The 72,089-nt window shown below is 40.8% G+C and overlaps 2 protein-coding genes across 3 annotated transcripts in view; both read left to right on the top strand.

Annotated features, from left to right (window-relative positions):
* The window catches only part of LOC136773456 (uncharacterized), a 21,630-nt gene extending 5,149 nt beyond the window's left edge, over positions 1 to 16,481 (top strand). Inside the window, exons 2-3 of the mRNA XM_066727151.1 lie at positions 1 to 117; positions 12,349 to 16,481. The exon at positions 1 to 117 is cut by the window's left edge and continues 684 nt beyond it. Of these exons, the coding sequence (XP_066583248.1) occupies positions 1 to 117; positions 12,349 to 12,971 (740 nt within the window). The 3' untranslated portion in view covers positions 12,972 to 16,481. The remainder of the gene's footprint in view (positions 118 to 12,348) is intronic.
* Positions 16,482 to 20,916: 4,435 nt separating this feature from the next.
* On the top strand, positions 20,917 to 71,886 carry LOC136773236 (tRNA dimethylallyltransferase). Of its 2 annotated transcripts, none has more exons than XM_066726734.1 (9): positions 20,917 to 21,053; positions 33,774 to 33,911; positions 34,245 to 34,621; positions 52,526 to 52,661; positions 65,660 to 65,775; positions 70,644 to 70,740; positions 70,830 to 70,943; positions 71,047 to 71,232; positions 71,309 to 71,886. In XM_066726734.1, exons 1-9 carry the CDS (start codon positions 20,937 to 20,939, stop codon positions 71,498 to 71,500), a joined length of 1,473 nt encoding a protein of 490 aa, XP_066582831.1. In that variant the 5' UTR covers positions 20,917 to 20,936; the 3' UTR covers positions 71,501 to 71,886. The 2 variants fall into 2 exon arrangements, with proteins under 2 accessions (XP_066582831.1, XP_066582832.1); XM_066726735.1 differs by lacking the exon at positions 20,917 to 21,053 and adding an exon at positions 25,869 to 25,979.
* Positions 71,887 to 72,089: the final 203 nt, after the last annotated feature.

Raw genomic sequence — 72,089 nt, 5'->3', positions numbered from 1 at the left:
CTCCTACAGGCGCCAAGCAAAACAATCTCAGGACTACGCTTAGTGATCACTGTTATCACATCAACCAGCCCACGAAGAAGGGTAAACAGCTTGGAATACAGACGCCCTCGGATTCCGGTGAGTGTTTCTTATTCCCTGCACTCTTATTGCTCTAGCTAGATTTCTCGTAGCATCGATCAGCTTTTTATTTATTTTTCTAATCTCTTATCAACCTTGCAAGTCGAACGTAAAAATTTCCAATTCATAGTTCCGTTGTTGACTTTGTCAGAATTTATTCCTTCGGAGAATTATGCACACAAATACACACATGTATACTATATATATATATAAATAAAAGTGTAAGTGGATTTGGAGAAGAACGATCGTAGCAGTTTATCGACGAGGACGAGAGCAGAAATAGCGAATCCAATGGGCCGGAGAGCTATTGTTGGGAATGAAAATAGAGTGGAGGGACGATGATGCGACGCGATCGAGTGCTTCTTCGAATCCTCGAGAGTCCCGCGATGAATGAATCTTCGCTCGCCTATAATACACTTTGCCTCTCGAGTCGTTCAGGGTCAGACGCGTGTCCTGGCGGCAGCAGCTCCTCGCGTGCAATTGGCGAGAGCGAGCTGCCAGTTGGTCGAATTTTTCGTGTATATACCCGCATCAGTATGCTAATCGGACCCCGGATTATTCGTCATCGGTCGAGAAACGAGTTTCTGTCCGAGGTCGATATACCAGCGTGTCCTCCACTTTGATTTATTCAAAGGAAGCCACCGTGAGAATTTTTTCTCCCCCCTCGATACGCGCGACTCACTTCCTCGTCTAGTCGCAACGAGTCCCTGGACCGTTCCTTACCCCCCCCCCCCCTCCCCCTCCACAATCTTATCTCTCGAGTCGTTAAAGTTTTTCCAGCTGTTTTGTTTCTCTCCCAGTTGTAAATATCACATTTTAATCGAGTTTTTCAATGGCCACCCCGCCGAGCGAGCGATGATCGTTAAAGTCAATCTTTTTGCCCCTCCAGCCTCCCCTCTCGCTCCTCGTCGAATATATCGAAGAAATTCAATTATCGCACGTTTACCATATTAGCGATGGATTCGTCGAGCCTCGTAAATCCTTAGAAATTTCACGCTCGAGTTTCACGAGTTTCTTAAGGTTTCGCGAACGAGCTATACGATAATGTCTCAGTTTCACGAGAGTTTCATGGACGATGATAAGATTCTGATTTTGATAGCGAGTTCTCTGCTGGTTCGAGGGGGAGGGGGAGGGGAGGGGGGGATAAAAATCGAAGGTGTCCGATTCGGGCGTACTTTCACTTTCATCTTCCCTGTCTCACCGCGTGAATAATGGCGTTGCCACAATCGCAATTAAACTATAATTCAAGCGAACGTTTTTTCGAGGTAAAAAGATGAGGGAGACAGTGAGAGGGAGAGGGAGGAGGAGGGGGGGGGGTGGAAGAGAACGTGCTTCAGTGCTTGATTCGTAGCGTTGGTATGTAATCATGCTACAAACCACGACATACGCGTCTGGGTCACGTGCGCGCATTTACTCCGTTGCATCCTCCATGCCACGCTTACACCAGTACCTCCCCCCCTTCCCCCTCTAAACCCCCTCTCTGCCAGTTTTAATTTAAGCGTGTATACCAGCGCTTTGCGCTAGACAAACCGAGTTGGAGCCATCTTTGCATTCACATTTCACACATTTCTATATACACTAGATCCATGAAACTCCTCGAGTATCAAATATCGTTTCCTGAAACAACGATTTCGTTGATCAAACAGCCTGTTGTGGAAGAGACGTTATAATTTTAATAAAATTAAAAAGAACATTGATTTTGGATCAATCGGATGGTCGAATCCATTGGAGGATTTTCCTGGAAGAGACTTTAGTCGATTGCTCGTGTATCGGTATAAGAGAGAGGAGACTCGTGTGTGGATGGAGGGAAAACTCGTAAATATAGATAGACTCGCGTGCTCGAGTCGACGAATGCGAATCGCGAGAGTCGCGCCAGTGTCGCCATGTGGTGCAATGCATTTTCTGCCGACTATTTTAATCTTGGTGGAAATCTATGTAGAAAGGCTCGAGAGATATAGTATATTATGGGATTTGCAGGGAAGAAAAATGCACGTAATCTCCATCAATCGCCAATTGAATTTCTCTCTCTCCTCCCCACTTTTTTTCTTTTTTTTAAGGAATTCTCAATATTAATTTTACGCCGAAGAATATGACTCTTATTGGTTTTACGCTGGAGATTCCTGGTCGAGGCATTTTATTCCGATGAAAATTTATGCGTGTCTCGATGGCTTGGCAAATAACGTTTATTGCATTATTCCCTCGTCGGGAATAATCGATACTCCACTCTGCGTTTCTTACCATTCCGTGTCAATGTTAGCGAAGGTTACTCGCGAATAAATGCGATTTAATTGCAAACACAACCGGCCGGTCGCAGCGAGCGAAAAGAATCCGCGGAGCAACCGATTGTTACATCAGGATCGATTCGTGCCAAGGTTTGCAAATCTTTGCTTTGAAATTTTTAACGACAATTATACGGACTGAGGTGGATCGAGGAGTATCATTAAAATTCGTTTTATTATCTCACTTTCGTTAATCGAGTTACGTCGATGTATATAACTTTTATTATGCATCGGTTCTTCGAGTCTACATAGTGATAAATCTTAAAGCACTTTTTCACAATACGATAATACTTCCTCGTCGTCAAAGTATACATTTAATAAAAAAAAAAGAAAAAAAAGACGAGGCGCGTGCGACCGGATATGCAAGAATAATTGAATAACGTACAATAACACAGCCTTCGCGTTTTGAAATCACATTTCTTGCAATTGGGACAATTGACTGGTCTGTTTGGACCAAGGGTAAACAGCCAGGTCAATAAAACAGCTCGGTCCTCGAATGTAAACACGGGCTCTATGGATCGAGACAACAAAGATCGGGCAGAAAAAAAGTCTCGTTAAAAATCACAAGATTCACTCCAAGCAAAATATTGATTCCATCGGGACACTTGAAAAGTGGAGGTTGATCTGCCAAACGAAAGCAATTCGGCTATTAGGAATTTCAATGATGCGTCTCGAGTCCCGTTCGCCAGAGGAGTTTATCTGGATGAACGCGAGCGTGCCTCTAGCTTTTATAGATGTAACGTTGGCGACGTTTAGCAAAGTCGCGTCATGCTAGACGTGACGTGTGCGATACCTGACCGGTCAATTACCGCGTTGCAACAGCTACGAGTGGATCTTCCGCGTCGGAGCTAGGGAAGTTTCTTTATTCATTCAATTAGACTCGCGTTCAATATACATGCTATATATTACCATTACGTCAGAGAGCACACGGGGTACATATACTGGAAGACGAAAAATTTCAAAAGAAAGTAACCACGGCGTTTGCTCGGTAATTTCAAGGTCACTCTTGTTCGATGTTTCATGGATGACGTGATAAGTCGACGCTTCCGACGGCGTCGTCGACGTCTCTCTCTCTCTCTCTCTCTGTCGGTGAGCCGCGCGTTCGCCTCGTCGCAGGAGTGGAGAACAGCACAGCGGAGAACAGCAGCCACCGTTGACCAAGCAACCAACCGCCGCTTTATTAAATGGTCGCCGGAATGCGGTTAAGCCTTTTTGCCATTCGCGCTGCTAGCTGCTAGTCGCCTCCAGTGCTGCATTACGATTCTCGCGGGCCCTTCTGCCTCGTCCACAGCCACTTTTCCTCCAATTCCTTCGAAATTTCTTCGTCGATCGAAAAATCATTGGAGATAATTGAGCGGTGAGCGCGAATTTACGAGGAGGTTCGTTGAATTTTTTCTTTTTACTATTTGGCTCCTCTCTCTCTCTCTCTCTCTTTGTGGTCATTGACGCGATGGAAATAGACGAAACCTACGATGAGTTAAAGAGCGGCGATCGAAGGAAATACATGGGCAGAAAGAAGCGATAAGGCAGACTAGAGTAACCGCGAGTGGTTTGAGAAACCAAAGCAGAATGTAATCGGCGCGCGTGCTTCCTCGCTTTTACGTGGTTTTACGTAATTGACGGCGCTAAGCAAGCGAAGTTGGCGCTTTGCCTGGCTTTGGCGAAACTCGCTCAAAGTTCCCGCGTCGTGCATCGCCGTCGATCGTTGTCGTATGTACGGACGGCGCGAAGAGGAGGGGGGGGGGGGGGCGACTGTTTATCGTCAGCGCGCTGGTGCCAGAATGCGTAATGACTTACGACTCTTACGCGGAATGATAAAAGTATTTTGCTTAGTCAGTCGACGCGTGTCGTGTGGATTTTACCACGAGCAAAATCCACTCGTGTTCAACGGACTTTTATAATCGATCATTTTTCCCCCAATTTTTATCGAACTATATATCGTAGCTGCAAAACAAGTTACGCGCGATAATCTCGAAATGATATTATATTTATGTGAGATTTTTTTTTTATCTTAACTATGTAGGATATAGTTTATTGGAATTTTCTTCCTGTTCATTCACGTTTCACTCGTGCTCGGTACCGTAGTTGATTCGTATAGGAGAGTTACTCGAGATTTTCTCGTAAATTTTGATAATTAAGCTTAATAATTCACTCGGTGGATGGAGTTTATTCATTCGAGAGGCTGAACTTTCTCGATATGAAATGACCATCGTGTGCCGAATGATCAATCGTTGAGATTAAAGCTGGCCTCGAGCTACCAGTGGTCAGGCAAGAATTGCTGAAGTAGAAATTAGAATGTGCGGCTCCGCTTGAGTTTCTTCAGGGGTTTTCCTCGAAACCCCCGAAGGGACAGGTGATCAGTTAGAATTTTTTCATCCCAAACTTATTCCAGCTTCTCCTCATACATCCATCTCGATTCTTATCCATTTGTATGTATCCTTGAAACCTGGCATTTCAAATCCAATGGATTTGTCTGCAGTTTTCCTCATTTTTCCTTGCCAAGCAAATTCATTATAGTAAGCATAGAAGCTCGCACGCGAATAAATTAACTGTTTTACAATCTGTGCAACCGGGACTTTTTTTTTTATACCGTCAGAATCGTTTAGTCCCAAACTTATTCCAGCATCTCCTCGTGCGTCCATCCCGATCGTGTATCTCCTTGAAGTCTAGCATTTCAGATCCTATGGATTTTCCTAGATTTTCCTCATTTCCCCTTTCCAAGGAAATTGATAATAAACAATGAGTTCGCGCGTGAATAAATTAACCGTTTTACAACCTATACAATTGGGATTTATTTTCTAACATTATCGTTGCTCGCTTACGAAGAACAGCTCGTGGAAGATTTTCACTCGGTAACCGTAAATCGATTTCTTTCCCGATGCAAATGAACGATTCCTGGAAAACTCTCGCGATCGAGAAATAAAAATGTACGCTGCGTTCGATTCTGGAATTCAAGGGGCGAGCCGCGCGTGATTCTATGTCCCAAAGTTAGTTTCGATTTCAGACACACAAACGACTTCTGAAACATTCGGTGTGCATGTGTATATATATATATATATCTAAGAAAATTAACATTTGTGTGAAAGGACATTTTTTAAACTCAGCTGTCGATCCAGTGGGGTATCCGAGTGCACGCGCTTGATTGATTCAGTGTAAACGTGTTTTGTAGGAATAATGAAAAGGTCGAGGAAAGAAAATTTAATAAAACTCCATTATTCCATTATCCAGCCTTGATTTCACCATGCAAAGAGTTACGCATATCTCTCTCCTATCGTTGCAAAATCTCTTCTTGTACAATGAGTGGAGTTTGCTTCGGGTCCTATAGCTATTTAACATTCCACTTACATGGAATAATATAATTGAAAATATACATTAATTTATCTTGCGAAATTAAACACTTTTCCAGTCCTAAATATATGTATATACAATAATCCATTTGATTAAAATGCAATTTTTCACGAAAATATAAGAGTGGTCGAAAAATTTCTCGCGAGAGCAGCCTATTTCCGTCTTCGTGAATGAACCGATCGTAAAAATATTTTGGCTTTGAGGCTTCTATTTTTATGCAGGGAGTGTACGCAAAAGCGCATCCCCGCGATGACGCAATTCATTCATCCATTAACTTCCTCCGTGTGGGAGAGCGGTTAAATGACTTGGTAACCGATGCAAGGGTCGCTTGCACCGAGCTTTCTCCCGAACTTTGCCAAAATTTTCCACTCCCATTCTCGGCCTTTGCCGAGAGAAAAGAGAAATCCATGAACCACAACCTCCCAATTCGGAAACAACCTTGACCTTGACTTTTATCCACTTGAACTTTTATTGAGGAAAAATGGCGCGAAAAGTTTTGGCGAGTAGTATAGTGAAAAGAGAGAGAGAGAGAGAGAGAGAGAGAGGAAGAGAAGTGGGAAGAGGAAAATGGCTGCAATGGTGGAGGAGATCCAGTGCGCCTTGGCACTCGCGCCATAAATTAGCCGAGCGCCGAAATGTCAGACCGGCAAAACCTGATTTGAGAATGTCGACCGGCACCACTGACGAGCTCCTCCGGAATGTTTTTTCTTCCACTGCCTAGCCCCGCCTTTCTCTTTCCTTCCACGAAAGCTGAAAAAAATCCAAAAAACTCCTTCCTTCTCCTCCTCCTCCTCCTCCTCATCCTCGCTATCTTGTATATACATATATGTCCTCCTATATATATACATTCCATTCCTCCGTCGAATAACTATGAAAATTTCCCTCGGAGAAATTGTGCTAGAAAAATGTTTTCTAGTCATCGGCGGGAAATTGTAATTATAACGTTAGAGAGGATTTTCCGGAAAATGACGTAATTTTGCTGACGTAACTGTGGGAGAATGAAGTTGGATCGCGGCGCGCGTGGGTGAACTGGAGCCGAAGTGTAAAATTTGCAAGCGCGCACACGTTGGTTGGAGTAGTTATAGCAGCGCTCGCGCGACTAGGAGAGTCCGTTTGAGGACGGTTGGCTTGGCACGCCGGAGTGCATCATCGATTGACTCACGGGAAATGCCAGTTGGCTGAAGGGGAGAGGAGGAAATCGTCGCCAGTCCTCTCAGTCCTCTCTCCTTCGATCCGAGAGAGGCGAGAATGGTCTGGCACGCCGCCTCGAATCAGAAATGCAATAAGAAACTCTCGACGGGTCAACTATCCCTAGGAGTGCCCTCCGAACGCGCTATTGCATCCTTCCTTTTCCTTTTTCTCTCTCCCCCCCCCCCTCCTCCTCTTTCCACGGTGTTTTATAATTTTACTTCCAAGTTCACCACGACTACCAACGAGCGTCGCATATACATATATATATATATATATAAATATATATATAAAATCCTGAATTATATATATAATATATAACAAAGAGGCGAGAATCCTTATAGAGTTTCGGCGAGATTCCTAGAAAGCCCCGAGACTCGCGTGGAAAATTTTATTGTCCGAAAAAGCTGCCGCTGTCCATATCCGGAAGGCTGGCGAGGCACCAAAGAAGGAAAAGCGTGCAGTGCGCAGACTCGGCGCAGAACCCGAAGGTGTTTGACGCCCTCTCATCCTTTCTACTGGCGCTCGCGTGTTAGCGGAGGCGTCCATTTGATCCACTTTGTACGCTGCACTTCCGCGCTCCACAGTCGGCTATACAGGAAATCTCCCCCTTCCCCTCCCTACTCTCGCACGCTTTCTGAAAGAGTGACGCGAACCAAAGCGTGGGCAGAATCCAACGTCCAATACTTCGCAATTCCTACAACGATACCCCCTCCCCACCAGCGCAAATCTAAGCTTTCATTCATAAGAACCTAACCTCTAATATCAAGTTACACACCCTATCGCTGTCAGTAATCTACCGTTTCAACCAAAAAGCAAGATTTTGTCCCGGAAAGAAGTCGAAATTCAAGGTCCTAGTCTCTTTTACGCGTGTGTAGGACGCGTTGGATATCACGCTTCCGGTTTCACCCGGAGGACCATCTCGGTATTCAATTATTAATTCATTCACTCATCCGCAGGACCGTCCTTGTTTCTCGACAAGCGAGCGTTTGGTCGAAAGGTCAACAACGACACGATGGACTTTTTGCACATCGGAATTTGTCACAACGGGAACTTAATACGTTCCCGTTATCTCGATCTGGTTCATTGGTTCTCTTTGTTATCATCCTTACAACTGGAGGATCGATGGAGGACTGGGGGAGGAGCGGGAGGAGGCTCTCGTCGTCGACCTATCAAACTATACTCGTAGACATCGATCACAAGGAGCTATCCTATTATCTTGTTGCAGCGTTCAATAACGAATAATAAACAAACTTTATCTGCCGTGGAACAAGAGGAAATGGATCTCTTGAGATTAGCACGCGATAGTTCTCTTTTTGTTCGGATGATTTATTACCAATCAAATTTATTGCTTATCGAGTTTAAATGATTTCGATCCTTTGTGTTCCCGCTATTTTCTTTCCGATTACCCTTTTTCTTCACATTTTTCTTTCGGCTTGTCGGTTATGGAGAGGTGGTCCCACGACTCGATGATTGACAGAGTACCGGAGGGGCAGAGATGACGCTCCTGTTGTTGACCTCTATACGAAGTACTATTCGTATATATATATATATATATATATAGACACCGATCGCAACGAGCTATATCCCAGTACGCTTCTGTTTAACGTTAAATAACGAATAATAAGCACAGTGTTTATCTGTGGTGGAAGAATACGAGAAGGCTATCTGTGGAGATTAGAAGAAGAGAGCTTGGTGTAGAGTGTGCGAATGGCTTAATTTTGACGAAAGAAAACGAAGCGTAATCGAGCCGAGTTGGAAGGAACGAGCTTCGAGGTAGGAGTTCGTAGGTCATGGACGATGAGTCGTTTGATTTCTGATGGCGAAATTTACGAGGCCCTGCTGGAATATCGTTGGTATAATGGAGAACTGTGATTGCGTCGGTGCTGAAAATTGGAGAACCTGTTCCCTGCACTATCTTATTTACGACATTTCGCTGCTCGACAGGCATCCTCCGCTGCCCTTCCAAAAACCCTCTCGACTTTCATCAAACGATCTTAACTGCTAAAACGTACGTATTATAGTTTTGGCTCGGCGACCTCAACGACTCGTTACGACCACATTCCCGAGTACTCTGACCCCCAATTTATCAAGACTCTTATTACATATTCCTCGACGGTAGTATATGAACTGTTTTTATATTCACGAGACTTGCTCGAGTTCTCCCTTTAAGGTGGATTTTTTATGGCCCCACCTTGCAACGTGTAATGTCCCTGCGTGTAACGTTTACAACGAGAGTCAATGTTTTCTCGCGGCAATGACGATGATGAAAGGGGATTGCACAGTTAGACACAGCTTCCTGCATCGCCCGGTGCTTCTACAAACCAATCCCACGGCTAAATTACAGTTTATATATACCAAACGCTGTAATGTTACCAATTCGCATTAGCATCATCGGAAGGTGTTAATACAATTGTGTGGCCAAGCCCCTCTCTCGCCAGATTCCTGGAATTTTCGGCTCTAATAGTCCGAGGGAACCACGGGCAAATAAATTAGTCTAACAGTGGTACTATATATAGTATCCTCCTCGGAGCTTTCGAAACCGAAGAACCTTTAGGAACAACCTGTAAAGTCTTCGCGCGTGGTCCGGTTGGTCTCTAAATTCTAATATTAATACAACCACACGAGATACACACCTCTAAATTCGAGATTTTCGAATTCCGATAAGTTTTTCAATACAACTTTATTATATGTATATGTTGTTTAAAGGATTATCGGTGAGTCAGAGGTGAAAAAGTGAGATTCGGTTGGGTTTTCGGTGAAAATGCGATTCCAGAAGAGGGGGGATGACGCGGTCGTGGTGTTACGGGAACCACGGGATATCTCGTGGGTCGCTCGGGATGAAAAAGTCGCATGTGTGGGGATACGTTACAGGCTCGCGGAGGGATAGAGAGATAGAGAGAGAGAGAGAGATTTCCCGCCAGGCTATTTTGCGGCCCACGTGACAGTTAGCTGAGCGTTCGATATCGAGTGGCGGGCGAGCCGCCCCCGCAGCCCCCGTGGTCCCCTCGAGCTCTTTCACCAGTCGCCTATCCCAACCAGCAAAGTTGAGAGTCGATCGATTCGCGTCGACGTACTAGTACTATGGCCTGCTTACGCCGAGAGCACTGACCCCCAAGGTCGCTCTTACGCGGTTGCACGTGCTCACTCGAATTGACGCTCTCTCGTCTCCCTCCCTCTCTCCCCCCCCCTCCCCTACTCCCAACCTCCAACTCCTCTCTCACGGCCCCCTTCAAAGCCGCCGACCCCTCCCGCAACCTCCCACCGCGATAACGAAACACGCGCGTGCGATTCACGCAACTCGTTCCATTCTCTACGATATGACAAACTTTTCTTCCTCTCCTCTCCTCTCTCCTCGACCATTCTATTTCTGTAACATAAAGCCATTCGATGTTTAATTTTCTATATTCGCATCCTCTCCACTCGATATTTCTCTACGAACTTTTCCTCCAGTATGTTACGTTGGATAATTCAATTTCCGATGGTATCGAATTTTAAATGTTGCAATCGCTCGATTCCATTCGGCATATCACCGCGAAGGTATTCTTGAATTCTTCTCCTTCGGACGGTCGAGTGGCTCGACTCATGGAATATTAATTCGTCGCATAGATTATTCAGGATTTTGCAGTTGTGTCTGCAGGTTTGGCATAAAATTGCGGCGAATGCGAAGGGATAGGAATCGAGTGTAGTATGTGGGTTAGGAGAGCTGTTTAGCGCTCTAAGGAAATTTGAGAGGTGCGGGCGTCACGGTTGAGGCGGTCCCGCGCTTAATCGACGGAATTGAGGCGAACCGAGAATTTCGGTGGTCGCGCACACGTGTGTCACGATGACAAGAGGAGCGTGACGCACGCCAGTCACTAACTAGCACGGGGCAACTCGATTCCTCAGGCCCGGTTCCTAATTCAGTTAGGTGCTGCTCGATATTAATAGAAATTTCGCGCCTTTTCACCGGAGCAGACCTGGCCACCGGCCAGCCAACTCGTTTGTGTCTGGCGAGTAAGCACGTGGAGCCGCAGTGACGAGTCGCCAGACCGACCAATTCTCTTCCTCGTTCCACCAAAGCTTCCCATTTTCACCAAAGGCTGCTCTTCGGCAACGGTGCTGCTGCCTATTTTTCAAATCTATATATATAATCAATTTAAGAATCGCACTGACGCCACTTCCGGTCGAGTCCAAAGGTCGCTCGATTGCTATTCAGAACTCGTTGATAAATCTTCCCCCCCCCCCCCTCTTTCTTTGGATAACGAATTTTCTCAGTTCTTTGGTCGATTAGCGAAGAACCAATTAATACACGCATGCAATGGTACACGGACCACCCTCGCAAATTGATTTTCCCGGAAAATTCTATTTCAGCCGGGAGGCCCATTAATTGGGAAAACTTACGGTCGAGTTTATGACAGACCGAAATACTCGCTTTTTGCTGGACCAGATTTTTCCCGGTAGCGCGGTCCGCGTCTGCGAATTCACGCGGAATGCTTTTCCGTGCTATTTTCGAGGACTAGAGCACCGCGGAGACGCCAGCGCACTCGCGATGCTTTTCCTGGAACGGCGAATTTTCACCGGCGCAACACGCGGCGACGTCGCGAACGAGGAAAATTCCGCCGGAGGATTTTTCAGCGATTGTCCGACTTTCCCAATCGAGCTCGCTCTGCGCAGGATGGGAGAATTTCGCAATGTCCACCCAACGCACACACACGCAAAGGGAATTTTTTCAACGAATTTTCCGTGCGCGATGTGAAAATCGCAGAGCCGCTCGCGCGGACGCGTGTCCTTGGCTAGGAATTATTAGTGTAGCCGTGCGAGCGCGGAATCTGGACCGACCGGATTTCCAGCGATTGTAGCAGCCACGCTGGATGACACGCGCCGCCGTTGTTGCTGAAACGCCCACGAATATGAGTGTCGAGTGTCCGATGGAACGCGCCTCGTCCTCCTCGACTTTCTTGCCGCACCCGGAATCCCGCCGAGTTCTCCACGTGCTCGCGGAAAAGCAGCCGGCTCTATATAGTTATATGCATGTATTTTGCACATTCTCGATCGTAAGTCACGCGTCAACAATTATACACACATATAATAACCTAGGAAGTTATGAGATAAGTCACGACCTTCGCCTCCTATCCAAAGTTTCCCCGCTTCCTGCGTCCTTATCGACGCTGGATCGAGCTCCGCACAAAAATTCCAATTTTCTCGTCTGAGAACTTCACACGAGCTTCCTTCGTTTACACCGATCACTGTTTTCCTCGATTTATCTGGCATATATACGTCAGTATAGGAATAATTACTCGTAGTTGCATTCTTATCTCTCGTTCTATATATATGCATAGCGAACATACAATGTCACTGTGATTTAGCAAATTTAGAGGAGACCGCGTGTATGATATACATATTAAAGAGAGTATTCCGCATTTTGCTGTTTCAGAGGAAGAAATAGACGTTGTGACGTTCGACAAGCCAAACAGATTAGCACTGCCAACGCTGGCTAGCATAGTGGAGCAGCAGCAGCACCAGACGACCGTGAAAACGGTGTACAAGGAGAAGCCAGCACCGAGACCACGCGGAAGGCCCCCGTCGAACGTGACCGTGGCTGCCAGGAGACGAGCAGCGGCAGCAGCGGCGGCGGCGGCAGCGGCGGGCATGCCGGCCCCGTCGACGTCGAAGCAACGTCAGCCTGCCAAACGTGCCAGGCAGACTCCAGCGGCGCCGAGGAAGAACGCCGGCAGGGGTAGGACGAAAGCGAGGAACCCCAGCGATTCCGAGGCAGAGATCGAGAGGAGAAGCATGCACAACAACATGGAGAGACTCAGAAGGATAGAGTTGCGTCATTCCTTCGACGACCTCAGGCGCCTCATCCCCGACGTGGAGTGCAACGAGGGCGCAGCCAAGGTCACCATCCTGAGGAAAGCGTCCAAGTACTGCGACTGGCTCAGAAGAGTCGGCGAACACACCCTTGGTAAAGTGAACGACCTTCAGAGGCGGCAGGAGAAGCTTCGCAGCAGATTGAGCCATCTCAGGAGGGACCTCGCGAGATCCCAGAACCGTTGAGGACCTCGCACCCTCCTCCTCGCCTTTCAAGGCCGCCTCCGTCGCTCGAGACCCGCGCGACCTTGAAAGGGAGGAACCCTCGCCGGTGCTGCGTCACCGCGCTCAGCGCCGCACGCGCTTCGGACGAGATTCTTCGGGAAGAACGACGTGACCTTGACTACGAAATCGACAGCCACATCCCTTAAGAGTACCATCGTCCAATCACGGGCCGCCTCCAGCTTGCGTCGCGATTCTCGCAAACTGCAGTGACGTCATCCGCGAGGCGTTCACCACGAATCCTTCAGGCTCGTCGTCGCCCTCGACACGCACCGCCTCTCCGCACGCACGGTCCCTCACGCTAAACTTTCGCGATCGACGAAGAATGTACCTGCCAACCCCCTCGAGTTTCTCGAGCTCTCCCCCGGTAGAGGTACCAGGACGCGATGCTGCCTGCCCAGGGATTCGTCGGGTGCCTAACGCTTCGTTCCTCCTTGGGGTTCTCTCTATTCTGCGAAAGTGTCCATACACAGCCACGCACACACACGCGCTAACAGACACGTATAGGTGCGAGCTCGAAGGTCCTCCATCTCTCGAGCTGCATCATCACCGAGAGTCTGGTACACTCAGGTAGATCGCTTAGGCGTATATAGGACATGTTTTTTCTTCTTTTTCTTTCGAGAACCTGATTATTTCCTTTTCTTGCATATTAATATTATTATTATTATTATAATTACTATATATATATTATAAATTTAGAGAAATATATACGATAGAAAGATATTAAGCATTAACAAGGCTAGTTTTTGCGTTAGGTCGTGGTGCCTAATTTGGGACGACAGTGTATGCCATAACTTAAGCTATTCTTATGTGATACATAGCTTTCCCAAGGCTCACATAGTACCTCGTGAATATATAACGATGCTGGACTGGTTAGTCGCTGAGCGATTATTTCTCTCACCGGTCAAATTCTTCTTTCATAAACTTATTACGTAATATGAACATATATATATATATATATATGTATAATAAAAAGATTGCATAGATTGGCACGACGCTTGTAGACAGCCGAGACAGCCCTAAGGAGGGGATGAGAATCACGTGGATTGGGCGATGGATTTTCGCATTTTCATTTTGTTTTGTTTTTACCGATTCGTACATCTCCGCCCGAGAGAGAAAAACTCTTTTTAACATTTTAATACGATTCTTCTCGTCGGACCCTCCTTCCTTCTCGGGCTCCTTCTTTTCCGGTTAAAACAGCGAGGCGTGCAATAAAATGACTTATCTTGAATTGTTCGATAGGGGAATGGGAAGGAAGGAAGAGGAAATCCGATTGGTATCAAAGGGATGTGCTCTCGATTTACTACTGATGACCCCCCCCCCCCCCTCTCAATATTCTGTGACTTTTTTTGCCTCAATTCCTCCACGCTAGATTTTTATGAAAAAGTGTGGGAAAACTTCGCGGTGTGGTTTTTTCTTTCTTTCGTTTTTAAAATGTAAATAAAGTTCATTTTGATCCGCGCTTAAGTATGTAGGATTACGTAGAAACATTTATATGTACGTACATTATACCATGCACATACATATAAATATATAAATAAATATATATATATATATATAACGATATCTTTACGCGTAAATCTATATAATATTATTCCGTATACGTCTACGGATTACGCAGTGAAAGATATAGACGATTATATAGTTAAGACTAATAATGTTATCACTAATTATTGTTATCACTTTTAGCTTCGATCTATTATTATATATAAAGAACCACATTTGATCGTAACGGGACTCGGGAATGATTAGAATGGAGACAGAAGGGGAGTGAGATAGATTGAGAGGAAAAATCTGAACTACCATCAAACGCAATTTCAGACGGTTTCTCATATTATTAGCCAATGTTCTTTTTTTTCTTTTCGGTGGTCGTGCAAGCGAGAAGGGGGAAGAAAAAATAATGTGTTCATTACATTTGTAGGTAACAGTATTCACTTGTAGTTATAAATATATATTTACATTTTATAAGAAGCAAAATGCTACAAAAGGGGAAAGGCGTTTTACAGATTTTTCACGAATACGAAAATTGGGAGAAGCGAGATAGGAGGATAGAGAGGTCTCCGGAAGGAGCCAAATTAGATTAGATTAAGGAACAGAGAACCTGATTCGCAACTAAAGTGCTTCATATAGTACGTAGATACCTTTACATATATTCATATACATGTATACATATATATATATATACATATATATATACTATATATAAGTAACACGTATTGATAGCGAGACACAAAAACACGTGCAGCTCGGTCCTAGACGGGCCGGGATGCGAGAGGTGAACAAACGGACGTCACGAATTCATTTTTACGTTCGGAAAAACACGAGAAGGCCTTATTATGCTAAATTTATCCTATATAGTAAATCGATCGGTATCCCAAAGCTGAGAAAATCATCCCTGAAAAATTTCCTGAGGCACGACCAATCGCGAAACTCGCGACCAGAGATTTTTCCAACTCGCTTGGGTAGATTTTTTTACGATCCTAGAAGCTACACGTGTATGTATACATATATATAGGATTGCATAAACGATTACTCACTAAATCCACCGTTCTCAGGAATGATTTTCGACGTTGAGGGAAAAAGCGAAACTGCCAAGTAAACTATTTTTGATCGATTCCTGTATTTTAACGATCGAAACTCTTTTCGCTGCAACATCCCGATCGATAATATATCGGCGAACGGTCTAAGATAATAATGGTGAATAATTAGAGGAGCCTTTTATACTATTCTGAATCGAGGTGGACAGAGTTTCCGCTCTTTATATACGAATGTATACATATATACTATGATAGATAAGAACGTAGCAAGTAAACGAAGTAGACGGTTCCACCTGGCAATATAATATTTTATTGGTCCCGACCACTTGCCAAGTGAGAATCGAGATAAGCTTAATCCTCGATTGTCTTTTTCTTTTTCCTCATTTGCATGCGTACATTAAACTTTTTCACGCAACGCAGTTTGGGCGACGATGCCTAGTCCTCTCTCTCAAGGTCACTCGTGTACCCTACGTGCTGACCCCAAGGCACGCGAGAGGAGTTGCCAGCAATTTTGCATATAAAATACTATATATATATATATATATATATTTCACACATTGCAACTAGCATCCTCACCCGATCTACGCTATATTACCTCGCCTCATCTCGTTTTCAACCATTTCCTCATTTCTTTTAGTAGTTTTTCTATCGTCTTTACTCATCGTCGTTTATGGTTCTCCGAACGGTACGCTTTAAACTTGAGCTGGACCGCTAGTATAGTGTCTCTTGATATCGGTTTTCTCGTAGAAGGAGGGAGGGGGGGATCGCGGAGAGCTCTCTCTTTCTCTCTCTCTCTCTCCCGATCGATGCTCGCGCTCTGATTTTTTATACCTCGCAACCGTGAGACGACCTTGAAACGGTCGTATCAGCCGCGATCCCCCAAAAATCGACATTCGCTCGTCTTGAAAAAAACTGTGAGTTCTCTGTAATGTGCCAATTCCACCGTGGAACAGAAAATGTCCCGCTGCAGCATGAACGATCGGCGCATGCGCGCGCGCGCACGGACCCTCCACGTCTTCTTCAAATATTTCTCTAATTCCTATAACACACCGATATCTCTCTCTCTCTCTCTCTCTCTCTTTCTCTCTCTTCATTGTTCTCTCTCCTTTTTCCGTACTTTTTCCAGTCGTCTCCTTCGCGTTTCTCCGTCAACTCTATCGAGTCCTTATCGGGGGTCTTTTCTCCGTAAGTTTCTCAGAGAAAATAATCCCTGACGCTGAATCCTGGCTACTCTCTTTTTTTTTCTTCTACTCTCTCTCTCTCTCTATATATATATATATCTTCCGTTTCCTTCGGTTTTCGTCGGTCAGGATCCAGCGTCACACCTTGAAAGAGTGCAAAAGTACCTGGCTAGCTACATAGAAAATAAAACTATTCATTATTAATGCTGTAAAGATTCGAGAAGAGAACGGGTGTTCGAGCGTTTCTTTTATTTTTTTTGTTTTCTTTTTTTAAGGACATTTCTAGCGTTAGTTTAGAAAAGGACAAGGCAATTATTATTGATGTTGTTATATAATAAATTATAGGCTCGCAAGGTGCGCTCCTGCTACACATGATTCTCCCTCGTCCAGGTAGAGTTTTCTTTTCGTTGAGTTTTTTTTTTCTTTTCTCCTTTTTTTTATTATTAAAATCGTGGACACGAATCTGTATATACTATTGCAACAGTATATAAATATAAATATATATAAACTTATATAGACATATAGATATATATTATATATATTTCCTTACGTAACGTAGTCTGTAAAGTTCTCTTATCGTTTTTTTTGTACGGTAAAAAAGATAAAAATAAAAGCTATAGTGCCAAAGTGCTAAAGATGTCGACAGTCGTTTCTTTTTTTTTATCGAGGACTACCAAGCCTTCTGAGGATTTTGCGTTTTTTACGTGAAGTCGAAGCGGATCTAGCGGCCCACGGACACACCACATTATAACTATCGACGAAAAACCGCAAACTCACCGCACTCCTCCCACTGCTCGCATTTGCTTATTTTTTGTCGTCTATTAATTTATCGCTTAAAAGTCTAAAATCCCGTTGTTTCGCTCGAAGAGAACATTACCTACCCCTCTCCCCCTCCCATTAGGGTGGAAAAATAGAGTAGAGCCTGATTCGACTAAATTTGTGCGATTTGTGATAAGAGCGGGTTTAGTGGGGTAGTGGGAGAGGCCCGAGAAAAATGAGAGATTCTCTAAACACCGAGGTGATTCGCATGTATATCTTGTTAGGTGTTTTTTTTTAACGAGAGGAAACCAATATTTTTTATTTATCCCTTTATTTTTATACGCTGCGCGACCGGTTATGACGTTGCTAGTAAAATGCCCGTATATCTCTTCGGTACAGAAGTTTCTAAGTCGAGTAAGAAGTGCATGCAAAGAAACTTTCGCGATACGCTTGTCAAGAGCGTTTTTAATTTGAAATTATGCGAGGGAGGAGAATTTTAGTAGGGAATACCGAGATGCATATTTTTTCTTCAAATGCGACACACCCACGAATATAAATATGTTATATATATCTATATACACCACACACACATAAATATGTTATAAATATATCGTATTCATATAAATAAATATATTGTATACAGATAGGCAGATAGAATCTCTTATTTTTGCTAAAAAAGGTTTCTTGAGAGAAACACCCTAGAAAAATGTATCACATGACGTTCTCTAATTAAAATGTAGGAGAAAGAGAAGATTTCCTCCGGCTCAACGCAATTTATCTTTTTCGTTTCCTACTTTTATTTTTTCTTTCATTCTTTCTTTCATTTTTTTAGTTTTCGTTTTACCGCACAAAAATGTTTGTGTTTCTTCTAACTAAATTCTCCGTCAAAGTACCAGCGCGTGGCTTGTTGCATTCGCAGACCTTTTTCTGTCTCTCCTATAGTAGGGGATTCGCCATTGGACAGCTATCAGTTGTAGAAAAGAAAGCCTTTCACTCGTGTTCCATGACAGATCTTGGGATATTTTTTCTTTCGTTAAACTAAAAATTTAATCACGTTATTAACAGATAACCAACGTTTCCTATTATTAACTAATATTTTTAAGTCACGTTTTTTTCTCTTCAAATTATTGTTAAACACTGAAAGAAAGACGATTGTAAATCACAACGAGTTTTCGATTCGTTCTTTGGCAGCCCACACCCGAGCTTTTCTTCATAAATTATTATTATTTAATGAAATATCGTGAGGAGTGTGCAATTGTGCCCAAGAGCGTTATTCAAGAATCGTTGTGATTATATGCTGTACACCCCCCCCCCCCCCCCCTCCACGAACTCTGTACAATTTGTTATGTCAAATAGAGTCGAACAAGCATGTAAGCACATAGAATACACACACCGACAACAATAAGATAATACGAATATATCGATACTAAGGCATGATAAATGAGAAAATTAATATTTATGCGAGAAGTTATACTAATGCTTCTATGATAATAATATTTATATCTGTATTTATATATATATAATTGCATACGATCCTGTATTTTATTCGACAACAGGGTCACTTATTGGACAAAAAAAATTGTGTTTGTACATTGAAACAGAGAAAAGACAGTCGTACGAGGCAAAAGAGACAGAAAATCAGTTTTTTAATTGTACTTAAATAATCAAGGATAATTCACCGTCGCGCTGGCACAGCTGGAAAAATAAATGCGATACAGTTAGAAAGGGGTATGTAGAGGGAAAAAGAGATGGAAAAATTCTTAGTCTTTTCTCTTAGCTTTGAAAAATTGACATTTCGTAAGTTTCTTATAACTGTGCTGGGCGATAGGCGAATTATTCTAATTCGTGCTCGATAGTTAATTAAATAGCGTTAATTTATACAGTTTTTGTGACAGAGCGAATTACACGTACACGCAAAGAAACATACCTACCCAAATGGAGAAATCCACGCACAGATTTTTTTAATAGCAGAAGGGGAGAAAAATGCGATAGTCTTCGATGTTTCTTTTTTTTTCAGGAAAGGGTCAGAAAGTTCCTTGACATTTATATTCAAAATATCTTATTATACGAATAAAACTATATCATTTACTCAAGTTCTTTTTCTTTTATCGCACAACCAATGATCCCTCTCCCTCCTACCGAGCAGTTTGATAAGTCTATTTTGGACCAAGACTATGTATATACATATCTATCTATGGGACTAGAATTTAAGCAGCTCGCTGAATTATGAAGCGATTGAAATATTAATTACCCAGCTCGTCTGAATTGAAATTTTTGAATTATCGACATTACGAGTATGCAAAGTATCCGTGGACCCGCAGAAATGGATTTATCCAATTATATCACGGTAATCAGCGACATGTTTAATTTAGCTTTAATGTACGTCTCGTATGGATTTCCTGTGGAAACTTTTCGCGCAGTTGCGTCAATACTTTTCGGCTGGGCTGCCGCGATTAGGCTGTTAAATGTGAGAATTATGGAAAATAAAGTCGACGTGTACTCATCGTGCCACTTAACGAACTACGATAGAAAGCATTGGTAAATTAGGTAACCATTAGCAAATTCGTCAATTTCGATTCACGAAATTCTTCTAAGCAATTTTATGTGTCGAAAGGAAGAAAATTATTCTTTATAAGCGTGCTGTATTAAATAAGAGACAAATTTCGAGATGCGCCAACTGCAACATTTTCATTTTCTTCTTCTACCTCGATTAAGCGCAATGAAATTTTCAAACATCGCGCGAGAAATTTTTATTCAGAGTTTAATAACCTTCCGGGGGGAATGAGGGTTACGACACGATTGGCTAATATTTGAATAACGTAATCGATGCACGACTCTGGAACAGCTGGCGTGGCTCGATGCGCTTCCATCTTAGCCACGCAAATGCAACATATACATATATATATATATATATGTATATATGGATATCTGTGGGACATCGGTACACACTCAGATTACTGTCCGAGGTGGCTACTGCAACGTGAATCCAAATGGAATATCATCTACTGAAATATGCGGCCGCTATTATGCGATAACTCCTCAATGAAGGATCGATAAAATAAACTCAATTTTCCTTTATATCCTGTATGTAAATAATGTAAAATATCACTTTAGCGATACGTGTTCCAATTCTGAAATTCCTATTACTGTAAAAGTATCATTTATTTTTGCAAATGATATTAAATTTTGTATTATATAGATTTTTCGAGGTTTTTAATATTAAGGTTATAACGATTGAAATTTTTAACAAAATTTTGATAGATTGGATAGGATGAGAATTTGTTAATATAGTCAGTATATACGTTTTGCGTGGTCGATAAGTCTCAAGTGGATTTGAAAACGGCGCGCTGGCTACGAGCTTGAACTGAGGAACGGAGAGAACGTTTCGGTCCAGTTTGCTGCGCAGGCGCAATGCGCACCTCGTGGGAAGGATGGCTGATCAGAACGAGGTAATGTCGCGTGTGCCAATTTTAGTAATTTTGGGTGCTACGGGAACCGGAAAGTCCAAATTGGGTATTGATTTGGCTCGCCGATTTTCCGGAGAAATTATCTCCGCCGACAGCATGCAGGTATGTTGAGAAAAATGTAATTTTTCAGTCTGACAAGTCAACCACGTTCTCATTAGGTTAGAATACCAACCTGCTACCTTAGCCGGCTAATTTTTAACTAAAATACTACCAATTACCTCTTTTATCATACGACTTTTAAGCTCACCTATGTTAAATTACTGGTTTTTCTTATTTTGTATTTCTTTCAATTATTTGTAACAATTTCTATGTTTTGTCAGAACACGTATTTTGTAACTCTTAAATTATTGTTATCGCAAGGATGAAAAAGTAATAAATCTAATGTATTTATTGTTACATTCTGTTGTATTTGTCTTTAACTATGCTTGACGATAGCGAGAATTGTCTGTAAAAAAATATAAGTAGTAACATAATAGCCCTGCACTAATCTTCGCAGTGGCTACTGACACTGCCTTTGTTTTTATTCCCAAGTGAGAGTAGTGCGTAGCGGTGAACGTAGAATTGAATCAGGGAGTTTTCTCACACACGTAGCTCACCGTGTCCGTGTGAAATGTGTCACTCACGGACACGGTGTACTACATATATGAGACAGCTCACTGTGTGCTTCGAGCCTACGTTTACTTATGTGTAGTGTACATGCACAATAAAAGATAAAATTATACTCTCTTTTGATAAATTCTTTATTACACTTGACATTTTTGTGTACTACACCTGCTTCAGTCAGATGAAAACAATAAACATTTTATTGGCCTGCAATGTTAATAATTCTGATTTAACTAAGAATATTACGCAGATTTCTCCTTTTCACTCTTCGACCTTTTTAGGTACATTCTGCTTTGCTTCACATTAATTTTGGATAAGCTCAATCACCGTACATAAATTTTGACGATTCCCCAAAGTGTACATAGACACGTCACATACAAATTCCTTCATTAGCGCGTCCTCGGCAACTCTCTGAGAGTAGAAATAAAAATTCCTCGCTCGGAAAAGCTGACCCAAAATTGTTATATCATTAAAAGAGAAATTTTTCAATCGAACGATGGATGTTAAATGAAGTTATTTTGGTATAAAATTATCTCGAGGGTTTTTACAAGGTTATCGACCACAGGATAATAAGGCAAGCGTAATTTTTATCGAGCTGAACTCAGTCCAAAGTTCACGTATGATTTCGAGGTCAATCTTTGCGACTATGAACTAGGGCGTTTTGACTGTGCCTCTCGAATGAGAAAAAAATTGTCCTTTTCTTCGTCGAAGGATCATAAGGATCGAAATTGCCCTTCCGTACCTCGAATTAAATTTTATTGAAAGTGAGAGTCGACCACCGGATCGTGAGACTTCCGGCCAGGGGACTCTTCTTCCGTTCAACGAATTGATGACATTACGAGTACTTATATACATTAATTACCCCTTTGTGGTTTTATTAGCAAAGCCAATTTTTCGATAACCAAGATGACTGTGCCAGGACCTTGCAGATAGTCCACCGGTACTTCCATATCGAATCCAAAGAAATAAAATGGAATTGGCGCTTCATCCCCCCATCCTCCTTACTTTTTCCATCAGTCGATTCTTGAAAAAGATCCCAAAAGGTAAATAGATCCTCGAGGAAGGCGTTTAATTAGCTTTCGATGACGTCAAGCGCTTATAAACTTCTCTACACCAAATATTGAAAGTCGTTAAACAAAACGCCTACGGTTCCCAGCAGTTTTTAGACATTTCCGCGATTTTTCTGAAGCACCCGTAAATCAGATGAAAAAGTCTTGCGAGAGATAGCCACGTGCCTGCCCACACCGACCGAAAAAGATGTCATACGCATATATAACCTCATCCTATATTTCTGGTAGCTTACCAAAGTCGAAAAATAATCAATCCTGAAAAAGTGGAAATATATATATATATATATATTGAACGATAAATCGGGAAATTTAATTAAAATGTGTTGGAAGAAAAATGACGTAATTGGAGGGAATAAAGGATTAATTTAAGAAACGGAGAGACGCCCGCCCCTGGAATTCGTCCACGAGGAAATATCAGATGAGATTTATGTGGCTGCGGGCGGTAGGCTTCTTATTATTTCTCGAGAGGAATTCTTTGGGGACCCACGTACAGAGACTCAGTCTACTCTTTATCTGGGCAGCGGCTAATGGAGATCACTGGGTGTGTGTGACAAAACCAGCCGAACGCTCTGGCACTCGTTGTTGAAAGGCACTGAAAGTCGTTCGGCCAGGAGCCGTCGGCTCTGAATTTTATCGGGCACCTTCAATTTTTCTACGCTCTGTGCCAGCCACGAGTTTATGTAATTTTGTAACTTTTGTTTACATCACTGTAACCTTGTTCCTTTACACACACATACACACACACAATAAATATACATTCCTCGTGTCCATAAATTCTTTTCGTTGATTTTCCCCGTTAATTTTTCCCCCTGCTCTAACAACAACAATAGTCGCAATTAATTATCCAATTGAGTAAAGTGTTACATAGCTCCCGGTGGTATACTTAGGAATGTATAGTGGAACAGTTAATCGATACCACACGTTTTTTTGGTCAATCACGAATCATTGGTAATTACTATCGTTTCAGCCACACGAACACAGGCTGGAAATTGTAAAACTAATTATCCTTTCGGCTCCATTATAGAAAAGCTAAGAGAGTATATGGCGCTTGTTTAATAGAGGGTTTCGCGTAACGTTCACTTTCTCGGAGCTGGCTCGCCACCACCACCACCACCACCACCGCTACCACCACCAGACTAGTTCCTAATCTACATAACTCTAGCTAAACACGATCCGGAACAATAATTCCTGGAGCCCGGAGGAGTTGTAAACTTTCAGGAATTCTGTCACAACACTTTAATGAAAAGCAAACGAGTGTTATTGTAGATTTATACTGAAACACGAACAAAACAGTGGGTCTGAATAACCAAAGTCAGTACGTGTAAAGAAGGTAAGGGGGAGAAGGACAATAATTCCACGTTATAGCGTTTAGTGAATTTTTAACAAAAATAAATATTTTACATGGATTGAATGTAATTGAACAAGAATATTGAAAGATTAAATATTCTTTTGGGATTTAAACATTACAACAGACTCTGTTCTCCATCGTGCAGATTTACAGAGAGAGAGAGAGAGAGCGCATATACTTTGTATTTGACGTTTGGTCCCTTTAAATTTTCGCCTTGATTGCGGAATGCCGAAGGCTCTCGCCGGCCACGTGCTTCGCTCGTATATGTGTGCGCGTGTGTTCGTGTGTTGATAGTTTATCGCAGGAGTCTCGCGGAAGCCAATCTACTCGGTTGTCCTTGAATTGGAAATAGTGCCCTACGTCATACTACTGGATACTCGTGACGGGCATCTCAAGGGATTCTTGAGAGAAACGCGGGAAAATCAATAACGTGCTCCGCAAAATCCCACGAAATATGTGTCACTTTTTACAAACCTATACATTTGTTATATATAATAATAATGATAATACTCTAATCTTTTTTCCTCGATAAGATATAGCACGCTGGATATTCAATGTTTCTCCGACGTAACTAATTAGTATTCAATCTCTAATATTGCTTTAATATTCATTGAACCGTAGCGGGCAAATGACTCTTCGCGATTTGCATTGAACATTTGTTTTTCGACGGGAGGAAAATATTTTTCGGCGCTGGAGGGGAGTGGGGGGAGGAAGTAGCGTTAGTTGTATTCACCACTACACTCGCTTTTTCCCGGCTCCGGTCACGTACAGCGCGTTTTCATAACCGGTTTTAAATCCATGGTGGACGATGACGCGTTGGCAGACTCTCAGTCGGATTGCCATCCGGTGAGAAATGATCGGAACACTCCTTTCCGAATTAGCGAAACATTTTGAATCGCTCGATTGCGCTCCTTGCAAATGTTCACCCTACGAGCGTGCTGCAGCGAGGTGTATCGAAAACCGTTGACAAAATTAAAAGTGCTGCAGCTACCGCGATACATGAATCAATTAAACAACGGTGAAGAGGGGGGGGGGGGGGAGGGGGGTTGGCATAACCAGGCAGAAAAATGAAGAATTCATGGATGGATTGATTTATGGAGCTGCTGTATGACTGCTACGAGAATTAATAAAATTAAACGTTGCTGGAAGAATGGATTAACGATTATGGTACGAGTATCAGGTTTTTATTGGCGAGATTGCGTAACGTCAATTGGCAAGTGGAAGTTACGTAAGAGCACTTTCTCGTTATCGTGATAAGGATGCTGCCCGTACGACTTATAGGATTTCCTATTAAACCACTGCATTTTAGTCGATTAATTATAATCATCGACGCTACAGGCATTTACCGAACTTTAACAAGACATTCCCTTACGCATAATCGCGACGACGCGTTTCCTTCATTTTTCTTATACACTTTTCACACCTATGTATATATATATATATATGTGTGTGTGTGTGTGTGTGTGTGTGTGTGTGTGTGTACTTTTGAGAGAAAAACTATCCACAGCGATAATAAAAGATGAATTTCGAATCGATCGCTTGGCGCCAGATAAGAAGTTATTGATAGATCGGGGAATCTGCGATTACGTCAAGCTTTGGTAGTCTCCGGCGTGATAAATGCACTGGTGGAGATCTCTATTTTCGGTCGATACACTCGATTTATTTTGAGAAAAGCTCCTTCGTTCGTCTCATTCTCGACTCGACGCTCTTCTCGAAGTATTCATCTTTATTTATATCAATATGGTATTATTATTATTATATACACAGGAATAATTAACGAGCTACGCGAATTAATTAATAATAATTGCTTTGCAGATTTTAATCCGACAAGGTTACACACTATATCTTACGAGAACTTGACAAATTTCCACTTGAGTTTCATTGATTAAATCGGTGCTTCGCGAAGACCGGACGGTTGACAATAATCGACGAGATGTAAATTGTGCAATCCACGTGGAATGTAGTTAGATTAGCAGATGAAAGACTTCTCTGCTGCTACTAGAAAAGGTTAGCATTTTAAATCAATCGATTTAATTGGACGCGCATCGTTGCAGCGAGCCTCTCCGACTATCTCCTAGCGAGAAATTCCATGGAAATGGAAAACTGGAAAATTGTCGAAAGATGGCGAAAGAAGAGCTTTTTCTTTTCTCTTCTAATTAATTGCTAAATTATATTCTTCCTCCTGTAATTCAATTAGTATCGTTTATCCAAATAATTAATTCCGAGATACGAGGTTAATTTTGGAAAAGGATGAAACGTCGAGAAGGTAAGTCGAGTTTGAAGGATCGATCCTGGTTGCATTGACCTTGAAACCTGAAAACGTGACCTTGATGTGTGAATCGGGTAATTGGACTGAGAGTTTTTTGTTGCTATCATTCGAATAAATTTTGCTGTGAGTGCGTTCACTGAAATATGTACTATATATACATTAATAGTCATTTGCTTGATATTTACGAATAGAATTTAATAAATTAAGTTTGATGCGATTCGAATAATTTGTTTCTTGATTAAATCGGTTATTTATTAAGGCTGAGTGCGTATATCAGTGGACCCATTCACAACGATCATTACTGGAATAAAAAAGTGTTTATTTCTCAGTGCAGCGGTGAGAGAGGAGGTAATCGACCATGTGGATGGAAAGGAAAGGGTCATGAATGGCTCCAGAATCATTTTGTAGCTCACTTAGTCGAAGGCTCGACGGCGCAAAGTAAGAAATCGGATGCTGGATCGCGGTTATTAAATTGTTGCTCCCTCGGGACATTCTAATCGGTCAGATAGGGAAAAACGGGGTGTCTCCTCTTAGACTCGAGGTCTGTTTTCTGTCCTTAATTAAACTTGTCACAATCAACTTCTAAAAAGACTAATCTTCTCGCTCTTTTTTCGCTCCCTAGACGCTTCTCTTCGTGGCCTGCTTCCAGAAGTCCACGAACCGGAAACGCGACGTGAAAGCAACATAAATTATATTAACGATCCTAGGCCAATCTATTATTTTATTTTTAATTTACCGATTGGTCCACGATTGACTCGTTGGAGCTTCACTTGGTTTCGCTCGGATTTAAATATATTTCAATCCTGACTTATTATTCTATTCGCAGTTTCGAGCCGAGACCAATTGACACGTTAGGAAATTTTCCTTTCAATTCACGTTGTTGAGAATTTTTTTCTGTCGCCTCGTTAGATCAGCGATAATTCCGAGGTTGAAAAATAGTTGCTGGGTCGACGACCGTAAAAAGGGTCCGCGTGTTTCTGTTATTGCGCATTAGGACAGTACCACCGCCCACGATGCATATAAAAACGATCTCTCTCTCTCTCTCTCTCTCTTGTTAATACACTTTACCACCTCGCAGAACTCGATATGAGTGTGCTAGTACAAAAATTGCACCAGGCGTCATAAATCCTAATTATATTCTTGTTTTACCTCCCCAAATTCTATCCCCACTTCTTTTCCAGTTTCTTCAATTGACCTTTTTATCATTGACGACGTTTGAACGTTATAACACCTAAATTCTTACACAAAGCATCACGTAGAATATAGTCATTCAGTCCCTTTAATTCATTCATAATTATATTTAGAATTCCCGTAAATCCAATTGTAAAAAAATATGCTTTCATTTCCTAATTTATCATCGTATGGCATTCAATAAAGTAGTTCGTCTGTATATATATGCAATGGAGAGATTTTGGAACACCTCAATTTTTACAAACCATCCAGGAATGTAATTTAATCATTCGATCCATCTAATTCATTCACTAATTATATTTGGCAATGACCATCCGTCGAATTGAAATAAATCGTGCTTTAAATTCATAATTAATCATCGTATATCTATCAATAAAGCAGTTCGTTTATATATGCAGTAGAAAGATAATTGAAAGATGTCAATTTGCAAAATTTACTATACGATTTAAACGTTAAAATCCTCTAATTAATTCATTATTCATATTTGGTAAGTGGCATAAATCCAATTGTAAAGAATCATGCTTTAATTTCATAATTAATCATCCTATAGCAATGAATGAACCATTTCGTCTATATATATGTGATAAAAGGATACTGAAATACCTCAATTTTCTGAAACCACCGTACGATTTCATCGCTGAATCCCTTTAATTCATTCACTAATCATATTTGGCAATTGCCGTCCATCGAATTATAAAAAGTCGTGCTTTAATTTCATAATTAATCATCTTGTATCTATCAGTGAAATAGCTTATCGATATATGTATGTATATATATATATATATATATATATATATATATATGCAATAGAAAGAAATTCCATCCTGCAGATTCAAAGAAGGATAGAGTTATACCATAAATTATTCAGTCCATTTGGTAGTAGGGACCACTTTCACAATCCGTGAGAATTTGAAAGTCAAAATTATCACACGAGCCGACACACCGTGTTGCTTCGACATTTTGCACCAAAAGTTTTTTAATTGGACTAAAAATACCATAGTGCGACCTTTTCAGATTTATGAGCGCTTCCTTCTCAAGTCGAAAATCTAAAACTATAAATACAACAAAGATTCAAATACACGCGCTCCTTTTTGACAGCAACCAAGAAATGCCCTGCTAACATTTCGATTTTATCCAAGTGAAACCACGAGGTAGATTTATTGCTTACCTTCAAACACCCTCGAATTTTTATAAAATGAACGATGTGGTGCAAAAGACCGAATTAATTACATGTAATAGGTTTAAAGTACTGATCACAAAATATGATTTACGAAAAACCTACCATATTTATTTAATTCTATTTAAAAAAAAAAAAAAAAAGAACAAACTTCATACAGCATACACAGTCGATTGAATAAACTATAAAACGATTATTGACGGCATAATTCAGAATAGAAATGATAATTAAAAACAGTAGGAATGAATTATGAAGTAATTTGATAAATAGCAGAGGGATAATTTTGTGTGAAAGGTTTGTAAGGAATAGAAGAAAGTCAGGTGGGAATTGCAGTGGTCGGTTGGGTCAGGGAAGATGGACAGGACGTGAAACCACGCGAAATACGATAAGCTAAAGGGAATCTACTTAGGCTTATGTGCTCAGTCAGTGGCACGTACGGGACGCGTCAGCCATTAGCATCGTGAATTCCGACTAATTATCACCAACGTTGAATGAACCTTCGGTCAGTCAAGTACCTTCGCTAAATAACAAATTCCCTTGGCTAGACCTTCTCGGAAAATTCAATAACTCGTTCGTACTCCTTCGACTCATCTCGCTTATTGAATTTTTTTCTTCAGGCTTATACGCTGAAAATATATCTACTCTTGCTAATAGGAATTCTATCAATTTTCTTAATTTGCAGGAGTGTTCGTCCGCTAGTACATTGGAGAGAGAGAAAGAGAGTTGAGCCGTTTGGCAGACAAAGTGAGCAACTTTGGTACCAGCAAGAAAAGTTGGAACCAATCATCATAGCAAATTACCACTTACACTTTAGGGGTTTCACTACCTCGTTGCGGGTATCGTAAAAATTCCCAGAGTCCGCAGCTTCTTTGTCGGCTCACTTCACCTCGTGAAGTATTTACAGCTACGTGACTCTGCTTCGAGCAATCTTGGACCAAGCTCTGTCCAAAGCTGACAATAATGAATCGTAAGCTGGATAGTATACGAGCTTCGTGAGTGAGATTCACGAATAAAAAGCGTGGAAAGTCGATCAAAAAGATCGGTAAGGCTGACTAAGGACTCTCTAGGATGAAATCGAGCCAATTTGCTAGGCGCAAAGCGAGCCTCGGGACACGCGTAAATATATATCATCACGGACATCAATCAAATTCACCGTGCTGTAGAATTGATAACGCTGTGAATCGATAAGAGATATAGGGATAATAAAGAGGCTATGCTAAACCTAGAGAAGGTTCTGCTCGTAGGAAGAAGAAAAATTGGCCTTCCAAGAAATAAATTCCAGAGACACAAATGGGGCAAATTGATCAAAGAGCTAGTGTAAAAGGCTCTTTGATGTGCCGGATGTGTTAAGTGAATATTGAAGCATAGAAACGGTAATGCTAGTAGTGAGTCTGCTGTTTGGGGGACCACGAGGAAGTATCGTAATATCCTGAGAACATCCTCGGCGGTTTTAACATGCCTCGCGTGCTATGGTGGTCCCCGAAAGTAGCCATAACCAAATTCTAACGCTAATGGCGAGCGACGTGCCGCTATGTGTTCACGTTTTCTAACGATTAGGTATTCATGCTGGGCCTTTTTTTGCATAATTTATTGCCTAGACTAATCAGGGGTCAGCCGAAATATTCCTTCGGCTCCCTTCTGGCCCCTTCTGGCCCCTTCTGCCCCCTCCAAAGCGCCCGCATCAAAAACCAATCATTTTCCACCTTTGATACGAGCTCTGCTTACCTCATCAAATTTTACAGCCACTACCCCGTTAAATCGCCTGTATATCTCAACGATCTCTCCTCCACTCATCCTTATCTTCTCGCATTCTCCCTTTAATTCCACGGCTTGCTGGAAATTCAAACTGTTCCATAAGTGTTTTCCTCGCGTTACTCCACTTCCGGTTCGTTCTTTTCGGCCAAAACGGTTCTCCGGGTCGCACAAAGGTTCAAGGTCACCTGGGCTGAGGAAGCAGAGAGAGAGAGAGAGAGAGAGAGAGAGAGAGAGAGAGAGAGAGAGAGAGAGAGAGAGTGGGGAAAACAGAAGAAGGAATATAGGAAAAGTTGGCGAGAGAGAGAGACGAATCTCGGAGGAAAGTGGCTCTAACGGTGAAGGGGAAGTTCGTTGTCTGGAGATATCCTGTTCTTTCGATGATTTATTAGTAACGCTGAGGAAACTTTGCGAAGACCGCCCACAGCTTGCAGATATTAAAATTTCTAACCAATTACTGCTACGCTTGGTCGGTACCTCGTGAAATGAAGCAATATTTGATCACAGAGATAAATAATGGCTGGCCACATATTTTATTCTTGCTCCCATTAGTGCCTCGCTACATAAATCTTTCTCCTAATTGCGCTGATTAACACTTTCTTCATTGACACGTGCTTCCAATCTACAGCTCACTCATGGTTTGCCCCTTGCGAAATCCTTTCTTTCATTTCTTTCTTATCGCGTTCACGCATCGCGAGCTAAACTTAATTTTATTCTTTTTAACCCCCTCCCCCCTCCCTATTCAACTATACAGAGAACGAGTATGCGTTCACAAATGCTAATTGTTACGTCAGCTCTCGACGATGATAAAATTCTCGTGTCTGGCGAAACAAGAGACCTAGCGATGCCCGCTAATCTCTAAAACGCGATTGCCACCATTCGTTTGGAGAGAGAGAGATAAGGTCCTTTTCTTCTCAGGGTGGGATCAGCTGACAAGTGTTCGCTTGATCTGCTTTACACTCATGAGAAAATAGACTCGGATGTCCTCGCCGCTCCAGCTTCTACGCGTGGAGTATAATTCGTACGAGTTACATCCGGATGATACTTACTTCCGCTCTTGTATGGATATTATCTTCAAGGCTCGTGCACGTCATGGCTTAAAGACGCCACGAAGAATGGAAGCTCATGATTCATGTAATAAGCACCCTGTACAAACTGGGGTCCCCTGTAAAGCCGCAATTAGGGGACTGATGACAACCCACTGGTCATTCAGTTATCGGGAAACAGTCCTCTGAAAAATCACTCTTATTCCTCTTGATACCTCCTGAAATATTTATCGAGACTTTTGCTGGATATATATTTTCTACTAGTAAAAATATTAGCTTGAATAGTCTTTATTATTGCAGAGTATATTTTATTAATTACACATTGATTAATTAAAAAATAAAGCACATGTCTATTACTTGTGCCAAATTAATTTAAATTATTTTCTATAACGAAAATTGTTAGATCTAATAGTAATTTGTTGTAGGTCATTTTATTATTTATTAAATAAACTAATTAAAATAGGGCATGTGCATATTAACTTGGATAGACCGAACAATCTAGAATTGGCTGGACTGGAATTTTGGCTTTACGTTGGACGTTCCGTTACACATACGAAACCGTGCGTTGGAACAGGTTTTGGTTGCTTGGTGTGTATCGAGAAGCCTGCGTGGACCCGCCTCCAACCTTCGTTCCGCTTCATTCATCCGCTTCTTGCGCGCGGTCCAGTCGGCAGCCTTTAATTCCCAACGCTCTAAATTTGCAAGAATTACTTTTCCCAATACCGATCTTTCTCGTCTATGGCCTTACCGTAAACCTACGCTCAAGTCCAACCTACATTAACGCCCTTTGGGAAGAATTAACGGATCAAATATTTCTTGCCACGAATATAAAAAAAAAACGCTGCATTTGGAAAACTGCTTAAGAGGATAAAACGAAAAAGATGTCATTTAAATTGGTCCAAGATTTTCGAGTTAATTGCAGCGATAAATCGGGGAATGGTGCGAAGCCTAAAAATTTCGACGAGTCCCAGCAGCCGGGACGAATTAAGTCGGAGGAAAAGGTCGGAAAACATGAAAGCTTTCTTAAAGAAGTCACCGGAAACTCTGGCAAATTCACGCAACTGACGCGTTAGCATAGGGTAGAGGAATAATGGGCTGGGGGAAAACGAGTGTTGCTCGAGATAGAACCAGTGATACAGGGGAGAGTTTGAGAGGGAAAAGGGGGAGGAGGAGGAGGGGGAGGGAGGGGGCGGAAGGAAAGCAACGTGTCCCCTACAGCGACACGTGGAGAAAATATTGGTAAAGTTTCGTACGAGTCACGCAACGATGACCGGCTCTCTTTCATTACCCAACATCCAAGGGGCTAACACCAATATTCTACTCAATATCGCAGTGGTGACCTGTCCCAATCCAAACTTTTACGTCTCTTCGTGATTCTCTCCTTTGCATCTATTTCAACTTTCCAATACAAATCCTCGAGTAACGATTAAACGGCAACTTTAATCAGGATTTTCTTAATTAAAAAATTATTATCATCCGCTACTTTAACATGCAAAAAGTCTGCAAGATTTGCGATCGTCAAGTCACGAGCAAGAAAGCTTTATGGAGCAATCTGTTTATTCGTAGAAAATTAGAAGCTACTCGGATGGACCGATAACGTTTACCAGGCCGGATCCATCCGATCTAATGGAAGATTTGTTACACTTCGATGGAAGAGTCAAAGAATCTATTTGCACTTGGCAAATATTTTATATTTCAGTTAAATCTTATTCCAGATCGGTTGAGGCAAGACTCGTTACATGGCCGGTTTTCGATAATCGATACCGTACATCACCCAAAAACCCGTTCCTGCAATATGCTCGATGTTGCGCGAATATATTACCGATCTTTTTCTCGGCCGGTCTATATTGCCGATCTCGCCTCCAAGGCTTCTTCGGGACGATAGCGGGAACCTGAAATGAGCCACGCGATGACTAACCAAACCTTAACCTGCGACCACGCGACTCCACCCAACCTAACTTACCAATCTCTGTACAGGATTTCCTTCGTTTTTGCTTTAATTTTTTCTTTCACCGCAATTCAAGTTTTCTTCGCCACCTTAATTACCCCTCTTTCTTTCCATTCGTCATTTGCCCCCCCCCCCCCCTTCCCCTATCATATATATAAACATTCGTAGAATCAATAGCGATTTTCCCACGATATTACGATTCGACTGAGAGTATCGTTCGGAATTAGACATTTGATCGAGCGCCATATCTGATTCTTGGTAATATTACGTGTTTAACTTACGAGCCGACGGCCATTAAGCACCAAAATGGCTAAAAGGCACCCAACCGGTCCTTCTATAGATAAAGTGGAATAATGTTATGGCTGGAAAGCCGACCGCTTCATCATTACTTAAAAGTCCATAATCTTTACGTTCGCAGGTGTACAAGGGACTGGATATCATCACGGCCAAAGTTACCAGGGAGGAAAAGAAAATGGCACCTCATCATATGTTGGACGTAGTCCATCCGCTTACGGAGTTCTGCGTTACCGATTTCAACCGAATGGCCCTTCCTATTGTAACGATTTTTCTCTTTTTTTATCCTACTAATTTAGTTAATTAAATTTTCTACATTTTAAATTCGTGAATTTCGTAAAGCTTTGCTTGGTACGAAATTCATCCTCCTGTGGGATATCTCTTTCTCTCTCTCTCTCTCTCTCTCTCTCTCTCTCTCTCTCTCTCTAACAATTTCTTCTATGATAAGTTAAGAGCTTGCCTAGTAGTATATAATTATGCCATGAAAATGTTGTTCGGCATGGCTGTTTAAAAGCAAGACTATTAATCGATGTAGCACTTGTTGCTTATAACATTGGCAATTTTGTAGACTGATAAAATTATTGGACTGCTTTAGATTGGAAATCTATTGGAAAGGAGGATTATGCCTATTATAGTCGGTGGTACCAACTATTATATAGAGTCGTTGCTGTGGAAGATTCTGATCAAGAACCCACTGAGCGATGATTCCAGCCAGGAAAGCAAGAAAGAGGGAGAGGACGAGGAGGATGAGGAGTTGAACTTTGCAAATCTAGAACAACGATCGTCCAGAGATAGCAGCAAGGAAATGGCTACGCGAGAAAAAGACAACGGAGATGGCTGCCCACCCCTGAAGAAGACCAGGTGCTTCAGGGAATCTGATGAGAGCAGCGAGGAGCTACACCAGAGACTAACCGAAGTTGATCCGGATATGGCACGCGCGCTACATCCGAACAATAGGAGGAAGATCATAAGGTATGTCGGAGATTGATTCGATGGATCAAACAACTTCTTGACACCTTCGCCACAAAAATTTAATGGAATTTACAAAGAACCGGTTCTTCCTTACAATATAATGCTAACTATTACAGCTCCCTCTCTCTCTCTCTCTCTCTCTCACTCTCACTCTCCCACGTAATATAGATCAGGCTTGAATTATCTCGATTAATACTGGATGATGGGAATGTAACATAAATTACTGTGACGTGCCTCTCCGATAAGTTTGATGGATGAACGAGTTTTTCGTGATTGGGAATTATGGAGATGATATAGATACTGCTGGAACCACAGACTCGTGAATGGAAGAATAATGCTGCTAGATCTGATTCTGGAGAGCTTGGACGTAGCTAAATTATTGGAGTTAATTTTGAGATAGAGCCACGAGTGGCCTAATAGAAGCTATCAGAGATAGCCCCAAATGAGAACAACAAACTAGTTAATGGTACACGGAGTTTCTAATCGGCAATTTTGTGTACACCGAGGAAAAAATAGAATTTAAAATATTTCGCAGATAATTCACGCGACAAGAACATGTCGAGGCATGTTCAAACGAACGGATTTTTTGATTGTTCGAAGCTTGGATCAGAATAGCAATTATTTCCAAGGAATAGTCTCGATCTGTGGGAATAGATTCTTGAATAGTTTGAATAAGCATTGGGCAACAGTGGAACGAAACGACACTTATTTTAAAAGAATCGGTGATTAAGATTTGAACTGGCACAGGAATAAATTTCTCGTGCCTGTAGTGTCCATTCATAAATTCTGATGCTTCGTAAGGGTCTCGCGAGTGCATCTTGCGACATTTTCAAAGCGATTGATAAAATTCTGACCCAGTTTCTACGATAGTCCAGTGTGCTAAGCATCGGATCGTGCGAGAATAGACCGGATGTTGGCCTTGGTATAGATAAGGCAGAGTCTTTGAACTGGCTAATTCCGTAATCCATTGTTCTGACCAATTGAATAATTAATCAGAATGCTACGTCCAATCGCCTAGCCACACGCCATTGTTGAGTTTCGTTGGATTCTGGTATTGTTGCTGGCTCCACTTTTCTTTTTAATTTTACAGCGCACCATGTATCGATACTCTTATCGGTGAAGGCAAATTCTGCATTGGATTCGTCGAGTAGGTGGACTCTTGAAAGCTACTTTCTATACACTCCTGATAGTAAAGCAGGCCGCTGATAAACCAGTTTAATGCGCTCCTTACAATTTTCCATTCGCCTATTGATTTCAGAAGTCTATACCACTATAGGTAAGATTTTGTTTCGGATTCATTGCTTGTGATTGGTATAAATCGAATTACTACCACTGTCACGATTCGTCATCCGGCGATATTATGCGAGATTCTATTTACTCGTTCGTGTACGAAAATTTGGTTGGTCGGTGACTTTATCTGGCAAACATTTGGTGTCGCGCGTGGCTGCGATAAGAAAAATTCTTCCAAAAGGTTAACTTAAGAACAATGATACTCTCGATAAGCTATCATTTATGTATATGGCTACCGGTCTTGATTTCATATCTTGTCATTACGGATTGATACAGGCATAAGTAACAATTAGGAAATATATCGTGCGTCTAAACAAAAATCTCGAGATAATTAAAGAGCGCCGATGATATTGATCAAGTCACCTATATGTATATGTAACAGCTTGGTCATTTAATTCTATCATCATCAGCTGTTTTCTACTTACAGTTGAAAATCCAAATAAATAAAAAATTAGTCATCAAATAATTTTTTCACCTGATCGAGTTAACTTGGTATTATATTTTTTTGTCTCATTAAAAAATGGTCACTTGCAGCTGGATGCATTTATTTGTCGAGTATTTGTATGATTTGATGTTTCAGCAGATAATCGGTTTGTCCAATATGCAGTGATAATTCACTGATTTCTCCTGGGATATCCGCATTGAAATTCGGCAAAACATGAATGTTCACGGAGATGACGTAATTTGTGGTGAAGCCTGGAATAAAATCGAGGCCGAGTGTTCCTCGCAAACGTACCAATTTCTTGCTCCACCTGCAGCCATTAGACGTTGATGGGGCTGAACATCATTTTTTTTCAAGTCATTACCGAACGTAACATCTTTTTTCATAGCCTTCACCCAACCCACCGGGGCATAAAGATTACATCGTTGAATTATGATTAAATTTATTAAGTGATACCTATTCACCTGCAACACCTCTCCAAAGTTTACTCTTTCAATCTATAAATTTAACAAGATTAATTTAAAATTCTTACCGAAAAAAACTGTAATTGAATTTTCAACAACGCTTTACCGCCAAGGTGTTTCAGGTATAACTACCTGGAAACACACCGTGCAGGAAATTACACTGAATTCTATTAATCCTTTAGTTTATCAAACTCGTATTTTCCTGAAATAATTATTTTCACGATGGTAATTTTGCAATAATTAAAGGGGTTTTTCTGCATTGGAGAAAGAAACCACGATAACTGCAGAGAACATTTTGTTTTTCGTGATGGTCCGATAAGCGGGCATAGCATGGATTATTGGGTTAACGTACGGTGAGAGTTCTACATCGCTGCGAAAAGTTTTCTCCAATGTCCACCTGCATTCAGCTTCAGGTATTCCAACCGACTCTTCTCGACCAACAAAAGTAGCCAGGGTCCATTACTTTGTACGAAAAGTTATAGCTTATCCTCTCCCTCCTTTTATATTCTACAAACTGTTTTCTTTTCCGGAATATCTCATGGAATAACTTTGCCCGAGGTTTCAATAGCTTATTTGTTTATAAATAAACTTCAAATATTTGTGAAAAATGCTTTCGGACGGATTTCCTACAATGGGATTATCCTTCGGAATCTATATACATTCGTCTTCCATATTTCTTTCAAAGTTTTTTCTTTAATTTACTTACTTTCCTGAAAGAAAATTCTGGTGAGAAACTTATGTTAAGATATAAGGTAACTATAGATTTTTTAACGAATCTTTCAATTTGTTTAAAAGTTGTTTTAACTTTTGGGGAGAGTAATAAAAGAAATTTTTATGAACGGATAAAATCATTAATAGTTGAATTTTGGATTTTGTCATAGGCTCTTGGTATAGGATACTCCTTCCTCTAATATTATTACACGTATTTTTCTGGAAACGACATTTTTGATCCGAATGGTAAGATAATTTAAATCCTGATCGATTCATTTAAAATTTAAATATTATATATTAGACATTACTTTGTTCTTTTAACGAAAATATATAGAATTTTGTTCATTATTTCGAATAGTTCTTTTCTTATAAATAATTTTCTAGCAATTTTGCATGAGATTTTAAACATTTTCTTCGAGAAAGGCGTACTTTGTCAAAAAATTGATAACCTACGTACTCTTACAACTAGTATCATAATTAATCGGATAGCTCTGCTTTTTTCCCAACTTGAAAATGACTTAAGAATTCTTTCCGAGCTTTGTAGAGATGCTGCAAAAGCGACGTGAATGAAAAAACGCTGTGCAGCCTTTATTCTAAAAATGAACGCTTTAAAAAAATTATCTTCTGCAGTTTACAATTTTACAAGAATAACCTTACCTTGAAAATTCAACTTATTTCATTGTACCATTGAAAAAAAATTCAAAACTAATCTTATTCTACCGCATGTAGCATAATGCTTGAAACGAGGTTTTCAAGATCGTATTGTGCCTGAAAAAAGTTTAATTCGATTCCTATTGAAATGAGGGATAAAGAGGACTCGTCTAATTAAGAATGTCACGGATGATTGTTGGTGTGAAAGGCGAGATAATTGGGGAAACTGTTTGAAAAATATTCGACGTCATTGTTCCACGCTTGATTGGGCCTTTGTGAGCAAGTGCTTGGCCATCGATGATTTTATTCTTGCTTCTTACTTGGCTCGAGAAGAATTTCGATAGTATCTCAGAATGGACAATGGTCAATTAGGATAAGCTCGAGCGTTCTGGGTAAGACGCTTTCACAAAATGGCCAGTTAGAGAGCAGAGTGGCAGCTGGTGCGAAATTTCCTGCAACCTTTGCGCTTTCATTTCGCGCGTGAAAAGCTTTGCAGGATATTCCACAGGTTGGGTTAGGTCAGGTAAGGGCCCACCAGGTGTAGAGCTCCTCTTTCTTCCTTCTGCGACAATCGCTTCTGTCCGCTCCTTTCTCGCCATTTTTCTCATTTTCCCATTTTCACCGTTTCAACCATTTCTACCCCCTCCCCCACCATCGATTTAACTGATTTATTTGGCCAGGACGTTTCCTCGACTTTCGGCAGTAAACCATCCCTCCAACGTCCCCCCGTTATTGTCCTTTTATTATTCGATAATTGAATTGAAGTTTCACCGACCAAGAAACACGAGTACTCAACGTTCCCTCCTCCTTCCATTTTCAGTCTCCACTTTTACCGAACGAGGAAACTTCGATCCCGCGGTCGCACGACGCTTGCTCGCTTCCGAAAACCCTTGCGTCACACGTAGCTCGCTGCAGCACGCGTGAGCACGCTAATTGAAGCGTATCGAAATATTTCATTCACCTCCCAGCTCCACGGTTCGATTTAAGTCGTGACGGCTTAGAATCCCATATCCGTTTACGCCTGGGGTACAAGCACAGCGTCCAAGGTCATAAATCATAAAATTACCACTATCTGTATATAGCGTGCACCGTTCGTGGTCGGAAAATCACTCGGGGATGTTGCGCTTTATTCAGTGAATGGAGGAAGGAATCGGTGCTTCGTCAAACCAATTTAATCCAATTTGCGAGTTGGTGGAACGAAGATTCGATGTAAAATCACAATATTTAATTTTTATTCTATTTCCGTGCGAGCCTCGCATACTTAAATTTTAATACGACAGCTCGTGGATCATCCGTGAACGATCGGTCTCTGCTGAACTAGCACGAGCGCGGTGGAGAAAATGAAAAATGGCCACGGCGAATGCGTCGTTTCAACAGGCATTTATCGTGACTCCACCGGTGACCATGGCTAAGCACACACAACTATACCTATATATACACAGAGGCTAAATTCTCTTGGGCCGGTGTATTAAAGAGGATTTGCCCCTTTATATCGCCGTAATTTTTCATGCTACGGGAAAATACATACGTGGGAACTATACTGGAGTGACCTGGACACGTGGGTCATATTTGCGCGTCCCTTCTTCTTCTTCTTCTTCTTCTTGATCCTACTCGCTTCCAGAACTTCTTTACCTAACCAAGTCGCTCGCCCGGGCTCTCCGAGCGTGTATGCACAGCTGTCCGTGAGCCACGTGGAGCCGCAGTGCCGTGTCACGACTTCCTGGCGCCTTGGGGGTGTGTCCTTCTTACGACAAAGCACCTTCGTATTTCATTAACCTCACTTTGTCAACTCGGCCAGCTCCCTGACTTACTATAGCCATCGATGCTCTCAGAGAGTCTTGCCCCTCTCTCCCCTCGATTATATCCATTCATTTCTTTCTTATTCTATTCTGCTTCGCCCGAATTTCAATTCAATTCACGTGCTCCAATAATTTAAATTCTTATTCATTAGATTTGCATTGGAATCTGTCTAAATTTTCGTATAGGCTTTATATTAACGAATTTTAATTTATTTAATTATATTTTTGTTAAAATTGTTAATCGTTCTTTTGCAAATTTACTTGTTTTGCTTTTCAACCCTCAAAGAGTACTCCTGTCGATTAACAGAATTTTGTTCCGGTGTTAAATTCGAAGTTGCTGCTCGATTCAGAAATGGATGGAAAATTAATGCAGGGTGGAGGTTTGAGGGGGTGACGGTGAGTGACGTCACAGAAGATTAAAAGTATTCGTGTGACTTTGGAGATGCTTTCAGAGATCGGCGAAAGGTCGAAAGTGGACCACCTGCTAGTCGCAAGCTGATTTACAGCCATCTATGTTCGCGTGAAATAAATGGAAGGGATCCCTGAGTCCCCGAAGTCGATGCTCCGGGACACCACAGCTTCTCGAGGGTGGAAAAAGTGACGAAACGAGCCGTGCTAAGCTCGTAACCTGATTTATCAATAGAGGAAGTAGGAGACTTGCATTTACAAGACCCAGACGAATGGCAAATGAAGCGAGCGAGAATTAATGAAGAAGAACACTTGTCATTCACCCCATTTACATCTCATATCTTAATGCGCATTGAAAATTCCATTCATCGCGCGATTCCAGCCAATCGTGGAAACTCGGTAGTCCCTCCACTGGTCAATTATCGTACGAGCTACTTTCCGATTCTTTGTCTCCTCGTGGATATTTCACCCCCCCCCCCCCTCCCCTACTTGCACTCTCTATGCTTCATCTTCCTTTTTCCAATGCGTATATATACAAGATTGCACGAGGTATGCTCCGTTCCACTCGTTTAACGCGGAAATAACAGGTTTTCAGGGATTTCGTACTCGATTGCTCAGGGGGTAACTCGAAGGTGCAAAAGGATCTCATGCGTGCCAACCAATTGCGGTATTCAATGAGCCGGCGAAAGAGTCTTTGTGGGAAACACTGTGTGCACGGCCTACCCGATCCAATCTTTCGGGATTAACTCGTTAATATCACTCCTAACGAGATATTTAGCCTAACAAATCACGCGTCCCAGCGTGACAAATGACAAACGCGCGATGGTTATGCCATGTCCGGACCAAAAATACTGAAATCGACGAGATTTATCAGGGAAGTCGAGGGTCGGTTCGCGATGGTAATGGTTAACTAAAAATAAGAAGTTGGGGTAAAGTTGGAACTAAAAATATATAGGCAACCGTATAGAAGAACGTAGCGCGATTCTCTTTGGACACCTAATTAATTCCGGACAGATGAAAGAAGTAGAGGATGTCGGACTTCCGTCTAATGCCAAGTGAATACTTATCTTTTCAGGGGTCTTGTGCCTCGAGGGGGAGGAGGCTAAAGGTACAGTGAAATCGAGGGCAAGCAATGCTAATTTCATTGTATTGGTATTCAGGGTGTTATGTAAGTATCCACCTGGCGTGGATGCAGGGCTAATGATTAATAGCAGCTCCTAAACAAATTATGTAGATTATGATATTTGATCAACGAACAAACACTTTGCTACATCGTGCCACAATTTAAACGAATAAAACGTTACTCCAAACAGCTGTATCGACTCACTAAATTTATCGCGCCATATTTACCTCGAAATAATTGAGTTCGTAATTAATTCGGTTCAGGTTATCGAAGTCCTCAACTCTATATAGACTCCGGCCGTTACTATTGACCGAAAGTTTATCAGAGTCTTTGCATCTCTCTTATTTTTTTCACGAGCTGTACATTGTTGCAGGAAGAATCAGATTTTTCATCCTGTACTCGTCTTGTAATGTTTTTAGCTTAAATATATCCTTTTCCATTTATTTACTTCGTATTGTTTAATTTTCTCTTTTAATTCCGTTCTTGTACCTCGTTTTTTGTTTCGCTTATCTCCCTTTCAATTCTAAATTTATCTTCGTCTTTTCCTGCATACTTGTCTGGAAATGATGCAGTTCGTAATCAATTCGATTCAGGTTATCGACGTTCTCGACTATATAAACTTCATTCCTATTGACCGAAAGTTTATCAAAGTCTTCCCGTTTCTTTCATTTTCCTTACGAGCTACACATTGTTTTTCCGACAATCCGTTTGTTCATCCTGTACTTTTACTATACAACATTTTTAACTTAAATATTTTATTTTCTGTTTCTTCGCGTGGAATTCATTATTCTCGTTTTCCTCTGTCGCTTCCGTTTCGTACCTCGTTTTGTCTTTCGTTTTCAACCTTCCCACACCACATCTCTCTCCATTCTTCCCTTCTGCCAAGTTTCACGAGTCGACATTGCCCAGCATCCCCCTCTTCTTCCTGGACCAAACAAACTTTCTTAATTCACCGACGAAACTTCCTCGAGACTCGCTAATGATGTCGATTAAATCGTCTCATCGTCATTATTGCCAAATTGCTCCGGATTATTTTCGCGTTAGCCAACCCTACAACTTTCAACCTTATCACTGAAAATTGAAACTGAAGCTTGATTTTAAAGCTGCTTCATTTCCGCAATATAACGGGTGGCTGCTAAAATCGCCAGGAAATTTATGAAAAATTGATGTTTGTACGTATATAGTGATGCTCGAAGGTGTGGTGCGGTAGATCGATGCTCGGGTGTATCCTGTGGGTTATTCACTGAGAGTGTCCCCGCTACGTTTAGTGCTAGCATATCGTTGTATCTTTACATGCGCATTATTTCGCACTTTGCTGAAACGATAACATCCAGCGGCGCAATAAATTCTATTACGAGCAGTGGCTGCTAACTAATCGCGGCTGCTCCACGATTCTCCGGGGAGTCAGATTCCGCCAAGTGGCACTAATATAGGAATCGCAGCACATACACAGGTTATCTAAACACGCTTATCAACCGTACGCTGCTTCACTTTGTACGAGTCGCCTGTGGCCAAGATATCAATTGGCCTCATTTGCCAATAATTATCACCCTAAATTCCAATATGCAACTCTCAAAACCAGCTTTCCGTACCAACTCGGTTTTCCTATCTTGGGCAAACGACACACCTTTGACTCGTCCGATACCGAAGACAGGTAGCTTGGAACAAACGATAAAATCCATTGGTTATTTCTTTCGAAGAATCAGAGAACAGGTGGAAAGAACGAAATTTTTATATAAAAAACTGAAAAGCAGCTTTACGTATTTAAAACTTTTATATATGCGATAATAATCAATACAGGGTACTCTGAAAAGACAGTGAAATCGATTCGTTGCTGGTTTGTTTGGAGGAATTAGAAAGCAACTAGGAAGGATGGAACGAGTGGCCATGAAAAAGGATGAAATTCAGACAAAGGAAAAGTATTGAAAAGTACGTGGTAGAAAATATTCTAGGCTCGTCGTGCTGAGAAAGGGAGTTGCAATCACTGCTTGAATTCTTGCCAAGCGTCCCATTCAACGATTCCCAAGCCGTGGCTGATTCGCCAGTTAGCCACGGCAGTTTCCTTAAACACAAGTCGATTCCGCGGAGCGTAATCGCCTATTTCGCATGACGAATATTCCCTCAACTATCCGGTCTAGACGATATTGAGCATTCATTTGCCAAAGGGCTCCCCCCTCCCCCACTCTATACTCAAACACCTCATCGTTCAAACATCATTTTCTACCCTTTCAACAGTCATCGGTATTCTCCATTACAATCACCTTCAATTTCGGAACGATATTATATTTTGCACGTTATATTGTGTTACTCGAAAAAAAAAAGAAGGTGGTTTACCTCAACGATGCAGGAGGAAATGTAATTTATGGTTATTGAAGGATGTTTTTCTAAAAAGGATCTAATATGCTTGGCGAATGGTCTAATTGAGTAATTTGCTTTGGCGATGGTCAATAGAAGGAAACATTTGTGGTGGTGAAGGAACATTTTCGACGGGTTCATCCCCATTCTTTGGCCGCATCTGGTTCGGTGAAACGGCTGATGACCACGGAGAAAGCCACTGCGCGAGTGGGCCGACTGGCCTCACTGGCCTCCCCTTGGCTGCCAATTGGATTATTTCGCGCTGCCTGCCGATGCAATTTGTCCTAACTGGCGAAACGTTCTGTCAATGTCGGGCCTAGTCGTTCCACTGGCAATCCCAAGCGAAAACCTTGTCGCGAAATCGCTTCCTTTTCATCGTTTTTGTCCGAAATGGTCCTTTGAAAAAATTGACCCACGCTGGTCCCACCATCAAAACGATCGATCCTCGCACCGACAATCACCACTCATCTTTCTCACTCGACTCGCACGGAAATCTGGATAACAATTTTTTTCACAATTTCATCATCGTGATTTAAGTAACGCCAGCTCTGGTTATAAGAGCATCGAGGAAACGCGCTTTATGTAGCAGGGATTCCAGTGAGAGTATGTGTGGTTTATGAAAATTGTGGCGCGAAACAAGGAAGATACCCAGGATGGATGATAAAATAGTAATTACTCGATCAATAAGTTAGCAAAGTACCAGAAGGCTTCGAGTGCTCCTAATCTCTTGGAATTGAAATGTAGATAGAGCAACAATGTTGAATGTGGTAGATGCAAGGTTTTTATCATAGTCATTGCTGGTGTAACCATCTTGCAATCTATACGTGACTGGCAAACTAACGGCGTAACAGCGCTAGCTGGCACCTTTATCTTATCGCGATAAACATTTTAAAATTCACTGAAAATTATTCATTAGCTAAAAAAAGGAAGGTCTTCGTGGTAACAGGTCCAAATTATTTTATGGTGAAATTGACGGGATTTCTTTGTCGTGGAGAGAAACTGGACGCGTGGGTCGACTGGAAGGGCCCAGTGGTAATTTATATGTTAATTGAAAAGGGTTTCTGGCCTATTTATTGCCCAAGTCCGCGGCTTTATTAGAAAGGTCAACACGGAAACGTGGGAGCACGAGGCCTATCCTCCTATTCCTCAGGTTAACGACTCCACGATAATTAATTCTTAAAGTTAATCCGGTCTGACGTCAAACTGAGTCAAGTAGTTGAAAAATATCGTTTATATCTTCCTAATCATCTTCATTATCATTCTCCCTCTATCACTTTCATCCCTATGACCCATCTTTTTATCACTCATTAATTTTAATCCCCTTACACACTTTCATTCTTACGTACTCCCGCAAAGTATCTTAATAATAATCTCCCGATCACAGCGATTATCTTATCTTTTCATACTATATTTGTTTGTTATCTTCCCTGAAACATGTATATTTCCCACTAGACTCATCTTAATAGCTTTTTGTTTTTATTTCTATTATCACACGTACGAGTAGAGCTCTTTAATGCGCTGTAGGCACTTATCTCCATAATGCTGACTAGTTAAACAATCTCAATTTATTTATGTGGATTTGCAGAAGAACACGAACGAACGTCCTATATGTTTACCAACAAACGAACGATACGCAGTACTGAAAGCTTAGCTAGCCAAAAGGAGAGACTCGATATACTTACCGTCATTGCGCGTGTTTCTGCCAGCTCGCTCAAACAAAAATAATATCGAGACTTTCTGAAATTCTTTGAAATATAATCGATTTGCTCGAATTTGCCAACACTTTTCTTCTCGTATATTCAAGTTCTTCGAGAATTTTCTTTGGAATACCAACATTGCAATAGCAGATATTTCGGTAGATCTTGAAGAGAAGAAGTACAGTGGAATGTAATGGAAAAAAACGTTTGACAGTGGATGATGATAAAACCAAGGCGTTTGCTTCAATGAGCTTCTTGTTTTGGGTGAATCTAAATTTAGATCTTAAATTGTGAAGCATCCTTTGTCAACATTCCTTTTCTTTCATCTTCCATGTCTGTATAAAACCGGCTCAGCTTCTTCCCAACAGAAATCACACTGACGATAAAGCACCGTTTCCTCCCCCTGTTTAATTAAATAATAAACTTTCGTTTTTTAAGGAGAAATGAATTATTAAGGTTATTGATCAATTTCACTGTATATAGTGTTTTCAATAATTTTGTATATCTTCAATTCGATAATTAAATATAATTGACTATTAGAACTGGAAGTTCAATGTGAGTTTTCCACTCACGCTTTCTATTGTTAGATATTGCATTGGTATTGGAGAAGTAATCTTAATAGTCGTTTGGCCCTGAGCAAAGTGTGAGTGCGAAGTGGCCTTTTGCCACACATACTACCTGCTCATAAAACTTTAATCTCGCATTATCTCCCGTTTCCCTCACACATTTCCCACCATTGTAGCGTTTCTTACACTTGATAAACAAATTCAACGCAAAGAAAATGCAAAAAAAATCTTACACCAATTTCAAGCGCGTTCTCCACAATAGCTCGTTTAACTGATTATCACAGTGAAGACCAAAATATTATCCGTAGCTTAAATATTAACTGTGCAAAAAAGAATATATATATATATATATATATATATATATATATATATAACAGCTGTTTTTCAATTTTAATAATTACACAAGGAGCTCGGTGAATCAAAACTGATCAAACGAATTGATCGATACAGTTGTCGGTGGCGAATTTAATTATTAATCGAGCAATAAATTCTCGCCAGCGTTGACGACGAGCTAATTATCATAACCAAATATAATCTTTTAACTGCACGGAGAAAGCACTGGCAAGCCACGTCAAAATAATGACTAATTGCACTCCGAACGTCGTTATCTATCGTAAATCCCTAATGCAATTACCTGTTAAGTTAATTCGACAAATAATCTTTTCCGTCGATTTATGAGATTCGCCATGCAACTTTATGGCTCTTGTTTTGTCAGTTTTTTTCTTCCGCCACGGTAAAACCGACCTGAATCAGGAATATGAGCAATTTTCGTGTGCTCGCGAAAAGGATACGATAGATTAGCATATTATATATTCTTTCGGATAAAGTATTAACTTTCCTCTCGTTCAATTATCCTCCATTAAAGAGATACGAGCTGGAAGCACCTAATTGCTAGGTTTCTATACGGTATATAATATATCTACGTGCCGCTAGATCGACACGCGGCTTTTATTTTTATCTCTCGTGAATCAACACTGATAATAAGTTGATTGTTGCGTTAAGACCAAGTTTCGACTCAATAAGAGCGATAGGCCGCTGCCACAGCGAGTGCTTTTTCGCTCGAGTCGGTGTTGTGTCGTTTGAAAAACGTACGCAGAATATATAAACAATTGTCCAAATTCGATTTACATGATACATATATATATATATATGTCATGCGTTTGTCAAACGAAGCCGCGGCAACACTCCAAAGACGCGTATGTAGATCTCTGCTTGGTGGTATCATAATCAGAAACGCTTTTACTCCGATTATCAGCCGTCGATTCTCTCCGCACGAAAAATCTTCTCTGGTTGCACGAAGCCCTTTTGCCCTTGCGTAAATGATGTATTGTATTGCTGTACGATGACCCGGGTCAACTTGCGCAATTTCGACAAGCAAGGCGTGTTCCTTGATAAATTCCATATCGATCCCTAACCATAAATATAAACACCATCTTATTGCTCAAGTTTATTTGAGCCGAGTTCCTTCTCTCCTCTCTCGAAGTTTGTCTTTATTATTCGCCTGGAATGCGTTAATGGAGTAATAATGGTCAATGGAATGGGCCAGCAGTAAACTAATTTTAACGTTTATAAACTGCACTTTTATGGACATAGTTTTTCAATTAAGATTATGGAAAAATCTTACATTCAATTATTATTCGTTGCAGGGAATGCGTTGGGCGAGTGGATAATTGTAAAATCGAGAACGGGAGAATGGCAAAATAATGGAAGCTGATAAGTACCGCGATATTGTACGAATTCTAAAAGTTCGAGTGAAAGTAGACTTATGCGTGTGTACTCGCTGGAGCTCGCGATGTGGAAAAAGAATTGACAATGTCGAATCATGCGGTTATAATTATTTTTTTATTTTAAAATAATGCAGCTGATAAGATATAGCATGGTATAATATACGAATTTTAAAAGTTAGTCGAGTGAAAGTATAGCTCTGACCTTATGCGTATTTACTCAATGGAGCTATAATGCTCCGCTAACTGGAGCTCTTGGCTGATTAAATTCGTGGAAATTTTACCAACACACTCATCCGTCAAGATCATTTGAATTATTCAACTGGAGAAGCCTGGCTTGGAACAATAAAGATTTTAAACTCTTTCGCGCTTCTCTCTCGTTCTCGCACTGATGTAGGAATTTCAGCATAATTTTCTAATTTTATTACAAAGCTTATACGTATAATTTTTTCAATTATTAACTCTTCGCGAAATTCTGTAAAATTAGAATAGAATTTAGATGTGTATAGTAGAATTTATCGCAGGGATTTCTGTGAAAAAAGAAACTGTGGGTGTTGACTAGGCAATAAAAAAAAGTACAAGAACCGTGGTTGATTATTTATATGGAAATTAGTGAAAGAAATGTATCCGGGAATGAGACGAGTTGATTGGCCAAAAGCTTGTATTCGGGTAGCATCGGGCAACTATTATTGGAGTGCGGGAGGAATTACGTTAGCCTTGTCTTTTATTAGCCGGGAAATCGGGGGACAGCTCCCGTGGGATGACTAAAGTCTGTCCCGTCTCTCTGGCAACACTCCAGATCTTGTCTCCAACAAATTCATTCGATGATTGTACGCCGGATCATCTTATTTAATCAAACCATATGACCCAAAACCCACCGACCAAACAGCATCCGCTCCAAATCTACAAAAATCATCTCCAGTTTATCCAAATTCTATTTTTCTCATTTCCCCATATTATATTCGTTTGGTATAGTTTTCGGTATTGCAAATAATTTCAATCGGGCTCCACTTTGCATTAAAAATTTCTCATCTTTATTTATAACTCTAGGAAATTTATCGAAGATCGCCAGCTTTATTTATTGTTTTGATATATTATTTTTTTTTCTAGTGTCGAGAGAGAGAGAGAGAGAGATTCCTCTGATTTTTTTTCGCAGTTTTACAGATGCCTGGAGATTCTTTTTGTGAATTGTGTCGTCTGGTGGGGTTGAATTATCCGGCACTCAACGATACTTTGTCATCCTACCACTCCGAATATTGGGTCAAAGCCACCCACTTATCGATGCTATATGTTGCCACGAGTCGTGGCCTTTGAGACAAAGTCTCTGATCCGCCTGGCTAATTTATGAATCCGGTAGCAGCTGAAAGGTTGCGACTTCTCTCAGGAAATTTTTTCTTTTATATCGTGCATTGCCGAAATATGGTAAAAATAGTATTTTAACTCTACCCTGGGTCATCCAAAGATTAAATCTTTATCAGTTCTTTCGGTACAAAGTAGCGTCATCAAGCTGTTGGAAACGATTACTGCTCAACGTGCAAATTCTCGTAAAACTTTTCAGATATACGGACGAAGATAAGAATTAACTGGTTCCTGCTGACATATTTAATTAATAAAAAATCAAGGATGAACCAATCGTGGAATGATTCTAATAAGATTAGCAAATTATTTAATCGTTGACTCGGAGGAATAAAAACCCTTTTTTTTCAATTTTGAGGTAGGGGAAAATTATTTGAAGAAAAGTAAAGATTATTGATGTGGCATAAAAGGCTTTTAAGTTCAACGACCGGTTAATTAGAAGGATCTTAATCAAGTGACAGAGTTCAGCATTGAAATGGCCAGATGTCAAAATAGAGAGAGAGAGAGAGAGAGAGATTCGACAAGTATAATTCGTTAGCGATATTCATTAATTGGAGCGAGACACTTGTGAAATTTTAGGTAGATACCGATATCTTACGAGGAGCTTTTATCGAAAGGTTTGACCCATAGACTCCTTCGTTACTCACACGATCGTTCTTCTCCTAGCACATACAATTTTTTTTCTTCACTATATCCTCACACAATATCTATGTAGCATTGCACAATAACCCGTGGCTGAAACACGATGATTCATTGTCGATAACTTCACTTAAATCTCTGAAAAAATTTCACAAAATCCTTCAAGTTTATACAAACTTAGCATTTTTATGAAGTTCGTTAATATTTACCAATCTTCCCAAATTCGTAAAATTTTCCATTTTACGAAGATTCCACCAATCTCTGATTTATTTGAAGAACATTCTCAGCTACTTGCATTGGTACAGAAATGTTTTAAAATTGTTCTACCTATTGCTGCATTACATTTCATTGATGAAATTTCACAAGTCACATTGGTTAACTGCAGAAATAATTCTTAGCCATTGTAAGTACACATAAAGAACCCATGGAAATTGGAAAAGGTGGGAGTTACAGAGGAGAGTGAATGGAACAGCAAACTTTCTCTCAGATCGAACGATTCCTAAAGAAGAACCTGGGTTAACAATGATATAATTTTTCTCTAAATAACCCGACCTTTGTGATTTTCAAAGATTAAACAATATTCAATTGCATTTAATTGGAAGTATGTTTTTCCAAGAAGAAAAAAAGGCAGTATAGATTTTCAAAGCTTCCGTTTGTTTTGCAACGAGATAACAAAAATGCCTCGATTGTTTTCGTGGTTTAACGTTTTTCCTCTCGCCCAAGTCACCAAAGAAATTAAGCAATCGTTACTTAGGATTTCCTCCGCTTGATTGACTCTGGATACTTTCGAATTACGAGCAGTCCTCGGATTTTCTTCTCGATCATTCAGCCATTTTCCTTTCTCCTCGAGAGACGGTTAGCTAAATAATTTCAATCAACGAATTCCTCGCACATATGCCAAAGCTGAATGAATTTTCCCATGCGAGGAATTGCGCAAGTTCAGCCAATTCTCCTGGCTTTGCTGAATTCTCTAACGGAGCATCTCCTTTAACAGGGGACGAAGGTTTCGCTCGGAAATAAGATATCGGTAGTTTGACGCCTGCAGAGACGTCCGAAATACAACGCATGTGAGTGTGGCAAAAATTCAATCTACGACTAACTTCTCACTTGCAACATTCCTCGCACTCGAATATCGCTGACGTCCTTAATTTTTGCTCGCGATAGAAATATTATAAAACATTTTATCATCCAGCCACGTAGGCGAAGATAATGTTTTGAATTCGCGCGTAACTAGCCGAGAAATTCGGTCGTCATTTTGCACTACGTTTTATTGCAAAATATCCAATTGAATATTACGTCCGGATAAACGATTAATCTTATCTATGTTGCTGATTTAACCGTGAAAATTGCTTGTTTTATGGAACGATTAATTATCCAGCAGCTCGTAAAAATGTTTCGTTGACCGTTAAAAAGGATTTATGAATCTTCTAATTGTTTAAAAGCTGAGATAAGAGATTGAGCTGCATATGTAGAGAGATTTTTGTGTAACGAATAATTTCTCTTCTTTATGCGAGATGAATTCCGACGTAAATGGAGGAGGGGGGAGAGGTGTGTTCGCGAGGACGTTTCGTTGAGATGGAAATTAGTCTAAAATAAGTATAGTAGGGAAAATAAATCTAGGGGCAAGGGGGGGGGGGGCTCTGAGAATTGGCTAAAAATGTGAGAACGTGCCGACAACAGGTCTAAGTTCGCTGACTATTTTGGTGAGGCCAACAGACAGTGTCGTGTGGTCGTTGAGTAGACGAGGACGGAGTGAGGAAAAGCGACAGGATATGCGTGGGCGTATTGGCGGGGTGGGGCTGGCTTAGGGGAGGCCGCTAGAACAAGAAAAAGATCAAAATTAGACGACGACGGTGCATCGTTCTTATAGCGGGCCACCGTGAAACGAGGTAAACGACCGGACAAGTATCTGACAATCGAGGAAAATTTATTGGCCTAGGTTATAGAGCAGGAAGCTTAAACGAATTTTACAATCTCCTGTATTTCCAGCATCTGATTAAAACATTTCATCAATTTTCCGCTCGAAAGAAAATTCACGAATGAAATCAATAGCGTTTCCTCTCGAATTACCAATGCCAGTATAGGAATGGAAAGCTCTTCCGAGTCTCTCTTCGCGTGCATGTATTTAATTGTTATTATTTTTCTCCGGTGCAGTGTGAGAAATATTTTTTCCATCGAGTTTCGCAAATGTTCCAAACACGACACGTGGTAACACGTTTAATGCCATATATCTCTTGCATAATGACCACGTAGGACGATTCACATTTCAACATTGCGGAACGAATAACGAATGTGACTCTCAAGGGTGGAGGCCTCCCATATTTTTGCTACGCTTCCCCATCCTCAGCCTCCTTTTCATCCTCCCAGCTTTTAGCGGAACTTTATAAGATGTCTTGTGAAACGGAAATACTCGGCGAGCTCCGAATTTTTCACCTACCTCTTTTTAGTCATCCAGACCAACCTCTCGTCTCATTATATATACGTTTGACAATCTCCAACAGTTTACAATTCTCTTTTTAGAGAAGCTTAACGAATTGCTCGATTCTCGTTTCGTTGAGTAAACATACGTATCTGAACTTGTCTCTGTAATATAGGATTGTCGACTCTCAATAGTTTTATTTTAATTTCAAAAAATTTATCCATTTATTGTACTTCTCAATCATTTATTTCTTGTTTTAGATCCTTGGAAATTTATGAGAGGTTTGGTCAGAAGCATTCCGAACTTCTGAAGGCCCAACGAATGGAGGGTGGATGTGGTTTGGGTGGACCACTTCGGTATCGGAACACGATCTTACTGTGGCTCCGATGCGACAAGGTAATTGCGCATATTACTCTTATCATTAACTTGTAGAATTGATCGAAGAAGGAAATTATTGAAAACTCCAAATTTAACGATTCAAGTGCTACGATCATTTTCTCTGACGAAAGAGAGGGAAAGAGAAGAAAGTTGAGTTTTTGAGAGGTTTGAGCGACTGTAAAATGAAGAGGAATATTAGGAGAGGCATGCTGTTAAATGCTGGAAGGAAGTTTATCACCTGCTGTAGGCAGCCACTCGATACGAGACTCTGCTATATAATTTAATCCTGGGAAAATGTCCCGTATAACTCAAGTTGCGTTCCACTTGGAAATTAGGGGACGTTAGGAATTACACCAGAAGGCAATGCTCATTCACGATTTTGACGTAGAAACTTTTATAATAACGAATAAATAGACGATATTTTACTTGGAATAAATCAAGAAGAACCTTCAATTATTCGAGGTGAATCGATAATAACTATCTATCACGGAAACTATTAATTTCCACCTTAAATCAACCGAGCGTTGTGTCTGTGTTGAAAAATTTTCATGATTTTCGAAAGATGCTCTGTGTTTCCTACTAATAATTTTCTATACGATAATAACGTAATCAGCGATGTTACTGGAGATTTCAGTGTCGATTGGTTCAAGTGGCGTTGATTAATTCAACTTGTACTGGGTCACAGCTAATCCTGAATAAGTCATTACTACGATTTTCAATAGTTAAGTGTAACAGGAAAGTGTTTCGTACACTTTTCCTCTCTAAAACGTGAGTCGAGTGATATTGCGCCAAGTTAAAGGGTATTAAAGACTGTTCAACATTCTGACACAAATACCTGAGCACCATAGAGCCGAGCGTGTTCTGGATATTCGTAATAGAATCCATCGAAACCCATAAATCCCGTCGATCGATGTAAATTTCTCCGTGGAATCTCGAGAAATTAGCTGGAATCATTTCAATTGCGCAAAAACGATGGGTTGGAAAAAAATCTTTGTCATTTTTCAAGGCTATCGTTATAATTACTGATTTCGCGAGATCTCGATATCTAAAAGATTACTACAAGGAGTTGCTGGAATTTTTATGGAGGATATTAATTTTATCTGAGATTGTATCGAGGTGTCAATCGTGAGGCTTTAATCGACAATGTAGTACGATTTGTAGTTTATCGTTAGCCAACGTTTGTGTATTCGCCTTATCAAAATTAGTCGAGTGATAACCGTTACCGTGCTATCGGGGACATTCAAAGTGTATAGGTACGACACGCGGGGCGAAATATTCCGCTCTCTCATTTCCAACTAAACACCTGTTGTTGGCAAAAAGATACAATCGTAACAAAACTGGTGGTTACATCATGTAGAATTAACGCTGAGATAGAAATGACTGTCAGCCCAGATACCACCAGCAGGTGTTAATGAATCCCTCTCTGAAAATGGCGAAAGTAGATCTGCCTTATCTCCCCCCCCCCTCCCCCTTTAAACCTCATCCTCGCTAAATTTCCACCTGTTGCTGTATTCATGCTCCAAATTGATCCTTGCTTCTCCGTACTCCAAATTACTTTTTATTATCACTCGTACACGACGAAAGAAAAATTACAATTTTTTTTTGCAGCTTTGTTGAATCATTCAATCGTTGCTCCCGAGACTTGCTAGTTTAATTCTTCTTTATTTCAGATAAAAGTGAGGTGAGTGGATCTTGACATTTGAGGGGGAGAATTTAATTTTTGGACAGTTGCTCCTTGCATCTATTGTGTGAATCCCATCTCTCCCTTGGCCAGCTGCTAGGAAATTTCTCAAATTCAAAGAGCGCGGGGAACTTTCCCTGAAAGCAACGGCGTTAAGCAACGGCGCCGTTTGGCCGCGTTTGTTAGCGAGCACGGATCGCTGGCTGCGTTTCGCGAACAGTCGTATTGGAATGTTGAATTTTTCTATCAGCTACTGGTAGATCCCCCCCTCCCCCTCCCCCTCCCTCTCTCTCTCTCTCTCTCTCTTTCACCCAGTCCAGCCAGCTTTTCCTCCTCGAGACCACGTGGCCTATTCTCTAACGCTCCTGTTCCTGCAGCTGTCTTTCTTCACTCCCCCCTCGACACCCCTTCTCCTATCAATTTCCCCACCTTGCTCTCTCATTCTATCTCTTATTGTTAGCTTCTATCCTGCTCACCCCCCCCCCCCCTCCTCCTCCCTCTCCCTCTCCTACCTTTTACTATCTCAATCTATTTTACTAGCTCCCTCGCGTTTTCCTCTCTCTCTCTCTCTCTGTAACACATACGCACACACACACAAAGTCACTCTCGTAACACAGATTTGCTCCAGTTTCTCTCCTCCTTAGATTCCTCACTCCCTATCCGGCGAACGACCGTTCGATTTGCTTTTCCCGCCACTTGAGCTTCACCATTGAGATTCTCCACCGAACATCTTTCTCTCTTTGACCGTTGCCGGGGAAATATTACTCTCAACCGTTTATTCCATTGTATCAAATTTTCCTTGTTTTCTCCACCCCTCGATTTTTTCCTTCGCTGCCCAAATCCGTCTTGCTCTAATAATTTTGCGAGTCATTTTAATCTCATAAATTTTTAAGGATATTATCTGTAGTTTGGATAGAGAGTAGCTCCAAGAACTTTAGAGATTTCTTATTATAATTATACATATTTAAATAAATCGTATCACATTATTAGTTAATTTATTCAGCACAGGTGAAGTCACTTGGAATACTCGAAGTTTGATGGGAAGTGTAATGAAAAGAGAGACTCCTGTGCGAGATTTATCTAATAAATTAGTCATTGGACTTTTCTTTTCTTCCCTTAAATTCGTTAAAGTGATTTATCGAAAAGAGTTTGGTTAATGAATTTATTTGATCGAGAGTCAAGCCCCGCTTTGTGTGGGAAAGTTTTCTTTCTGCCATTTTTTTCACCTCCCTCTTTTATGCCAGAAGTCGTTACTCATTGAGCAAAATCAAACGGAACGACTTTAGGATTTGGAACACGGTGTACAATCAAACGCAGCCGTTTTCCCTTAAATTTGTGTTATTGGGGGGATATTGGGGTGCAGTCTTAGAGCATCCCCTGCAATCTTAAAGCACCCCAATGACGTTGTTTGTGCTTCAAGGGGTCGTTCAATAGGCTACACGAGGATTTTTATGTTGCTACATGGCCCTAGCTTTCCAACTCTCCGCACATTATTTTTCGCCTAAAGTAGAGCCACCATCTCTCCTCTCCTATTATTCTGTATATATATATCTCATCCTCTCACCCTCCCCCCTTCCTTTTTACCCCAAAGCAAAAAGGTGAACTCGTCCCAGCTCACCTTATTCGCATCAAACTACGTCGTAATCCATAAAGTTATCTGGTATATTAATATATGTGTATACATTTTTCACATTTTAAATGGTTCGCGTCCCCTAAAGAAGTTCTGCTGCCTTTAATGATTGCACGCTTTATTTTAATACCGAGCATGACGAAACGAACGGGATGATTCAGTTCCGTTTGGCCTCTTGTGATTTAAGGATGTAACTTAATTGTGGAAGCGAGCCGATACAAGACCAGACTGGTTCAAGCGCTAAATTTACACATTTGCCCGGAAGCGATACATTAGATAAGTATAATAACGACCAGTCGCGTTGGATCAAAAGGGGAAGAGGGGCCAGAGTTGAAACATTGTTCCAATTATCAATCAGCATTTTTCACGGCGAACAATGAAGCGTACAGTTGACTCTTTTCTCACACCTAGCTCTGCTTTCCAAAGATTCTGAATTACTCAGGATATCTTTCTTCTACACTTCACTCATCGCATAAACTAATCAGATCTTTCTTATATTTATCGACAGATATAAATTTATCTGATTCAAATAAATCTTATATCTCGAATAATTACAATGAAATAAATTACTTAATTTTAATAAATAACTAATGAAATTAAATAAAAATGATTTGTATCAAATTTAATTGATTTCAAGGAATATTTATTAATGTCAAGCAAATAATTTCAATAGGACTGTTCAATGTATGAGATTTATTGCTAAAATAATTGTCTTCCTCAGTGGGCCAATAGTCAATGCAGCCTCGTCAAATTTGCATTACCAAAGTGAATTGTAAAAATTGATGCTTTTATTTAAACGAATTACATGTATACATCTGTAAATCAACCGCCTATGACGTTTTTTGTAACTGCATACGTCCAGAGATTTTTCATTAGACACTAATTTGGAAGAGACTACAGATGCTACGTCATAAGTATTTTACGAGAGCGTTATCTAGAAAGCACAGATTTTAATTCCCCATACAATTTACATAATACAGCCACTTCCGTCTGGGTGGCAGGTCTCTAAATAACGCGCGTAAAACGTAATGGGAGGGCGTGTAATACTTCTCTGAATGTTTCAGTTCGCATATCATAGCTCGTAGAAATGTAATAATAAAATAGTGTCGGTAAACATTAAAAGAGAAGAAGACGAATGGTGAGGAAAGTTTAGTAACTGTTAGCAGCCATATCGAACAGTTTTATTTATAAATTATTTTGTAAATATCTACAATATAAAATCGTTAAAAGGTTCGCTCTGTTTAAAATAAGCCAGTGTACTGACGCAACAAGGTATTTATCTTCGTAACTATAGAGAGATTAAGAGATATCAATATTTTGCATAGGACCTTTTCGAAACTGCTTTCTATTTGCATTCAGAGAATTCTTATGCAAAACGTTGATATTTCTCATAGCAGCGAATATTAAGGTTTTCTTACACGTTCATTTCCCGAGGCCTTAAAGCAGCCGACTCTGTACAATATACACGCGTATAAAATGTCGCAGACGTTTTTGAATGGTAAGCGTCAACTAAGACCGAGGACGCATACAGCGGTTCGCGTCGACTCGATGGTCGAGCACACATGTAAACAATTGGCGAAAATTGGTATGTATGCGTCCGTGAAGCGGTAGTCGAGTCGACAGAGAAACCGTTGTGCGTGTCTTCGGTCTAAAATGGAAATTTTCTGTTGCTTCACAGGAAAATTATTACTGTATGAGAATTAATATTTTTTCTTTACTGTGTCGAAGCACGTGGCAAGCATAAACAAACGCAGTAAGAGCATAAACTGATAAGACAGTGCGCATCTTTAGCAGTTTTCCCAGTAATTTATTACTCACGTGGTATCTCATACTTTGTTATTAAATAATCATGCGCACTCATTTACAATCTACGACACATTTCGTAACAAGCATTCTTATCTACGATGCAAAATTATTCTCCATCTGAAATTTATTCCTATCTATCGGAAATATCGACGCACGTGTCTACTGAATAATGTACAGTTTTCCACGAGTCCTCCCGCTCGTGGAAAATCAGCTTTCCCTCCATTTTCCGCCAATTGGAAAATTCATCGTGCCTCGCATGCTCGATAATAATTACAATTATCCAACAATTTTCTTCTCCAGCTCTCGCACGGGAAAAGCGAATTTTCCGATTTTCTTTTAGCGCGCAGCAATTTTCCTCGAGTTTTCCCAATGTTCCCTTACATGCACGATTGGAAGAAATCGATTAGTCGGAGTGGTTTGCCTCGAAGCTTCTCGCTGTTGCGGCGCGGAGAATGATCAGCGGTGCTGCTCGTTGGCGAAAATTACTCGCGAGATTTTCCTGGAATTCTCGCGCGTTAATTATCGAATGCCGGGGAGTTCACGGTGGTTTCCGCGGGGGATTGGTCGATCGGTGCGCGTGGTCGTAGTGGCCGCGGGGATTACGTTGGACGCTCGGAGGCGAGTCATTCATAAAAATAACGCGCGCGCCGGTGCACGCTAACTCAAACATACTCCCACTACCACCGCAACTGCCCTTTCTCCACTCTGGCTCTCACAATCAGTCGCGTCGTCGTCGTGCCTCTCTGCGCCTCTGCATCTACATAACCGACTCCCTCACCCACACTCCTCGACCAGCACAGCACGTGGAGCTCGTGAACGGAAAGGCGTGAAAGTGGAGACAAACTGATACTAACCAGACGACGCAGCTGATTGTGCATTCTGCTCATTGTTCCAACTCCGATCAAAAACTCTTCGCTCTTCTAATCGATATTCCACGCTTATCCATAATTATTCCCTCCCATCGCTCTTCCTCATCAATTATACGCACGAAATCACTCTCGAATAATTAATATCTTCCCTATAATAAATCTTTACCAATTAATACCACTCGACGAATTTTTAACTCGAACACGTTTGTACAATTTTTCATTCAATATATCCAAGAATTTTTAATATGCAATTTCCAAGGATGGAAAGTATTTCGTCATTGTGCCCGTTTGGCTACTACTATGCGATCGGCAGCTTCTGGATTGCCGCGAGCATCGCTGATTACAGTTATCTGTGAGGAGAAAGGTGGAAAATTATATCGTGCGCTACGAAACGCCAATTTTCTCGATCGACATTTCCCTGTTGCGAATGTGGAAGAGTGTTGAGAAATTTACTTTCGATGTTTTAGAGTTAAAAAGGGTTAGAAAGGGGGGAGAGGGGGGATTTTGATTATGAAAAATATTGCTCGCGGCTGGACAAAGGAGAGGGAAGAATTAATGTGAAACTGGTTGGAGTTTCAAGGGCAGATTTGGTAGGCAAATCGAAGTGACCAGGAATCGTTATACGAAAGGGTCATCCGCTGTCTGAGGATGCTCGCTTGTTAATTAAAATGTGTCGCGCATCTGGCGCGACTCGTTTCGTCCTTTCTTCCTTCCTACCCTCCCCTTCCCACCGACGCGGGCCCTTCTCCCCTTGATCCCCCCTCCCCCTCTCCTGCACAATTGGTTTTCTTAGCCAAAAGAAACCGAGTTTCTTGCCGGGACAGGAATCGCGAGTTTAAAAGCCGCGGGAATACCACTTGCTCGACAGCTGCAATTTCATCCCACACCAATCTCACGCACACTCTCTCTTAATACTTCCTAAATGTCTTCGGCGTACAGCTTCATTCATACGTATACCATCCCCCACCCAGTTCTACTTATTTCATTCATTTCCTTCCCTCCCTCCCTTCTCCCCGACCATTCCACCAAATTTTTATTGCTATCTTCTCAAATTAGGTCCATTACATTCGTAACTCTTCCGTTTCCACCATCGGCCTCTATCGCGGTTTCCTCAAAATCCTCCGGAAGTCCCGGAATCAACCATTTTTATTTCCGGATCCGGGAAGTAAGCGATACGCAACGGGGAGAGCAAGGAGGGACAGGAACAAAGTTGACCCCCCTTTTATAATTTCAGTATTGATAGGAACTTGATAACGATAGAGTTTTTAGTTGAATAATTCTGAATTATAGTTGTGTACTGGAATGGGGGTGGTGATAAAGCGCTCGAGAGACACGCGTGGCTCGAAATTGAAAACGAGCACCTATATACATTTGTCGCTCTGAAACGCGTTGAGATATCAAAAGCTGTCACAACTCTATCAAACTATGGAGATTAGGATTTGGGCATGTGAGAAAATGGAGGTAATGCTGGTTCAAACACCTGTCTCAACAGGGTCCTGCGAAATTAGTATAGTTGGACAAAGTTTAACGGAGCTCTCTGAAGACAGAGCCAAGTTGGTTTTTTCTGGCCAGGATAATCCTAGCTTATGGAAATTCCAGGTTAAAGCTGTATTCGTTTCTGAGTAAGCTACGTAGCATTTTATGATAATTAGCAGCAGGTAATCCACTTCTTTCTCCACTCGTTCTTCGTTATATCACCGAGTCCCGATACGTTACATTCGCAGACGAATACCGTTTCAGGTTCTATCAACATTTTCATTGGACGCTCGACCATCGTTGGAGAAGGATCACGATCGCAGCTCGACGAACTGATTCACGCAGGCCTCGCCAATTACCATATTAACGTGAAGATAATACGAAAGTCGTTTCTTGGGAAAGCAAGGAAGGATACGTGACACCGCACCAGCTCAATTTCCATGGAAAAGCGGGTGGAATTCTTGGAAAATTGGAGGAATCTCTTCTGAAAGAGAGGAAAGTTGAAGGGAAGCGATTCGAGTATCAAACGAGATAAACACTCGGGCCAATAGTGTTGAAGCAATAAAATCGATCGGTTTTCCGAATGACGATTTACCGACGTAAGGAATGAGAGTGGAATGCTGAGATTGGAGTCGCTGACTCGTAGAAAGTAAATGGAGAACGGAGTTTAATAATGTCACACTTGTAAAATCATCATTCCAGGCGTATCACGCGCAAGCTCGTGTTTAGCGGATTTAGTGGAATAAAAAGACTCGACTGCCCCCCTCCCCTCTCCTTTCCCAACCAGGGTCCCCTGGTCTTTGCCGGAAATGCCGTGCGTGCCTCAACGCCTATCGCCAATTTGCTTAGAGAGATCCCATCTCTGCGAAATGCAACGCATAAATAAAGTGCAAAAAGTTTGATGAAAGAAGCTGCGGATATTTTTCTTCAGCAACGGGAGTTATTCTATGCTTCCCTCGCAATATTCGCGCATCCAAATTTCTTCTCGTTAGCTTCTCCCTTCTTGTTTTTCCCTTTCTCTCTCTCTCTCTCTCTTTCTACCTCGTCCTATGATTCTTGGCTCTTCTCGTAAATTCTTCAAACTGCAAAAACTCCACTTTTTGTTGTACACTCGTCGCCTGTCTTCTCCTTGCGTACTCCGGATGAACTTGAAAAAATGGGGATAATATAAATATTCGATTAATTTTGGAACTGTGAGATTTGATCGATTGACGGATTAGGGAAGAGCAAGAAATTCCTCATGGATATTGAGTTACCCCGTGGATGATGCGTTGGTTTTTAAAATTAGATCTGTCTCCCACGGTCCCGCAGCTCGAGAGCTCAACCCCCCTCCCTTATTCTGTCCCTCTCTCTCTCTCTCTCTCTCTCTACAACAAGAATCGCCTAGCTGCTGCTATTAATAAGGCAATTATAAGGGCTATGACCGCGATGCTGCGAAAATAAATGCCAAAGACACGGAGGAAATGGCTCCCTATAAACTAAACACTACATTCGTAAAGCACCATTCAATCCTCTCTTTATAAAAAGATCTCTCCCCATTTTATCACCAATATCGCACTCAGCCCTCCTGTATCTCTATTAGTCTTTCTTAAATGCTATTAATTTGTCCTTCCCCTTGATTCAACGTTAAAAATTCTAATTCCCCAATCCCTTCTTCCCTTACTCTACTTTACGCGAATTAGGTGGGGAGGAATGGGTGCTGAAAGAATCGAGATCCATCGATGAGTTCTCACAGCACGGATAAACGTCGTTCTCTCTATTTTGAGCGAGCCGATTGGCCCGAGGCGCAATTCCTTCATTTCTGGACCCTCTGATGAATCGAAAGTGGCAAAAGTTCTCGGAAGGACAAGGCAATTTAAAAAAGTCCCATTCGTACACTTATCAAAGAAGCCAAGCCCCGACTAGCTGTCTTATGACAAAAACCCCATGAAAATGGTTATATCGATGGGCATGAGATGCTTGGACGACCCTGAAGCAAAGAGAACCAGAGCCGAAAGACATTTTTTAAATATTAAATAGCCTCTTGTGGATCTCTCTACCTGTAAGGTGAAAGGAGAGTGGAACAGCTGATTCGGAATTTACCGAAGGATCCTTTCTTCTTATTAATTGGACTGCTTCGGATGGCAGAAATAGGTGAATGAAACTCGATATTTGGAAAAATTGGATAAAAGCCCCAAAGAGAGAGAGAGAAAGAGAGAAAGCAACGGTTGAATTTGGCACGCAATCCTTTAATCGGTCCTTTGATCAAACTCCTCAAAACTGTGTTGAGACTAGGGGAAAACAAAGAATGAAATTTAAGACTTTTCTATGAAAGACAGAAGGAGCGAGACCGTTCTCCAGAAGCTTATATTGGCTAGTATGGGATTAATATAAGAAAGCTTTGCCGATCGAATAATTTGACTAAACGAAACGGCGAGGTCACAAAGGATGAAACCCAAGACTTTTGTAGAAGATTTAACGAGGCTCATTGCAAGGACGGCTGGATCTCTCAATGATCGTTCTAAATCGACCAGACTGATCGAAACCTTGAACTTGAGAGGAGCACTGAAAAGAACGCGATGGTGGGGATGAACAAAGAAGAAACTTTGGGATTCTACAGCTGATTGATGGCGTGGGTGCATGAATTCATCAATTTTTTCATTGCAAATGCCACGAGTGGCCTTCGGATCTGCCGTCTGGAGGTGAAAAAAGTCACGAGGCGTGACTAGGCTAAGTGATTTGCGCCGAAAAAAACTAAACGAAGAAAAGACTCGCGTTGTTTCGGCCCTTGGTCTTCAGGAATTCCAGATTAGATCGTGTATCATCGCTGCAAAGCTCTCTATTGCTCCTGCGGAAATCACGCCAATTACGTCGATCCCTTCCTCCCTGATAAAAATAATTGTAATTAACAAGGTAAACATTGTCGAGATAATCATCTCTCTCTCTCTCTTTCCAAAGTAATTACCTATATGTATTCGCGTCGATCTTTTGGTCCCTTCCAAAGGATTTCCTGTAAGGAATGTTTTCTTGGTACCACGAGGAAACCTCGTAAATCACGGTGAGAAAAAGTTGAAATTATGGAGAGTATACCGCGAGGGAAAATTCGGTATTTGGAAGCAGAGGCTGCGGTGGTCGGCATTCGTCGGAGAGCGAGATCGGTATGAGCGGGCGGTAGCAAAGGAGTCGAGGACCTTCCCGTTAAATCTTATAAGCGGAGAAAAAAAAATTTACGCAACTAACGATTCCCCTCGTGGTTTCTCTAGTCGGCTAGAAGGCAAAGAGCTAGCGTCGAAACTAGAAAGCCTCGCTTGAGTTCGGGAAATCGGGCCAAGGACTTCGCGGAAGAAGAGGCTACTAATGCAGATTAGGACCGCACGTGTGATTTTTCACCAGTGGACTTGCGGAATGCCTCCGAATTCCCATTAATTTTGCATAAACTCGATAAAATATCGTCGGCCCATCGAAATATCAATATCAAATGCCTCTTATCGCGTTGTATCGATTTTACGGCAGTATCCTCGCCATTTTCTACGTTCCCGTATCGTTCGTCGAGTCTCGACGCACGAGACTCGTGATTTTTTGTGTAGCACGAGATTTTGGATTCACAAAAGCGAGAGGAGGGGGCAGGAAGGTCTACCGTAGAATTTTCGACGAAATTCGTTTAGCTCTGTAGCACGATGACGAGTTGCGTGCGAGTAAGCGACTTAGAAACACACAGTGTAAAACTTACTAGCAATTTCTATCGTAATAGCCACAGTAGTCCGGACGATTTTCTCGAAACCCCGGAATTGTATCGATTTTTAGCGAATTTCACGTCTGATTGGTCAATTTTACCCTTTACCACAATCTTTGCCACGTCGATTTAGTTAAATTTACTGCTGGACGTCTATGGTATAAAACCTCGAATTTTACCACAGTAGATATATACTCTGTGGCTAAAAATCCTCAATGAAGATTTTAGACACTCGTATTAACACTGAATGTACCACGTGTTTGTTAAACGCATCACACTACGATATAAAAAAGATTAATTTTTATATGACGAATAATTAACTCCAAATATAAGTACTTTTTTTAGTTTAATTGATAATTTTACATAAAAGTGCAAGACAATTCTTGTAGATGTAATTTGAAATAGTCACAATACTTAAATCCGAACGTGACTCGATAGAGTCGCGTTGAAAGTATATAGATATAGTATTAATAATGCAAGTGTAAATAAACATAATACTGATCCGTGTGAGGACTGACAAAATTCGGAGCTGCGTATAATAATGATACTAGTGATAATATATGATAGTTGTAATGTACAGTGGTCATCGGAAAGTAACTTTGGTGTACTTGCGTCATCCAACGTGAGCCTTATGAATGAACGAAACACGCCTGTATATATATATATATATATATATATATATATATATATATATTTAGGATAAGAGGCCGGCATTTAAATGTGGTTTAAAGTGAATAAGGCCGAAACGGGTTGCGGAGGTCGCGTTTTAACTGTCTAACGAGCGTGAGAACAATTCGGCGTTTGCCCGAGGTCACATCCGCGAAGATTTCTTACCTATGTGTGTGTGTGTGTGCGTGTGTGTCTTTTCCTCCTCTTTTCAAAATTAAACTTACCTCCACGTAATTTGGCCAAAATTGCAGCTCTTCGTCTTCGTGTATCGACAAGAGAAGACTCCGGAGAAAAAGCTTTTATTATATTTTGAGAGCAGAGCAAATGAATAAGTTTCTTTAAAAGAAGCATCATAAATTGGATGATTCTCACGAGTTGGAAATTAATAACCCGGAAGTTTATGGTAAACCAGTGATAAATCACAGTCCATTCTGGAGTTTATTTCCAAACGATATAGGAGGAATGTGTTGAGCTGGTGGTCCCCCTAGAAAATAAATATTAAACGCTCGTTCGTGTTTGCCATAAACACACACGAATTCTTAGTGAGGCTAAACCTTCCACTCTTACACTGTAATATCATTGTTTATATCTCCATCCATGAACAATTCAGTGAGGTAATTCCGAAAATCTCAGCGATACCATTCCGCTAAATTTGAACCGACGAAAATGTTGCAACTATTATTAGCGAGTTCTCCAAGCTACGTTGCAACAATCCTAAGTACATAATCTGAAATATTAGAATTTTCAAGGTCGATCTACTAATTTATCTTTTTCATTAGCGAGGTCGTGCGCGTGGTAAAAGTTGCAAAACTCGTTTGAATATCGTTTATCAAGGCTGGTAGCCGTAAAAACTTTCGCTCCCAAAATTCATAGACATTGTAATTTTGATGTAAAAGCCAATTGGGCTAGCAACAAAGGTTTGTTAATAGAAATTGATTTTATCAATAGGAAATCATTGAATTTGGAAGTTTTCAATAACGTGCTTCGCTAGTTATGTATATATATGTGTGTTTGTGTGTGTGTTTGAGATGGGGGCGTCCTTGATTGATCATTTAGCGAACGTGATGTATAGTGGAAATGGGAGGTGGAGGGAATAACGGGGGCTAATCGAGAATATCTGTCGATGTCGAGTTTTGATTAATACTGTACCACCTTTCTCCGAAATTCTTGCAGGAAGTCCTCGAGGAGCGGCTTTATCGGAGGGTCGACGCCATGTTGGAGGCTGGACTGGTCAAGGAACTACTCGACTTTCATCACTGTTACAACGAGAGCAGGATCAAGCTGGGCGAGTGAGTTAATTACCTCTCGAAATTCGCTCATCAGCATCCTCCTTCGTCAATACAATCGCCTATATCCCTTTAAACTTTATTCTGATTCGCCTCTTTCGAATATTTTCAGAAGCCAGAGAGAGAGAGAGAGAGAGAGAGAGAGTTAAAGACACAATTACTAACGTCACAGCAGCAAGACAATTCTCTTGATTCTCGCTGTTCATTCATTCTGTCAAACGCTCTTCTAGTCCCTCGTAATTACAGCCATTTGATGGGTTGACCTTGGTAAATGGGCCAATTGCACCGAGTGACCGAATTAATAATAAACTTTCTCAAGAGAGTCTGTGGTGTGGTGAATGGAAGGCTGGACAAAAAAGAATGATTCCTCGAAGGCTCGGTTGGATCATGAGCGGTTCTTTTGTTTATAAGTGACGTCATGGGACGATAAAATCCGATAGTGGGCCCGGGAAGCATCGTCTTGCCGAGTTTCGCTCACGCACACGCGTGCTGCTAGTCGTTTCTGCGAATTGGCGAGTCGTGACGGTTGCCAGCACGTGACTTGCGATTTGCGGACTCCGCCAGGCAGAGCTTCGTGAATGGGAATGGGCCCCTGCGAGGCTCACTCGCTTCCGGAAATCGCCTGCTTACCGGATGCGGGACAGAAAATACCGGAAGCCTCGGCGCTGTACTGCTCGAGGAAAAACTACCGCTGAATCGCGAATATTCCCTGGCCAATTAAGAAATTTCTTTCACTCTTCGTTGAATCCTCCCATTTCTCTCCCCCCCCCCCCTCCAACAAGTTTTTTTTTGCCCTCTTCAACAAAATCATTTATTCCTCGCGTCTCGATCCTGATTGGTTTTGCACATTCAATGTCGGCGAAACGCTTCTCGAGCCACTCGCTCTCGCATTTCTCTCGCTCTATGTTTCTTTCATTTTTTGCTCTACGCACCTACCTTCCTCGACAATAGCGCTCAACTTTAATCGATTGCGGCTGCTCCTTTTTTTTTGCTTGCAAAAATAATCTGATATTCGATCTTAGTTGCTCGCCTTATTGACGTTTTATTAATGTTTCTTTGTTTAGCTGCTGCCTTATTTTGCAGAGTCACGCGCCAAGCTCATTTCGGTTTATATAAATAAGCAACCTTGGGGAATGGACTCGTTATTTGCAAAACAATTTTTCAATGGTCTCTCATCTATGGACGAAAGAAAAAATTCATTTGTTCTCCACCTGCCAACTGGCGCCACAGTTCTACGCTTCTACGTCCGGCTAGCCGCTAGAGTATAATTATGCAAGTGGCAACAAAGTAGAAGTCGCTTTGCAACGCACTTGACTTCGCTTGCCAAGAATTTCAAGTGCATTTTCCGTATACACAAAGTCCGAGAAACAACTTTGTTGCCCTGTCACACGTTACGCGCGTATTCCTAATGTTTACGATTTGTGACGCAACACGATGGCGGAATATCTCTCGTTGAATTATCAAAGCGCCTCGACCGCTCTTGCGACTCCACTTTTTTCTTGCTTCGCAAAACAGAATTTTCAAAAATTATCGCCAAGGCTATATGTAATAATTAACCTCGCGATTAAAGAGAAAAATTGTTTATTGTAATCGCGCGTTCCCTGCATGTGTGTATATATACGTGTAGTATATGTAGAAGAGTCTGCAAAGACTTCCGTTTCCTGCCCGAAGCTTACACGCTAGTTTCGCAGTTTTCCCCGTTTTAAAGTCGGTCACTTTCCCACCCCGAAGCTGTCTTGATAAGGATTATCTATGGATGCTTGACTTTCCTGCACGCATAATTAATGAGCGCGCGATTATTGCAGTCTGCGCAGTCAGTTTTCAACAATCCGCCATAAAAATTGACCGCAGGCCAAATTTTTCGTCCCATTAAATCCCGCCGGCTCGTATCGGTGCATAGCTGATTAATCGATCAATCGTCATTCATTATTGATTCATCATTCAGCCGGAGATTCGAACGTTTAACGGCTCAATAATTGTATTTATTTGTAATTCCACGCTTTGATAATCTGTATATATCACGATAAATCGATTTTATCGACACAATTAGAGCGACCTCGCGTAAATCAAATCTTGATGATCGCTCGATTTTTTCCAAAATCCAGATCTCAGCCGAACGGCCGTTATCGTTTTAGAAAGGAGGAAATTATTCGCCGATCATAATCAATCGTGCATTACTACTGGTTTTCGCGCCAAAAATAAATCACAAAGTGTTAAACTTAACTGTCAGGGATTGGCCGGGTACAATTAAGATTTTCACGAATTCATTGAAATTCTCCGTGCAAAAACTGGTTGTCTTTTACATTTTAAACGATAAAAACTAGTTTAACCGAAAAAACTGATGAATAACTAGTTTCTCCGGTGCTAATGAAGATCAAGATTGCGAATATTTCAGTAAGTAATTCAGTAAAAAATTCAGATGTCCTAAAGGATTGGTAGAAAAAAGTTATGAGGTCGATTCGATAATATCGGAGAGAGGAGTGGTAAGTGAGAAATCTCATATGTAGCGAGATCTTATTTGGGGGAAGGAGAATTTTTTGATTCCGCGAGAAAGAGAGAGAGAGAGAGAGAGAGAGAGTTGAAAAATTGCGAAGGTTGCATTTTATCGTGAAATAATAGCGATTGGACTTTAAATGCTCGTATACCATACATATTTCTGGTTCGTAGGGCGTTTTTATCCAAAATCGTGCCTGCTCTTATCTTATCGTTTCTCTTTAAATTGCTCTGGTCATGCTTGAGGTGAGTCCCCTTTAAATGCATCTAAGGTTTCGCGAATTTTTTTCACTCCGATTCGTTCAGCTCACAAAATTCCAAACGAAATACTTGTCTTATGTAAATTCCTCCAGCAATTTCCCTCCCACAGGAACGAAGAGTAGAGTCTGCAATATTATTACAGAGACCAGACACAATTATTGTATAGATAAATGACTAATCGAACGAATGCAAAATCCACGCGAAAGCTTTCATGCTTTTATCCTTTCCTTAATTTCTGAATAAATTAATCTGATCAAACTTTGATCGATGATTTCTGTGTGTGCGATCTTTTTAAAGTGGGCATTAAATATTCTATTGAGAAAAATCAGCTGTTAATTAGACGAGTGGTCCGACTACTTGATAAGATTTTGATAAGAAATTTTGGCACGTGCAGGAGCCGAAATTCTTTCGCATGTCATTGCACGATTAAGAAATTACTGCAAAGACAATCGTATAATACTCGCGTCTAGTTTGCTAAAAATTGTTTTTTGTTGTTATTGTGGTTATATATCTAGCAAATGTTTTTTCTTTTCATTTTATTAAATAAGTTAAATTTGAAGAGGTTTTAGGATACCAAATGATTCATTATCGTTAAATTTTTATATTTATATGTACATTTTTATTTATCAGGAGATTTAAAGTTGTTTCTAGTCTAGGTGGAACGTTCATCATTTGATTTCGTGTGTAATATAAAATAGGAGATAAAAATTGTTATGCGAATATCATAAATTTCATGAAAGAGCTATTATCTGGACGATAACTATATACTTTAGGGAAGAATAAAATTAATATCTGTTATATATGAGTACGTGACGCGTACGGTGCCTAGCAACAAGTAGTAAAATATTTTAAAACGGTTACGCACATGCTTCTTCACTGATTGTCTAGTTATCTTAATTACTGTTATTATTATCATACGACTCTTTTTCAGTATGAATATTTCAAAATTATAAGCGCTGTCAATGGCTTCCATTTTTTTTCAGTTCACTCTCTTGCCTGATCTTTGCGTCTCGATTTGTCAACCTCCTTCCATGCCTTTCCGGATCCAATTCTCTCTCTCTCTCTCTCTCTCCTGTCTCTCACACAATTTAACCAATTCATTTCACAGTTTCTGATTTATTCATAAGAAGAGCCTCGTTTAATTCGACAATTTAACGAGTAATTGTTGGTTCATAAAAACATTAAAAATAGCACATGCTTCCATAGGCAATTGTTTGCATTTGCAATTCGTTTCGATGAGTAAATTACTCTGATTTGTAAATTTCCTCGATTCGAATTATTGGTTGATTCGCAGATCAACTGACTTGACGTTGGCTCGTCTTGGACAACTCCAGAGCACTTTTATTTGTAATACATCTAGTTCTTACTGGCCTCAGTCCTTTATCGAATTAACTCCACCTGATATTTAAACTGCGAGGTGAATACAAACAGACACTCAGCAGAAAAGCAGTGTGGATCTAATTTCTACAGGCTACAGGCTCGTATCTGGCATTGACACGTGTGTGCACAAGTGAGACTTTTCCCGCCACGTAAGCTCCGAATTTGACCTCGATGCCTCGCTATTAATTAAAGCAAAATGTAATTCATTATGGCGAATCGTGATACCCGAGAGAAATCCACTTTAATTTATTACCAATTTGCAAGAAATTTCTTCGAATCTTACATATAATTTAATCCTACAAATGGCTTAGTTATCTTAATAAATCCATAAATTTTTTACAATGAATACTATTAAGCTATATTCGTTCGAATTTGAAAGAAGGGTTAAACGAGAGACTGGAGAAGCGTTTGGTTAACGCACGCTTCCGTGCGAGAAGATTTTTAATGATTGATTAGCCAGTTGAGATGAATGTCTTTGGCTATTTTGACGAATTCTTGTCTTTCATTCTTAAACGTGTTCGGTAACTCTGCAACACGTGCGGTTTGAATTACAAGTGAGCTTTCCCGCCACGTAAGCTCACAATAAATTTGACCTCAATGTCTTGCTATCAGTTTTCGATAAGGCAGCCACGTAAAATGCAATCCCCTTTGCATCCAATTCACAGCTCGATCAGCACTCTGGACATTTATCACGTATTGTGCGATAAAATGATAAACGTAAAAAAATTTATTTCCAGGGAGCCCGACTATACCAAAGGAATCTTCCAAAGTATCGGATTTAAAGAGTTTCACGACTACCTCATCTTATCTGAAGAGGAAAAACATACTGAGATGGTAAATAAATACTTCTCCATCTTGAGTTTATTCATATATTTCTGTTTTTCTATGTACAACATTTCAATTTCTCAAATTGTTTATTTAAGGGCCGAAAATTACTCGAGAAAGGTATCGAAGACTTGAAGAGAGTTACCAGGAGGTACGCGAAAAGGCAAGAAAGATGGATTACCAATAGATTTATTCGGCGAGCCGATCGTGAGGTATTATACTTTTTTAGAATAATTATTACCACTGCCACTGAGAGGAATCTTTATATTCATTTAAATGTACCGAACGTATTGATTTATCCATATTGATTTACAGGTGCCTCCTATTTATTCTTTGGATTGTACAAATGTGGACCAGTGGACTCAAAGTGTGTACGAGCCAGCGGTGAAAATCGTTTCTTCCATATTGAAAGGTGAGACACCCAGCCAGCTGCCATTAAACATCTCCGTTACCAATGCAAAAACAGACGACGCTAGTAATGAAATTACCAGGCACTGTGAGGTATGCAACAAAATTTCTATATATTTCTCAAGTTCCAAAAAGCAACAAGAATTTTTCTCACTAACTTCTCTTTCAGATTTGTCAAAGATATTTCATAGGCGATCTTCAATGGTTCGCTCATATAAATGGTCAAAAGCATGCAAGAGTCGCAAAAAGGCATGAAAAACGGAAGAAAACGAAGGAAGATGAGCAAGATATCGAGAAAGATGAAAAATCTGAAAAGGAGGAAGTTGAAAATGAACCAAATTTATACCAAACTATTAAATAAGTTTATTTTATAGTATTAGTTTATTTGTACATAAATTTGGTATGTACATAATTTATATAGTTTTATATTTGTTTGTAAGGATAAGTTGTTTTTCTCGTTATTGACTGTGAATATCTAGTGAAGCTAAAATAGGCATCTATTTTACCCTCAAAATCTTATCTTCGGACGATAAAGTTGAAATTTGTAAAATGATCTTGTGTGAGACACTCTTCATTAGCCGTTGATAGCTTATCACACGTTGCTAACAAGTGATCGTAGATAATATACAATATGAACTCGTTATGCGTACGCAATAGAGTGATTATTAAGTTTTATCTAATGTACGGTATGGATTAACTGTACTATGTAAATAATACACATTAAGTGCAAATTAGTTGGTAAAAATGTTTCATTTATTTATCCTAAAATCTTAACTTTAATACAAAATAAAATTTATCAGTTAAGTTACAGCTGGCACCAACTTGTTTCTTCGAAAAATGTATTATCCCTTGTTCTGTAACATCAATATGTATTAATAGAAGGCAAAACAAGATAATGATTCAGAGCATTAAATTTATAATTATCTTATAGGCTAGGTGCAAGGTATTCA

Source organism: Prorops nasuta, unplaced genomic scaffold (assembly GCF_024137725.1).
Source record: "Prorops nasuta isolate Cenicafe-Biocafe unplaced genomic scaffold, Cenicafe_Pnas_1.2 PNAS00005, whole genome shotgun sequence".
NCBI lineage: Eukaryota > Metazoa > Arthropoda > Insecta > Hymenoptera > Bethylidae > Prorops > Prorops nasuta.
Note: the sequence above shows the minus strand (reverse complement) of the source record. Positions and strands in the feature narration are given on the sequence as shown.

Bases quoted from the DNA above. Each gene is read 5' to 3' on its own strand.
- LOC136773236 (XM_066726734.1), top strand. From the start codon at position 20,937: ATGTCGCGTGTGCCAATTTTAGTAATTTTGGGTGCTACGGGAACCGGA. The intron at 52,662-65,659 runs GTAATTGCGCAT...AAATTCTTGCAG, and splicing joins TGTGGCTCCGATGCGACAAG to GAAGTCCTCGAGGAGCGGCT. The intron at 70,741-70,829 runs GTAAATAAATAC...TGTTTATTTAAG, and splicing joins AGGAAAAACATACTGAGATG to GGCCGAAAATTACTCGAGAA.